Source organism: Chanodichthys erythropterus, chromosome 18 (assembly GCF_024489055.1).
Source record: "Chanodichthys erythropterus isolate Z2021 chromosome 18, ASM2448905v1, whole genome shotgun sequence".
Lineage (NCBI taxonomy): Eukaryota > Metazoa > Chordata > Actinopteri > Cypriniformes > Xenocyprididae > Chanodichthys > Chanodichthys erythropterus.
Window position 1 is genome coordinate 37826890 of NC_090238.1, and position 72089 is coordinate 37898978.

Below are 72089 nucleotides of genomic sequence, written 5' to 3' on the forward strand. Positions count from 1 at the left end.
GTTGAGAACAGAATAGTGCATATTATCTGTCTGCTGTAATAGAAAAGGTAGAAGGATTATGTTTGTCCTCTCATTGTGTTCATTTTTTTTGTGTTTATTTAATAAGACTTGGAAAAAGTCAAATTCTTTTTAAAGGCAGATTTTTTTTTTCAGGTTCTTATTCGTACCTGGGAAGCATTTCACATTTCTGTGCATGTTCGAGAGAGCATAAAATCCTCTGTGTGTCCCACAAGTCTCCGTCTGAGGCCCGTTTGTGTTGCCCTCAGGTAATATAATCCATTATCATTGAGATAACACTCATAGTTATGCTGGTGTTCAGCTTTCTGTGAAGACAGACTGATGCACTGAACCACAGGGGCTTTTTGTATGCCATGTAAAACAATTTACATGGTTTTTTAAGATTTTATATTTTCAGATTATCTGCTATAAATGCATGTTAATCTTTAAATGAATCTGAGAAGGCATTAATGCATAGCACAACATATATGTGAGTGTATGCATAAGGATGCAAAGATGATACTGTGCTCATGGATTTGAGTGTTTTATTCATTTATGTCAACAGTAGTGTTACACACACACAGTCTGGGACTCTTAACAGAACACACGCCTCTTCACCGATCCAATTTTGGACGAGCACTCGGCATTTATGCAATAATTGTGTCAGGTTTTTCACTGTGGCGGTGAGACACGAGCTAATCCTCTTTTTGTGTTTGTCGATATAGGAAAATCATCACAGGTCGCATGTTTGAGATGATGAAAGTCTCTGCTTGTGTTTGTGGCTGCAGTGCAGTATGCTGAATCCTGCATTAGATTCATTATAGTTCGTGTACAGCGTCCTCTCTGTGGCTCAAACAGTAGAACAAGGTCATGGGAACGCATATGATGTACAGCTTAAATGCAATGAAAAACGCTTTGGATTAAAATATCTGTGCCATATGCATGAATGTAAATCCTCTCACAGATGCTTTAAAATCAAACGCGTAAATAATAAATATGTACTGACTCTGTTATGGTCATTTTGGTTCCTCCTATCTATTTTTGACTGAACATACAGAATTTAAAATGCTACGGAATATACTGTAACCTACAAATGCATGAACATGCTCTGCATATCTGTTAAACATCTCACTTGTTATCTCATAACATACTGTAAGAGTAAGCAGCATAATAAATTTAAAGTTGCAGTAAGTGATTTCTGAGAAACACTATTGAAAGTGCATCGGACGGAGCAGCACAACATACTTGTAGCCAATCAGCAGTAGGGGGCGTGTCCTCATGATGGGGGGAGGAGAGAGAGTGAGCCAATCAGCAGTAGGGGGCGTGTCCACTCATAATGGGGGAGGAGAGAATGAGCCAATCAGCAGTAGGGGGCATGTCCACTCATAATGGGGGAGGAGAGAATGAGCCAATCAGCAGTAGGGGGCATGTCCACTCATGATGGGGGAGGAGAGAATGAGCCAATCAGCAGTAGGAGGCATGTCCACTCATAATGGGGGAGGAGAGAATGAGCCAATCAGCAGTAGGGGGCGTATCCACTCATGATGGGGGAGGAGAGAATGAGCCAATCAGCAGTAGGGGGCATGTCCACTCATAATGGGGGAGGAGAGAATGAGCCAATCAGCAGTAGGGGGCGTATCCACTCATGATGGGGGAGGAGAGAATGAGCCAATCAGCAGTAGGGGGCATGTCCACTCATGATGGGGGAGGAGAGAATGAGCCAATCAGCAGTAGGGGGCCTGTCCACTCATGATGGGGGAGGAGAGAATGAGCCAATCAGCAGTAGGGGGCATGTCCACTCATAATGGGGGAGGAGAGAATGAGCCAATCAGCAGTAGGGGGCGTATCCACTCATCATGGGGGAGGAGAGAATGAGCCAATCAGCAGTAGGGGGCATGTCCACTCATAATGGGGGAGGAGAGAATGAGCCAATCAGCAGTAGGGGGCATGTCCACTCATAATGGGGGAGGAGAGAATGAGCCAATCAGCAGTAGGGGGCGTATCCACTCATGATGGGGCAGGAGAGAGTGAGCCAATCAGCAGTAGGGGGCGTGTCGACTCATGATGGGGGGAGGAGAGAGAGTGAGCCAATCAGCAGTAGGGGGCATGTCGACTCATGATGGGGGGAGGAGAGAGAGTGAGCCAATCAGCAATAGGGGGCGTGTCGACTCATAATGAGGGAGAAGAGAGAATGAGCCAATCAGCAGTAGGGGGCGTGTCGACTCATAATGGGGGGAGGGGAGAGAATGAGCCAATCAGCAGTAGGGGGCGTGTCGACTCATGATGGGGGGAGGGGAGAGAATGAGCCAATCAGCAATCTGTGTAAGTGCTCGGAAAAGATGGTCATTCACAAAGATATCTATTTACAACATGTTTTTGAAGCGTTGATCATTGTAGCCAATCGCAGACATACCTGTTGAGCGCGTGAACACAGTGGCCAATCAGAGGTGTTTAAGAATCTGCTCAACAGCGGGAAATGCTGTTAAGTCACATTTTTACAATTTCAGTACCAACTTGGTACCAAAGTTAGCACTTTTGACAACCCTAGAAGGGAGGGGTGTGTTCATTTTTTGTTGATTTCGCATATGAACAGTGTTTCTCAGAAATCACTTACTGCACCTTTAATACATGTTCAGTATTTTATTAATGCATTATGCAGCCACCATCTGTCTCTCATTGATAATTCTTTCTGTATTACTAATGTCCAAACCACTCAATCAGCAGATCTAATTTAGAAGAAACTCACATTCACAGCTTTATTTTTATCACATTCTAACAGCTGACTTGCAAATAATTTGTTCTATTTTCTTTCCTATAATTGCCGCTCTCTCGACATCACAAACCTTGTAATGTGTGAGATAAGAACATTTTACATTCGAGTCAAGCAACACTTCAGCAAATGCATTGTGAAATGTTCCTCTCAGAAGAGACAGATTTTTGTAGTTTATGCATAAATTACATAAACTCTGGGCAATAATATATAAAATTTAGAATGTGTGTTTTTAATGACCCTGTAAGTTAAATTAAACCATCAAAATATGACTAATATATATATATATATATATATATATATATATATATATATATATATATATATATATATATATATATATATATAATATTAAACATATTAAATATATAAAATATTTTAAATATGACTGAAGCATAAAAAAAAAAAAAAAAGCTGACAGGAAAGAGCAAACATTGTCTACAACATAATCAGTTATTAATATTTGGTTTGTTCTCTTTTGTTTTTGTGTGTGTTCATAATTTCTGGTCTGGCCAAAAATAATGTTGGCACAATTTGGCATGTTTCATTGCATTATCATCACAAATAAAACAATCGACTCCAAGCACAACTACGCAATCTTGAACACATTTTCATTAATATTTGAATAAAGGGTGAAGATGTCAATTTTCATCACTTTAGGCCACTAATGTATATCAGTTTTGAGTTCTTGAAAACTGAGAAGTCAAGTTCATTTTTGGACCAACAACACTGAAAGTTTGTTATTGACCTGAGAAGTGGATACGCTGTATTTCAGCTGCAGCTCGGAGAGGGATTTTGTGGGCGAGGAGTGTTTCACAGAGAATGTTTGACAGCCCGAATCCCAGTGACACAGATACGGCTTTCCTGTAAGACAACTGAAGGGATAATGTGTGGGTTTAAACTGCTGAACTAGAGATACAGAGATGAAATAACTGGATGCTACTCACTGAATTAAGCATGCAACATATTGAGGTCATGTGACCGAAATGTTTATCTACGCATTGGCATGCTGTTTCACATCATATCAACGCATCGCGTGTTTTACATTCTATTTAAAAACAAAAAGTGAGCTAGTATTTCATTCTGTTCTTTTGTCAGTTTGAAGAGAATCTTTCTAAGCAAGTTACTCATTTCATGTTTGCTTGAAAGTCAGAACAGAAGTTGCAACGGATCTTTTCCATATTATGATGTATATCCGAGTGTAACAGATTATTGAAAAAGGAAAAACGGTTCTATGCATTGATTGTTGATTGGATGTTAAAATGTGGGTGTGGCACTCAACAATGGAGGCAGATAAATCCATTTATGACATTTTGATTAAAAAAATTACAAGGTCAAAATTAAAAAAACACACATACTGTATGGTCCCTCTCTAAACAGTGTTAAAGTAACACTGAAGCAGAGTTAATGAGATAATTAAGCAATAAATAAGGCTGTGACCGAAGTCAGATGTAGTTCTAGTGTTTCTCTTCAGTGATTCTGCTTGTTAACAGCAGGTGTTCATCACTAATGCACAATCATCACTTAATTAATTGCTTAATGATCTCATTAACTTTAACTCTGCTTCAGTGTTATTTTAACACTATGGGACCATATATGCTCTGAGCAGAGTTGATTTAACTGGTGATTTTACTGTGTATATGGATGAATCAATCACAGTAAGATCTATATAACATGCATTTAGAAAAATATGATGAATTTTCATTTAATATGCAAAAGGACTGTGTTGTTCATGCATTGGCTGAATATTTATATCTGCATTTGCATGCTTGTGTAGAATATGTTTTTGGGCAAATAATGGAATATTTTTATTATATTTCTGCATAAAGATCCATAGAAAAAAAAGGTTTAATGGGGTTTTTATGCCAAAGTTCCATACAAGGAAAAATAATAGCCTTTATACATAATGCATTTAATTATATATTAATGCATTATATCCATTAATGCATTAATACCTTATGATGCACTTATATCATGCATAACTGCAACCACAGTTGTAATACATTATAATACCGATCTATTCATTGTTACACCTTTAGAAAGTATAATCCATTAAAGAACAATTCATTTCAGATGTAACAAGGAATCTACAAATATTATAATGCATTTACAATTATTCATGAAAAGATGTAATGCATTATAACATACATTATGAATACCTTTATAATGCATTATAATACTTTCATGTTTAATCTATTTCAGTGTTTTCTAGTGATAAAGTAGCTGTTTAATTTTTAAAATTTAATTACAATTAAAACTGAATCCATAAGAACCTTTATGAACCCTTTAAGGTTCTAATTAGAACGTTTTCCTCTAAGAGTGCAGAAGCTTCTGCTTGTTCCAAATCCCAAACAAGGATATATTGTTGTGGCTGTTTGCCATGTTCAGCCTTTCATGAGAATCTGTCTGTTTATTTTCTCTTCTTTCTGCCACCTCATTCTCCAGGGAATGTTTGGATTCGGTCCCAAGCAGAATCCAATCCCCTGTTCCCAGTTCATATTTTAGATCGTTTGTCAGTCCCATCACAGTAACGGCAGTGAAGTGAAGTGTGAAGCGGGACTTCAGATGTGATACGACCAGCTCTAAACGCCTGAGCCGCGTCGTCTGTCCTCATCCACAACTATAGTTCTCATCTGTCAGTCTGACCGCTGAAGAGTGAAGGAGTTTAAACGTCTCAAACACTATCGTCATGTCTCTAGTGCTCAGGAATGAGGTTGTCAGTGGCTGAAATTATTTCATAAATAGAAACATTGAATAAAACATGAAATTTTGAAGTAGAAAGACTAATAATATTTTCTTGTAAAACATACTCAAATAAGCTTCAAAAAATCTACGTCTGTTTAGTTCCTGTCTCTATGAAGCCCCGCCTTCTGAAAAGCACAATGTGCTCTGATTGGTCGGCTGAAGCAAAGTGTTGTGATTGGTGTTTGGGAAATGTCCCGCCCCTTACCATAACCGCCAGTTTCAACACACTACTAACTAACTCAACCAGGCCCCGCCCCTTTATTCTGCGCATTAATTATTTAAATGAGGAATATTGGGAAGAAAACTCAAGACTACAATGGAGTTCAGAAACAGACACACTGATATAGAGAAGAACTGCCACTGGAGGGACTTTGGAAATCTTTTTCATGCTCAAACTGCAGCATTAAACACTAAAGAAAGATGAAAATGTAAAAAAGCAGAATGTGCGCTCTTTAAATACTTCTAATATTCTCCTCCAAGACAAATATCTAGTGTAACACTGCAACAGCATTGGGTTGTTTCTGGCGTTTGTGTAGCTCACTGTCTAATAAGATCAGTTCACATGATCGCTTGAGTAGGAAGGAGAATAAACACAGTCTGACAGCAGCAAACGGCCCAGTTCTGAGCAGCAGCCGTCCGTGTGGACCTTCACTTCAAAACATGTGGCACGAGAAGCACTCTGATATCTCACCTCAACGAGGTCAAGACACAGATCTTCGCTTGCACCGATTTTTGGCAATCTAGATCAAATGTCATATTTATATGAACCCTAAACACTGCAGTCTGATGAAAGAAGTATGCAATTTGAAATCTGATATTTTTGTTCTGTTCAAGCACATCATTTTTTGAGCCAATCGCCACAGGAAGACGGCAAACAAAACAAATATAATATGACCATAACCCACTTTAACAGCCTCCAAAAAGAATCTGTTATTGTTGAAACATCTACTGGAATATGATGACATATTTGCAATTTATATGTTGCTTGCATCAAATGTAATTTTGTCAGAATACATGGTTACTTTCGAATGATCGTCAGTTGGAAACGCTGCTTTTGTCTCTGTAGTTAATTGTTAGTTACAACCTCCAACAGCAGATGTGAACTAACCCTGTGAACCAGCCAAATCGAGAGGAGTCAGCTGATTAAAGAAGCCATATTTGTGTCTGCCTTTCTAACATGTCTAACCTAGAAAGTAAGATTTCTTGTCATGTTGCTAATTTAACAAACAAGACAAGAATTAAAAGTGTTGCAAAATTCATTCTTGTAAAGCCTCAGGCTCTTTCTCTCTCCAAAGCACACTGGTGGAAAAGAGTTGCATTGCAGCACACATGATACACACTGATTGTGTTTTTAATATAGTATGCATTTCAAGAATATGAAGATTTATCAATATAAACACATTTCACTTGTGATCGTTCCCTTGCAAAGTTTTTGCCAATTTTAGTAGTGACGATCCTTGAAATGACTCCTGAAGATCTGCAGAATTATGCATATGAATTCACATTTTAGATTCTGTCAGCAAATGCACATTTTACATATGCATAACCTACGAATACAAATGAGAACACCCTAGTATTTTTGAAACTCGAGTCAAATTTATACAAAGTTCTGTCATGAAACTCTAGACGGCGCAGGCTGATAGCTCCTTAACTCAACCTGCTTGCAATCATATCATTCTCCATCGGGCACTGCTGATTGGTTCCTGCTGTATCAGTAGCCAATGAGCTCACTGCTCAACCTTTAAATGCTCAGTCAGCATTTGCTGTAGCAGTTGCAGCATGCTTTCAGAAACCCTCCACCTTCCCCAGCTCCACCTGTATAGATCTGCTATGGGTCATTTATGTATGCTATTTTCTTCAGCCGCAGCATGTCTTGCACACAGCACTGCCGTGTATGTATTGGCAGTAGCAAGTCTTGTTCTTGCTCTGCAGCAGCAATAACAGCAGCAGTGGCAATAACAGCAGCAGCAATAATAACAGCAAAAATAATGGCAGCAGCAGAAGTAATAGCAACAGCGGCAATAGCAGCAGCAGCAGCAATAACGGCAGCAGCAATAATGACAGCAGTAGCAGCAGCAGCAATAATGACAATAACAGCAGCTATAACGGCAGCAGCAGCAATAATAACAGCAGCAGCAATAATAACAGCAGCAGCAGCAATAACTAACAGCAGCAGCAATAATAGCAGCAGTAACAGCAACAGCAGCAATAATGACAGCAGCAGCAATAACAGCAGCAGCAATAATAACGCCAGCAGCAGCAGCAATAACAGCAGCAGCAATAATAACGCCAGCAGCAGCAATAATAACGCCAGCAGCAGCAATAATAACGCCAGCAGCAGCAATAATAACGCCAGCAGCAGCAATAATAACACCAGCAGCAGCAATAATAACGCCAGCAGCAGCAATAATAACACCAGCAGCAGCAATAATAACGGCAGCAGCACCAGCAATAATAACGCCAGCAGCAGCAATAATAACGCCAGCAGCAGCAATAATAGCAGCAGCAATAATAACAGCAGCAACAGCAATAATAATAACAGCAGCAGCAATAATAGCAGCAGTAATAGCAACAGCAGCAATAATAACAGTAGCAGCAGCAGCAATAATAACAATAACAGCAGCAATAATAACAGCAGCAGCAATAACGGCGGCAGCAGCAGCAGCAATAATAACGGCAGCAGCAGCAATAATAACGCCAGCAGCAGCAATAATAATGGCAGCAGCAGCAATAATAACGGCAGCAGCAGCAATAATAACGGCAGCAGCAGCAGCAATAATAACGGCAGCAGCAGCAATAATAACGGCAGCAGCAGCAATAATAACGCCAGCAGCAGCAATAATAGCAGCAGCAGCAATAATAACGGCAGCAGCAGCAATAATAACGCCAGCAGCAGCAATAATAACGGCAGCAGCAGCAATAATAACGCCAGCAGCAGCAATAATAGCAGCAGCAGCAATAATAACGGCAGCAGCAGCAATAATAACGGCAGCAGCAGCAATAATAACGCCAGCAGCAGCAGCAATAATAACGCCAGCAGCAGCAGCAATAATAACGCCAGCAGCAGCAATAATAACGCCAGCAGCAGCAATAATAACGCCAGCAGCAGTAATAATAACGGCAGCAGCAGCAGCAATAATAAACGCCAGCAGCAGCAGCAATAATAACGCCAGCAGCAGCAGCAATAATAACGGCAGCAGCAGCAATAATAACGCCAGCAGCAGCAGCAATAATAACGCCAGCAGCAGCAGCAATAATAACGGCAGCAGCAGCAATAATAACGGCAGCAGCAGCAGCAATAATAACGCCAGCAGCAGCAGCAATAATAACGCCAGCAGCAGCAGCAATAATAACGGCAGCAGCAGCACTAACGGCAGCAGCAGCAGCAATAATAACGGCAGCAGCAGCAGCAATAATAACGCCAGCAGCAGCAGCAATAATAACGCCAGCAGCAGCAATAATAATAACGGCAGCAGCAGCAGCAATAATAACGCCAGCAGCAGCAATAATAACGCCAGCAGCAGCAGCAGCAATAATAACGCCAGCAGCAGCAGCAATAATAACGCCAGCAGCAGCAGCAATAATAACGCCAGCAGCAGCAGCAATAATAACGCCAGCAGCAGCAATAATAACGCCAGCAGCAGCAATAATAACGGCAGCAGCAGCAGCAATAATAACGCCAGCAGCAGCAGCAATAATAACGCCAGCAGCAGCAATAATAACGGCAGCAGCAGCAATAATAACGGCAGCAGCAGCAGCAATAATAACGCCAGCAGCAGCAATAATAACGCCAGCAGCAGCAATAATAACGCCAGCAGCAGCAATAATAACGCCAGCAGCAGCAGCAATAATAACGCCAGCAGCAGCAGCAATAATAACAGCAGCAGCAGCAATAATAACGGCAGCAGCAGCAATAATAACGCCAGCAGCAGCAATAATAACGCCAGCAGCAGCAATAATAACGCCAGCAGCAGCAGCAATAATAACGCCAGCACTAGCAGCAATAATAACGCCAGCAGCAGCAGCAATAATAAAGGCAGCAGCAGCAGCAATAATAGCAGCAGCAGCAATATTAGCAGCAGTAATAGCAGCAGCAGCAATAATAACAGCAGCAGCAGCAATAATAGCAGCAGTAATAGCAATAATAACAGCAGCAGCAATATTAGCAGCAGTAATAGCAGCAGCAGCAGCAATAATAACAGCAGCAGCAGCAATAATAACGGCAGCAGCAGCAATAATAACGGCAGCAGCAGCAGCAATAATAACGCCAGCAGCAGCAATAATAACGCCAGCAGCAGCAGCAATAATAACGCCAGCAGCAGCAGCAATAATAACGGCAGCAGCAGCAATAATAACGGCAGCAGCAGCAATAATAACGGCAGCAGCAGCAGCAATAATAACGCCAGCAGCAGCAATAATAACGCCAGCAGCAGCAGCAATAATAACGGCAGCAGCAGCAATAATAACGGCAGCAGCAGCAGCAATAATAACGCCAGCAGCAGCAATAATAACGCCAGCAGCAGCAGCAATAATAACGGCAGCAGCAGCAGCAGCAATAATAACGGCAGCAGCAGCAGCAGCAATAATAACGGCAGCAGCAGCAATAATAACACCAGCAGCAGCAATAATAACGCCAGCAGCAGCAATAATAACGCCAGCAGCAGCAATAATAACGCCAGCAGCAGCAGCAATAATAACGCCAGCAGCAGCAATAATAACGCCAGCAGCAGCAGCAATAATAACACCAGCAGCAGCAATAATAACGCCAGCAGCAGCAATAATAACGCCAGCAGCAGCAATAATAACGCCAGCAGCAGCAGCAATAATAACGGCAGCAGCAGCAATAATAACGGCAGCAGCAGCAGCAGCAATAATAACGGCAGCAGCAGCAATAATAACACCAGCAGCAGCAATAATAACACCAGCAGCAGCAATAATAACGCCAGCAGCAGCAGCAATAATAACGGCAGCAGCAGCAATAATAACGGCAGCAGCAATATTAGCAGCAGTAATAGCAGCAGCAGCAATAATAACAGCAGCAGCAGCAATAATAACGCCAGCAGCAGCAGCAATAATAACGGCAGCAGCAATAATAACGGCAGCAGCAGCAATAATAACACCAGCAGCAGCAATAATAACGCCAGCAGCAGCAGCAATAATAACGGCAGCAGCAGCAATAATAACGGCAGCAGCAATATTAGCAGCAGTAATAGCAGCAGCAGCAATAATAACAGCAGCAGCAGCAATAATAACGGCAGCAGCAATATTAGCAGCAGTAATAGCAGCAGCAGCAGTAATAGCAATAATAACGGCAGCAGCAATATTAGCAGCAGTAATAGCAGCAGCAGCAATAATAACGCCAGCAGCAGCAGCAATAATAACGGCAGCAGCAGCAATAATAACACCAGCAGCAGCAATAATAACGCCAGCAGCAGCAATAATAACGCCAGCAGCAGCAATAATAACGCCAGCAGCAGCAGCAATAATAACGCCAGCAGCAGCAATAATAACGCCAGCAGCAGCAGCAATAATAACACCAGCAGCAGCAATAATAACGCCAGCAGCAGCAATAATAACGCCAGCAGCAGCAATAATAACGCCAGCAGCAGCAGCAATAATAACGGCAGCAGCAGCAGCAGCAATAATAACGGCAGCAGCAGCAATAATAACACCAGCAGCAGCAATAATAACACCAGCAGCAGCAATAATAACGCCAGCAGCAGCAATAATAACGCCAGCAGCAGCAATAATAACGCCAGCAGCAGCAGCAATAATAACGCCAGCAGCAGCAATAATAACGCCAGCAGCAGCAGCAATAATAACACCAGCAGCAGCAATAATAACGCCAGCAGCAGCAATAATAACGCCAGCAGCAGCAATAATAACGCCAGCAGCAGCAGCAATAATAACGGCAGCAGCAGCAGCAGCAATAATAACGGCAGCAGCAGCAGCAGCAATAATAACGGCAGCAGCAGCAATAATAACACCAGCAGCAGCAATAATAACACCAGCAGCAGCAATAATAACGCCAGCAGCAGCAGCAATAATAACGGCAGCAGCAGCAATAATAACGGCAGCAGCAATATTAGCAGCAGTAATAGCAGCAGCAGCAATAATAACAGCAGCAGCAGCAATAATAACGCCAGCAGCAGCAGCAATAATAACGGCAGCAGCAATAATAACGGCAGCAGCAATAATAACGGCAGCAGCAGCAATAATAACGCCAGCAGCAGCAGCAATAATAACGGCAGCAGCAGCAATAATAACGGCAGCAGCAATATTAGCAGCAGTAATAGCAGCAGCAGCAATAATAACAGCAGCAGCAGCAATAATAACGGCAGCAGCAATATTAGCAGCAGTAATAGCAGCAGCAGCAGTAATAGCAATAATAACGGCAGCAGCAATATTAGCAGCAGTAATAGCAGCAGCAGCAATAATAACAGCAGCAGCAGCAATAATAACGGCAGCAGCAATATTAGCAGCAGTAATAGCAGCAGCAGCAGCAATAATAACGGCAGCAGCAATATTAGCAGCAGTAATAGCAGCAGCAGCAGCAATAATAACAGCAGCAGCATACCAGATCTATTCCACCAAGACCAAACGTATCAACATTGTCATATCCATTACCATGCCAAACGCTCAGAGTTGTCATGACAGAAATTTGTTTAGGGCTTTTCACAATACACATTGTTTCAAAGCAGCTTTAAAGAAAATCATGATGTTAATGTTTATAATATCTTAATATCTTCATGACTTATAGTCGTATTTTGCAGATTAGAGCTGGCCGTTAATATAGTTTACGATACAACCAAATAAGCAGTTGAGATTTGGTATGTTGCTTTTACTGTATGTATGCAGATGAAGTTACATAGGCTATACATATATCCAACTTTATATTATACAACATTTTGCGATGATGCAATCATTTGAGATTTGCAATATAGTAGCTATATATAGGCTTTTGGACATGTATATCCAACTTTATAAAAAGAACTGGGCGATTTTGTAGTTTCATTTTGTGGATTATATAGAGCTGTGCGATTATATAAACAATCATGCCATCAAGATTTGCTATATTGTGAAAGTGCATGTTTGTGCAATTATTCATATTCAAAGATTTAAATGACAATTATTCAGTATCACAGTGCAAGATCAGCACCAGCTCTTATTGGTCCATTTCAGGTGTTTGGATAAAGGCTTTTCATTCTGATGGAGCTATAAAATAACAACACACTCGGACTTCCTCAAATTGCCCTTTGGAGAACATCTAGGCATGCTTTTGAAGGTGCCTCAAGTGTCCTATTATTCAACTTTAATACATCAAACCCTCATTATAATGGTTAACTGCTCAGATTTTACACGTTTCAGCTATTTTTCAAAGGTTTGCCTTGTGGTTGCACATCTTTGCATGCAAATGTAGCGCGCGCAAGAGAGAGGAGGTGGGGATGGTGAGGGTGAAGGAAGGTAAAAGCATTTCCACATCAACGCAGTCCTTCAGAGCTTCACCTTCTCTTGAGCCTTTTCTTTGTCGTCTAGGCTTTGTGCTTTAGCTTTCTCTGTCTGTCGTTCTCCAGCAGCGCTCAGCATCATCACAGTGCATGAACACAGCTCGCGTAAAGATGTCAAAACACAGGCTTTTCTTACCTTGCCGTTGTGCGGTGATGAATTTAGCAGCCTCTCCAGCTGGGAAGAGGCTTTGTGGGGCTGTGTGAACGCACGCACGCACGCGCGCGCGCGCTCTCAGTCAGCCTCCCACTGCAGGCTGCCGTTCGCCTGAGAGAGCCCGATGCATTTCTGCCTCCAGCTGCACGCGTGCACGGCCATCTCAGAGAGATGATGCTCGAAGCCGCGCATTTGATCTCCCAGCAGCCCCTGCTACCGGTGCCGTGATGGTGCCATGGTGAAAACAAGGTACAATCCACATCTAGAGGATGCGAAAACAGCCTGGCCTGCCTCCTCTTCCCTCTCTCTCTCTCTGTCTCTGTCTCTCCCTCTCGCTCGCTCCTGTGGGTTGTCTTTGCAGTGTGTGTGTGTGTGTGGCAGCATCACCTAGGAGACAGTTCACGCCCCCTCTGTCGCCTTGGTGAAGCGTTTCCACGTGAGCAGGTGATTTGAGACGGCAGGTAGTGTCGCGCGCTGATAAACCGGTCAACTCATGAATAATTCATGAGATAATGAGGGTCATGTCATGCTACGAAATAACAGCAGTCAGATGACAGAGGCTGAATAGACAAATATTTACCACGGCAAACAGTTTCCAGCAGAAATTGCTTCATGTAATGTGATTTAATATGACTGATAAATCATAATGCATTAATGGCATATGGGATAAACATGAAAAAAACGTTTTATTTCAGTGTAAAAACACCAGTGTCAATATTTAACATGTTGAATTTATTAAAGCAATCCAAAATCTGAATTTTATTTTGAATTTGGTGGACAAATGTTTTTCCAATACTATTTTAAAACAGAATTGCTTTCAAAATCAAACTTTTTATTGAATTTTAATCAGAATTTTAATGCAGTTTTCTTCAGACCCACACAAAAATAACCCAAATGATTTTCTATTAAAAAAAATAAAGCATTCATGACATCATTTAGCAGGTTAATCGTGACATCGAATCATGAAAGCTGCTTTACCACTGACTGCACCCGCCAAAATAATCAACCGTTCATCTAAAACACAGACATTTGAACCTACATTTGCATCTTAATTAGTATAAAGCTCATCTATGACAGCCAGAGCAATTCAGAACTATCAAAACATAAGATCAAATGTAAAATTATTGCAAAAATCCCTAATAATCACATTGGGCTGGTCTGTGAGTTAATCATCTCTAGTGTGATTTGCTCTCCTGCTGTTGTCTTTCAGAGCTTTTGTTACGCAGCATTAGGATCAGGGCAGTTTAAGTCCATCCCTAAACAATGACGCTCAGTGAGCTTTTGTCTTTTGACTTTAGCATATTAATAGCTGAATGATCCTCCATATGCACTGAAGGCTTCACGCAGAAACCAGATTTCACTGAAGAAAATGTGAGTCTTTAACCTTACAACACATGGAGTTATTCATAGAGCCTCTAGAAAGAAAAAGCTAAATGTTTTTGTATCATGTAAGCGCTTGACTGCTGTGTCAAGAATTTTTAAATACATTAATACATTTACTAAAGTTAAAGTTGCAGTTTAATTTTTCCTTTAGGTTCTTTAGTTAGTGTGTAATGTTGCTGTTTGATTATAAACAACATCTGCAAAGTTACGACGCTCAAAGTTCAATGATATTTTCCATTACAGAAATCGCTTTTTAAACAGCTGGTAGGGACTACAACGAGCTTCTTCCTGGGTTGGTGACATCACTAAACCTAAAATTTACATAAACCCACCCCCGAGAACACGCAAGAAGGAGGTGTGGCCATGTTGGGCTGCTTTAGAGAAGAGGAAGAGTTGTTGTAGTCGAGTGTTGTTGTCATGCCGTCATTTTACGCCGGACTGCTTCACAAACGAGGGTCAATTCAACACAAAAGATGAACATGACGGCACATGCTAGTGGATGAGTTGAATCAACTCCACAGCAACTACATCAATTTATCCACTAACCATTCAGAAACGTCTAAAAGTTGTAACTTCTTCCTGAGTCTCTCCATCAGTGTCGACTCCGGTTTGAACAATGTAAGGCTGAACACTTTCCTCATTTTGGCTGCGTGAGATTGCTGAGCTGTTAAAGCTCCACCCTCTTCTGGAAAGGGGGCGGGAGCAGCAGCTCATTTGCATTTAAAGGGACACACAAAAACGGAAATGCAGAAAAGTGGCAGATGGAGCAATAATAACTGATATGATCCATGATAGCATGATATTTTTAGTGACATTTGTAAATTGTCTTTCTAAATGTTTCGTTAGCATGTTGCTAATGTACTGTTAAATGTGGTTAAAGTTACCATCGTTTCTTACTGTATTCACGGAGACAAGAGCTGTCGTTATTTTAATTTTTAAACACTTGCAGTCTGTATAATTCATAAACACAACTTCATTCTTTATAAATCTCTCCAACAGTGTAGAATTAGCCGTTAGCCACAGAGCACAGCCTCAAACTCATTCAGAATCAAATGTAAACATCAAAATAAATACTTTACTCACATAATTCGAAGCATGCATGATGAACATCTTGTAAAGATCCATTTGAGGGTTATATTAGCTGTGTGAACTTTGTAAATGCACTGTAATATAGTCGAGAGCTCGTGTGGCAGGGAGCAGGTGAATTAAAGGGGCGGCGCGCTGCCAAAATCAGTGTATAGTTAATGATGCCCCAAAATAGGCAGTTAAAAAAATTAATAAAAAATAAATCTATGGGGTATTTTGAGCTGAAACTTCACAGACACATTCAGGAGACACCTTAGACTTATATTACATCTTGTGAAAAAGCATTCTTGGGCACCTTTAATGGATCTTGAGAGAGGAAATGTCATTGCTGGCTATACAGACCTCACTGAGCCATCGGATTTCATCAAAAATATCTTAATTTGTGTTCTGAAGGTTAACAAAGGTCTTACAGGTGTAGAACGACATGAAGGTGAGTAATTAATGACAGAATTTTCATTTTTGGTTGAACTAACCCTTTAAAAGCTTCTGGATTTCTCTGTGTATATTAGTTTAGTAAAATAGATCAATGTTTTAGATAATGCATTGAATCTACAGAGGCTTCAAACCTACATTTTCTGACTTTTCTTGAAGTTATTGCTATTAACATCAAATTAAGAAGTTTCTCAGCACAACTTTTGGAGCAGCAACGACGAAACGCTACAAACTTTAATCAGTCTGCACTTAAATCTTCATCTTAAAATACCACCAACACTGAAGATCAACAGTTTTAATGGATTTCCCACAATCAGAATGTTTTCAAAAACAATATTCTAAAATGTTTTGCAATGGAATTGTTATAGCAATGGGTTTATTTTAATATTGTTTAAATATTACTTATTATGTTCAAAATTTAAATAATGATTCAATACATCATCCAAAACAGATTCACTATGGTAGGCCTGTTATAAATGTTTATATTTTAGACGTGACGGGATGGTTTTCGCGGGAAATTGCGCACATGCGTCACTCGCCCGCGCATGTCTCGTCATATCCGTGACCCCTTAGAAAAGTTTGGCTTTCTAACAGAGTTCATTGTAAAGTGTTATCTATTGTGAAGCGTCATATTCATCCGCACAGTCACGCAGAGCCGAAGCACAACCAAATGTTCTTCCGCATGCAGTTTTTTTTTAAACCTTTTTTATTTTTTTTATTTTATTAAAATCACATTTTTGTTACCACTGTAACACAAAAGTTATATAATACAGATAAGTGTGTTAGTAAAGCAGGTCATAGCATACTTATATCATACTAAAGCATGCCACTCTTCATCAGTATGTAGATGGATAAGCTGCTGTTTTAAACCACATCGAGATAAATAAGAGCTCTTGTAAGTTCTCACTTGATACACTCGAACATCAGCAGCTTTCTCGATTCTCAACCCACATCACCCTTTAGCGCCACCTGCTGATGCATCAATGAATTACACGTTTAGAGGTTTGTTTAAAACAGGTCAGATAATCTGTGCATATTAAACTTAAGTGTGTAACTCTTCTGCAGCATTCAGATTCATTATCATATTCCACATTAGTGTCCTTGCCCTGTTTCATTTTGCAGTGTTTGGATATGCACTGAATTGGGTCAATGATGTGACGGGTCAAATTTTTGTCCAAAGGCCTTAATAATAATAAAAAAAACAAAGATTTGACATCCAAAGTATGTAAGGTAGTACAACTAGATCTCTTTCATTGAATCCAAAAGGCTTTAATTATATTTTGCTACATATAAAGGTGTTTTAAAGATTCAAAAGGTCATTCGCATCAATAATACAGCCATTTCATTTGTGATTAAAATATCTTAAAATGTAATAAATGTATTTTTTATTCTGCCATGATTTTATAACATCATATATCAACATAGTGCAAAATTGTATTAAAACTATGTGTAGAAGTCGTTGCTTTGTTATGAGAAAGAATGTCTAGAAAAATGAATTTCATTGAAGTCATTTGGAGTAACCAATATAAAGGGACCAATTTGGATCAAGTCATGTGACAGGATGTGACATCATTCAGACACCTGCAAAGGAACACATGGTCATGAAGCAAAGTTACTCTCTTTAACTATTTGATAAATTCATGTTTTCTCTTGCTCAAACGCATGTCCCGAAACATCAGGTCATTCGGTGCAACCGCTATAAAACATGGAAAATGTTGTAATATTTTAAAAACTTGTACTCAATATAAAATGTTTGATTGTCCTTTTGCTAGCTAGCTAGATATCAGCCTGAAAATATTGTCATTCAGTAAAACCGAAATTTTGGTAAAACCAAATTACTTTTTTGGTGACACATTTTGTAAAAAAAAAAAAAAAAAGACAAAAGCAGTGTTAATTGATTATAAAAACCACATAATCTCATTGTTAACACTTAATAAAACTTTATACTTATGCCATTATGCTTTTTTTACACATTTAAAAACCTTATTCATCAATGACCCAATTACAAATGACATTAAAGTCAATGCAGTTAAAATACCTTTATCCTCTTCCAAATAAGCTCTGCTGATAGTGTAGAATAAATGAAGCGCAAATGCAGTTCCTGAAGTCAAAGTACAGGAGCAATTTGATGTTATGGAATCAGTTGCATTTATTGAAGCATTAATTACCACATCTACAAGTAATCACAATATTTAAAAAAAACTGTTGCGTTACAAAAAGTATGTATATACAAAAAGAAAAGTGTATGTACAAAAGCACATGAACAGTTATACACAAACACAACGACAACAAATATTTGTTGTGAGCAGCCTACAGCATTTTTAGGTGTCATCAGCGAGTTTCTAACATCTAAGACTGCAAACACAGCTCATCTGTCTCCTTCAGTTTGTGCTGGAATCCTCAGGCCTTCCGGCGTCTCTCGTCTGGAGTAAGTGAGTGTGTTTCTGCCAGTAGCGTTCGGCCCGCAGCTCCTCGAAGCAGAACTCTGTGGCTCCGCTGTCGAGCAGCTCTCTGCAGTACATGCTCTGTTCTCGGCTCTTTCCGTCTTCCTGCGTCTGGAGCTGCATGAGCTGCTGTCTCTCCTGCAGCTTCTTCAGCGGCGTCTGCTCCGGTCTGCAGGGCTTCCTCGCTGACAGCACCGGGTTCACCGCAGGATTGATTTTACAGGGAGTTCTGGAGGGGGAAAATGAGGTGAGCACATGGAAATAATAAACACATTAGTTCAGACCCATTTAAATTCTACTTTCTCTGCATCTGCTTGGTCTTGTTGCTTATGATTCATTAGTGCAGAGTTATTATTGTTACCCAAAACTAAAACTATTACAAATATCAACTGAAATAAGTTTTTTTTTTTTTTTTGCTAAGACAACATTTTTAGTTTTCGTTTAGTTTAAAGTCCGCGTGAACCGGAAGCTGCGACCGACTTCAGTATTGTGACGTATTTTCAGAGTGAAACAGAATAATGAGGAAAAGAGGGCGTGGCTTGTTTTTCCCCCACTAGGAATTGATTGTATCTAGAAAAAAAGGGGGAGGTACATTTTCAGATTTTGATTAAAGATTATAAATACGGGAAAGATTTTTATATATGGGTCAAAGAAGGGAAAAAAAAATTGAATTGTTGTTTTTCAATACATCAGAATGGGTCCTGTATAAATTTGTTTGTTTTGAGCAAAATTAAATATTCATTTTTACCATGATTTACAGAAGACACATATTAAAATGTCATTCAGTGTAACAATCTTGTCAGGAATATTTCTAACAAAAAACTATTTATGCCATATTAAAGACTAATTACTTTTACCCCAAATGCTAATTACTTGTCATTTTACATTTTTTAACTTTGCCACTATTCTAGGTTTTGCCCATTTGTCAGCAAGAATTTTTTACTTATTTAAAATGCAATAAAATTGAGTACGAACACTTATTCTTTTATATATTTTAATATGTAAGGGTCAGAATAAGTGTGTTGTTTAAATTTTTACATAAATATAAGTGTTACACTGAATGACAACAGAACATTTTTTAAAAGTAGATGTTTTACTTGCATTTAATTTGCTTTTCTATGTATATAAAATCACTGTTGTAAATTTCTATTAAATGCGGGCATATGCATATATATATAATGATGCTGAAAATTCATCTTTGCATCACAGGAATAAATTACTTTGTCAAATATATTTAAATAGTACACAGATATTTTAAATTGTAATAATATTTCACAATATTACTGTTTTTACTGTATTTTTAATTAAATAAAATGTAGCCTTGGTGAGCAGACGAAACTTCTTTTAAAAACATTAAAAATCTTAGTGGTTCCAAACTTTTGGACTGTACTTTGTATATGTGTGTGTATAATATATATATATATATATGAAGAGTTTATTTGCAAAAACAGATAACTCCATTTTTATGAATTCTCACAAATCATGTTTTTTTTATTGTGCATTCCAATTAATAACAATCAAACTGCAGTTGGGCTGTTTTGATTAAGTAATGATAACTCTAAAAAATATAGGTAAATTAAAAAATTTAAATTCATTGAAAGTATGTTTTATATATATATTAAAAGTTTGTTTTTTAGCAAAAGCAGATAACTCCAACAGTCGTTTTTTGGCAAAAGCAGATAACTCCACATTTCATGTTTCATAGTTAAACAAAACCCAAGTAATTGTATTTAAAACACTCTCAAACACACATGTGCACACAAACGCACACAGACACCCACGCACGCACACACACACACACACACAAACAGATCGGCACACACACACGCGCGCGCACGCTCTCTCTCTCTCTCAAACACACACTCAAACACACACACACACACACACACACACAGATCGACACACAAGTACACACACACAGATCGGCACACAAGTACACACACACGCACTAATCCACACACGCACGTGCGCGCGCGCGCACACACACACACACACACACAAGCAAAAGGACAACCAATTTTTCAGCATGTAAGTCGTGTATGGTGTACAAGGACTTACAGGAGTCGAAATCATAAATCCTCGATCACTTTTAGTGAGCTTTGATAAAACTTCCCTCAGCTAGCGCGTCTTTCTGAAGTGACTAGAAGCCTTGTCACCTGACCTGAATACTGCGCGCTGATTCGCTAAAACGGACTTATTGGTTTCTGTCTGTACACAAACAAGGGCGTTTGTCGGCTTCTGCTGTAAAACGTGAACTTGCGATGCCTGAAAGTGGGCAAAACCGGCTCTTCTGACAAAATGGATTTAGGGTACAGAACGTGCTATATATGGAGAATAATGCACAGCACTTAGTTCATTTTTTTAAAAAATGGCGTTTATCGGTTTTTGCAAATGAACTCTTCATATATTTATTTATATATATATATATATATTTATAATATATAATATATATATAATATATATATAATATATAATATATATATATAATAAAAATTTACTACTAAAAGTACTAAAAAACCTAAAGCTGAAATAAACATTAATAAAAGCTATAGACATTAAAAAATAATAATAATAATAATACTAATAACTACTAGTAAAATGCCAAAAACACACAACAAAATTACCAAAACTGTAACATTAAAATGCAAACAGAAAAAATTATAAAAACTGATTTATAATATTTATTAATATTTTCAAAGTATATTAACCCAAAATATGATCATCCTTATCTTAAAATTTAAATGGCATCCATTTAGTTTCTCATAGAAATACCTAACTGATATTGTAAAAAAAAATAAAAAAAAAATAAAAATATTAATAATAATAATAAATAATATTATAAATGTCTAAAATGTGTTTTGGAAAATACTTTTTCCCCCTACTCATAATACTGTATGATGTTATGATGTATTTATTTTAATCAATTTTAATATTTAGTTTGTGTTACTGTTTTTTTTTTCTCCCTAATTTCCCTAATAATGTTTTTTATAAAATTTTTATTTTAATCTTATTTTGTCTATTTTAATTTTTTTTTTAAATTTGCTTTAATGCAGGGGTTTTCAACAGTACATAAAAAAGTAAATAAAAATGGTTTAGAGTTATTATACAGACTAAAAGAACAAATGTTATTATAAAAGGAGCACAAAGACGGTCAAGAGAGACCATCGTCATATCCTCTGATGACACTCACACAGTGGGCGGCTGGTCGTCCTCTTCCACAAACGGCTGGAAACTGGGTTTAGGAGGTGGAACCGCGACACTGAGACCCGATCTGGACTTGAGGGGCAACTGGAATCAGAAGCAAACACAATCAATGATCAGATAACAGCCTCCATTCTCCTTCAACCGCCTCCAGACACAAAACTAACTAAAACCAGTCAGGTGACCAGTTAAACGGGTAATATTAGCACACAGCTCATCAACACCGACTCGCACCTTCACGTTGCTCCATTTCTCAGGTTTCTGTTCGTTCTCTTTGGCTCTGGCAGTAGGTGGCGCCATCCAGATCTCAAATTTGGGTTCTTGCGGCTCAGTTTCAGCTTTATTCTCATCAAATATCACAAGGCGACTGTTCTGTTTGGGGCCCAACGGCTGTTTAAACTGGAGCCCACGTGCATCTGTGTGTCAAAGTGAAAGAGTGTGACTGAACTGATCCGTGTACACAGCAAACATTCACAACACGTTTGAAGAAAGTTTCTACTCACATCCGGTAGACGCGTTCACTCTGTTGATGGGAACGACTGCCTTTTTCTTCCCTCTGGCTTTGAGCTCAGCCAGTGACGTTCGCTGAGGGTCTGCGGGTCCTTCATCATCATCGTCTTCATCTCTTTGCTGATCTGTCATGGATGACATCATCTGTCTGCAGACTCGTGCCTGCAAAGCTCTGGAGATCAACACATTTCATTATGAGACGATCTGAACCCTGAACACTGCAGTACAGTGGCAGCAGTTTAAAGTCCACATTCACAACTTCCATAACGTGATATTTCTGATTCAAACAATATAATCTATGAGAACAAATGCAGGGCACCACTTTACTGTCAATGAGGAATTTATTAGATGGTGAAAAGTATGGAAGCTTGTTTCCGCCACTGAGTAAAAAGATAAAAAGGTAATTATATCACGCAATTCCGACTTTATTTCATGCAATTCTGACTTCGTATCTCACAATTCAGACTTTATATTACGCAATTCCAACTGTATATCTTGCAATTCCGACTTTGTCATGCAATTCTGACTTTCTTGCAAATTCCGACTTTACGCCTCGCAATTCCGACTTTACACCTCGCAATTCAGACTTTACATCACGCAATTCCGACTTTGTCATGCAATTCCGACTTTACATCACGCAATTCCGACTTTGTCATGCAATTCCAACTTTACATCACGCAATTCCGACTTTGTCATGCAATTCCGACTTTACATCACGCAATTCCGACTTTACATCACGCAATTCCGACTTTACATCACGCAATTCCGACTTTGTCATGCAATTCAGACTTTGTCATGCAATTCAGACTTTGTCATGCAATTCAGACTTTGTCATGCAATTCAGACTTTACATCACGCAATTCCGACTTTGTCATGCAATTCCGACTTTACATCACGCAATTCCGACTTTGTCATGCAATTCCAACTTTACATCACGCAATTCCGACTTTGTCATGCAATTCAGACTTTGTCATGCAATTCAGACTTTGTCATGCAATTCAGACTTTGTCATGCAATTCAGACTTTGTCATGCAATTCAGACTTTACATCACGCAATTCCGACTTTGTCATGCAATTCCGACTTTGTCATGCAATTCCGACTTTGTCATGCAATTCCGACTTTACATCACGCAATTCCGACTTTGTCATGCAATTCCGACTTTACATCACGCAATTCCGACTTTACATCACGCAATTCCGACTTTACATCACGCAATTCCGACTTTGTCATGCAATTCAGACTTTGTCATGCAATTCAGACTTTGTCATGCAATTCAGACTTTGTCATGCAATTCAGACTTTGTCATGCAATTCCGACTTTACATCACGCAATTCCGACTTTGTCATGCAATTCCGACTTTACATCACGCAATTCCGACTTTACATCACGCAATTCCGACTTTACATCACGCAATTCCGACTTTACATCACGCAATTCCGACTTTGTCATGCAATTCAGACTTTGTCATGCAATTCAGACTTTGTCATGCAATTCAGACTTTGTCATGCAATTCAGACTTTGTCATGCAATTCAGACTTTACATCACGCAATTCAGACTTTACATCACGCAATTCAGACTTTACATCACGCAATTCAGACTTTACATCACGCAATTCAGACTTTACATCACGCAATTCAGACTTTACATCACGCAATTCAGACTTTACATCACGCAATTCAGACTTTACATCACGCAATTCAGACTTTACATCACGCAATTCAGACTTTACATCACGCAATTCAGACTTTACATCACGCAATTCAGACTTTACATCACGCAATTCAGACTTTACATCACGCAATTCAGACTTTACATCACGCAATTCAGACTTTACATCACGCAATTCAGACTTTACATCACGCAATTCAGACTTTACATCACGCAATTCAGACTTTACATCACGCAATTCAGACTTTACATCACGCAATTCAGACTTTGTCATGCAATTCAGACTTTGTCATGCAATTCAGACTTTGTCATGCAATTCAGACTTTACATCACGCAATTCAGACTTTACATCACGCAATTCAGACTTTACATCACGCAATTCAGACTTTACATCACGCAATTCAGACTTTACATCACGCAATTCAGACTTTGTCATGCAATTCCGACTTTGTCATGCAATTCCGACTTTGTCATGCAATTCCGACTTTGTCATGCAATTCCGACTTTGTCATGCAATTCCGACTTTGTATCTCACAATTCAGACTTTATATTACGCAATTCCAACTGTATGTCTCGCAATTCCGACTTTAAATCTCGCAATTCCGACTTTAAATCTCGCAATTCCGACTTTAAATCTCGCAATTCTGACTTTAAATCACGCAATTCCGACTTTAAATCACGCAATTCCGACTTAACTTCATGCAATTCCGACTTAACTTCATGAAATTCCGACTTAACTTCATGAAATTCCGACTTAACTTCATGAAATTCCGACTTAACTCACAGTTGTGAGGAAAAAAAAGTCAGAATTCTGAGATAAAGTGTCACTATTTTTTTCATGGTGTAAACAAGCTTCCATAGAAAATTGCCTTTATGTTTAGAATAACATGCACTGATTTAACCCTGTAAAGCTTGACAGTCATAAAAATGTAATTAAAAAAAAAAAAACAGTCTAAGTTTCCAAACCTGTGAAACGCATGTAGTTTATCTGCAGGTTCTGCTCCACACTTGACACCATCCTGAAAAACACTGTCAGCCATCTTTAAGTTCCCCCTCTTCTCGTGCTCTTCAGACCAGGCGATGTAAAGAGCCGCTTGCATGGTTCCGATTCCTTGAGCCTGCATGTAGCGGAAGACGTCCATCGGGTCAGAACAGCCCTCAGCCTGCAAGCAAATGGAAATAAAGAAGTTAAAAATTATGCAATCTGAATTCCTCATCTAAACATAAGGTCTGTCACTCACAAATTCGATCCAGAGTTCAACGTAGCGAGCGTCATTGTGATATTTCTTGTCAGCTGTGAAGCGTGTGACTGCTCTTTCAAGAAGCACTGATAAATTACTCTCCTTTCCACCCTGTGGGAACGTCTGCTTCGTCCATTTTATGTACCTGCAGAAACGAATAAGAAAATATGACTTCCTGCGATCTGCATATTAAAACTCAACATGCATCTGCTGTCATAATCATCCATACCTGACCCACACGTCGAGAGGGTCGTCTCCGTCATACAGCCGCAGCTCAGACTCAAACGCTCTGAAAAAGAAAGAAAGCGTTAATATTAATGAGTTGTTCTGCAACATGCATTGTGTTTTATTAAAAAGCCCACTCACTGTTTCTTCTGATTGAGGGCCGTGTGGTTCCCCTCCTGCTGCTGACACAGGGCCTGGTGCAGGGCCGATATGGTACGGCCTTGTTTCAAAGGCTGGATATTTTCTTTGCACAATTCCCATTCGGCATCACACTCTGCCATGGCTGGAGTAGATCTGATCTAGAGTGGAATAACAGATGCCACTTATCATACTGAATGGTTACCAAAATTCATATACAACGCAATGGCATCTAAAAGGTACTCCAAATGTAAATATAATGTTCTAAAAAGCAAGATATTACTATGGTGCCCCACATATAAAGCAGTAACGTTAAATGATGATAAACAAACAGCAGAGAAACACTTTTGATCAGGTGATATTGTGCACAGCTGAAGAGTAAACAAATATAACTTACATTTTTCCAACAGTAATCTCCTTAATATTGTTTTTCTTCGTCGAAAGAAGCTTCTTTATACAATAAAAAGGTTAAAATATGATCTTGATTTTATAAATCGCTCGCTCCTGTTGTCTGTTCGTGTTGTTGGAGCAAAAGACGTTTGAACAAAAACCGGAAGCGCGCCGAAGAGATTATGATTGGATGAACCGCTCACGTGACCACGCGAGGTTCACTGAAACAATAACCGACTTTCTTTTTTTTTTTAAATAAATATATGTTTTTGTGTTTTTAATATAGTTTAATAGTGATTTTATTTTTTTTAAATCCGTAGTTTTGTACAGTATAAACGACAGTTTGAGAGCCCTAAGCAAGCTACAGTGCAGCGTGGCTATCATGTTGCATGCTGGGAAATGAGTACATTTCAAAATTAGATTTTTTATTATTCTATTCATAATTAATTTTAAGGTCATTTTAGGTCATTTTTAAAAAAAAATTAAAAAGTCTCTACACTATTCTGCTTGTATTGATTTTTTAAATCACCATAATTCTCATCGCCGCAAGCGAGAAAAACTACATTTCCCATCACACCCCAGTTCTCACAGCGTTTCCTGTATTTACGTTCTCTGATTCAACAGAATGCAGCTGAAATCGCCTCATACAACACAGTGAATTAAATTATTATAATCTTAAACATTTAAAGTCATGTTTTTGCGATTCCCCGAAGAATCTCAATATGGATAATCGCTGTTACTGCTGTGCATCAAAGTTCACTCTCTTCAGAAAAGAGGTCAGCGGCTATAAATACCGATTATTTCATTTAAATACCTTAATAGAAAGTGTTTGACGCGGGTTTGTGTTTTTGCAGTTGGGTTGTAAAAGCTGTGGTCATTCTTTCTGCTCTGGGTGTCTGACATTCAGTGCTGTAGTGCCAAAATATGGAAACAGCCAGCAGAAAGTGTGCAAACAGTGTTATGGAAACTTAACAAGGTCTGGAAGCCAAACACAGGTTACAGTGTTATAGTATATTCACCGATGCACAACTGACAGGCCTTTTTTGTACAGTTCAGGCAACCAGAATGATGCTGGCAGATGGTCTCCACCTGAAAACTACAAAAAGTAAGAATCTTTAACTGAGTATCAGATGTAAAAATGCCACAGGGATAACACAAATCTGTGTGCCTTACAGGCGGGTTGCTGCTCTTGAAGCCAAACAAGCTCAGCAGAATCAGCCGTCCAGACCTGGAGGTGGAAAGAACGATGCTGTGAGTCGGATTTCAACCCGAGGACTCAGTAAAGAGGACCTGGTCATCGCAGAACGACTGAACAAGCTGAAAGAGGAAACCAAGCCGAGTAAGATCTGGCAAAATCTGCTTGATTGTTTTGTCGTAAAATGTAATCTATATTATCGGCCTGCTTCAATCTGCTAAACACACTAGAAGGATTAAAGATGCTATAAACATTAACATTAATGATGAACCAATATGGAAATTTTGGCCGATAACCGATAATTCTTTATATTTGAAAGCCGATAATCGGTATTAGTGATCGACCGATATTGATTTCTTTTTTAGAACCGATACCGATAATTTGTGTGTTTATGTGCCCGATAACCAATATTTATTTACTGTTATACTTCTGTTTTTGACATGATTACAACACCACTGAACTGAACAGAGCATTTTATTTATAACAATCACTCCCTCCTTACATTGAAACCAAATCTTATTTATACACCAATAAATTTTGTTAATTTTTAATCTTCATATTACAAAAATAATTTTATTTATAAAAAGCATCAGCAGCAACACTAATGTTAACAATAAGCAAAATAAATGTAGAATATGTTTTTTTAAATTAAGAAAATAAATTAAAGACAGGAGTCATATCAACTTTGCAGAAATGTAATACTTCATTTTAAACTATAGTTTTAGTAGATTTATAAACTGTTTAATAAGCTAAACTGAAGAATAATTCACTGGATTATGTGAAATAACTGAATAATATTCTCTGGAATATTGGAATATAACAAACAAAACATTGTTTTTATTGCATTTCTCAACTGGTATGTTATATCAGAATTAATAATAATTTTTTTGTGGTTCTAGATTATGAAATATCTGCTGACAAAGTGCTGTTTATCTATGCATTTACACAGAACTATACACAAACTCAAAGCAATTCTCAAAACACCCACAAGATGGCAGCGTTTATCGGTAAATCCGATATTACAAAACCGATATCTGATTATGGTAAAATGCTTCAATATCGGGGAAAATATCGGTAAATCAATATATAGGTTGATCTCTAATCTATATTATTGGCCACCTCTAATCTGCTAAACGCACTAGAAGGAATAAAGATGCTATAAACATTAACATTAGTGATGCACCGATATGAACATTTTGGCTGATAACCGATAATTCTTTATATTTGAAAGCCGATAATCGGAACATTGAAAACCAGAGCGCATCTAAAGTGTCTCAGCTGAAAGAAACAATCCATTATTAATTGTATTATCGATACCGATATGGTGGCCGATATATCAGTCATCCCTAATAAACCTCATGATTTTCTATAAAGCTGCTTTGAAACAACGTGTATCACTTATTAGATTGCATTTAAGAAACGAGAAGTATTGATGATGTTTTTGGGTGAAATATTCCTTAAAGATTCAGTAATTGTTCAATGTTGAATATTCATAAATAAAAGGTGTTTTCAAAACAGAGTAAGAGTGTAAATAAGTGAATACAAATTAGAATAAATTGAATTAAAATACAATTGATTCACATAAATTAACAAATAAATAATGCATCTAACAGTGAGTTAAAAATATATCATAATAAAACTTAATCAAAACTAAATGTTTTCCATATAATATTAATATATATTAATGTCAGACTTTATAGACTTATATATATATATATATATATATATATATATATATATATATATATATATATATATATATATATATATATTTTATTTAGCTGCCAAGGAAACATTTCTAATTTTCAATTAGCTCAAATTGATGTACTAAAATATCTAAAAATAAAAATAAAAACTAAAAATGAATGAAAACAATCTATTTTTATTATTAAAAAATAATAAAAATGACAAAAACATGCAACAAAAGCTAACACGCAGCTAAAAGTTCAAAATATTAATAAAATATATAGTATCTCAGTGATACTAAAATAACATTAGTAATAAATATATTCAACTAATAATAATAATAATAATAATAATAATAAAATAATAATACATTTAGTTTGTATAATAACATGGATGGATGCAGGGGTTTTTAATAGTGTAACAAATTTAAATAATAATAATAATTAAATTAAATGACGAATAATGTGATTTAAAATAAATAAGATTGAAATAAATTTAAAAAATATTAAAATAAACACATAATACATCTTAGAGTATTATGGGGAGAAAAAAATTTAATGTAACCTAGTAGTAACTAAATATTTTATATCTTAGATTATAGATTATAAAGATTATAATTTTCACAATATAAATTAGGTATTTCTACAAGAATCTAAAGAAATGCCTTTTTAATTTTAGGATGAGGATGATAATATTTTCGTGTCATTTTATCTACTATTTAATATACTTTTTATTAATATTTGAATGTTTTTAATTGTATTATATTTTATTTTTTCTGTTTTCATTTTAATTTAATTTTTTTAAAATAATTTTGTTTTGTTTTTGTCATTTTTACTAGTAACTAGTTGTTTTTAAAACATGTTTATAGCTTTTATCAATATTCAATTCAGTTTTAGTTTTTTTAGTATCAAGTGGGATTTTTTAGGATCAATAAATAAATACTGATACAAAAAAAAAACATGAAATGTCATTATTATTTATGTCACAACATTATTCTGTATAGCTCCTCTTTCTCAAAACAAAAACACTGATATTTCTCTCTGTCCAAACAGAGTCCATCCCCTCAGAGAAGGATCTGGAGTCTCGTCTCGCGGCCTTAAAAGCACCGATTCAGCCTGTTCCTTCAGATAAAGACATGGAGGAGCGTCTGGCTGCCTTACAGGGAAGACCTGCGCCCTCTCAAGCCCCACGGCCTGTAACTACAACATCAACTTTCACTTCAACTGCCTCTATTATGCTTTCTCGGATATGACCTTTTATAGAGCTGTTTGTGAATGTAAAATCTCTGCAAAGATAAATGGAGTTATTGTCTCCCAAAAGAAAGAAGCGATTATGAACTGCCTGAACCTATGTAGGGTTTGTAACTAATTTGCATAATGCCCACCCATTGGCTAACAGCGAACAGTGTCTGCTTTGCCCCGCCCTCATTCACTGTAGTTGTGATTTCTGATTCGAGAAGACGCTGTTTTCTGTCATCGTTACTGTTCGTATCACAGTGAACCAAGAGCTGAGATTCAGATATGATAATGAGTGTTTGGTTTCTGACACGTGCTGTAAGCGGTCGACCAATCAGAGCAGAGCAGCTCTCAGAAAGGCGGGGTTTAGAGAGACCAAATCCTTGATCGAAGCTTTTCAGACACTGTGAGGAAAGAGCTGATGCTGCAATGAATATTATGAGAAAATTAAAGTGTTTTATGACCTTGGATGAATGTAATCTATTATAGGAGACTTTAAAATAGCAAGAACGTGCTTTTAAGTGTGTGTTTAATGTGTGCAGGTTCATCAGCCGCCCGACGGCAGGACTCAGACAGAACAGGCCAATGATTTGCTCACCCAAATGTCAGAGGAAGTTGCTATTGATAACCAGAATCCATCTTCAGAGGGTAGTTTTATGACTCTAATTGCATAATATATTTTCAGTTATGAAGTTTAATATCCTAATATGGCTTGTATGGGAAATAATGCATGTTGCTTTGTTGGTTTTAGGACACTAAATAAAAGATTAAGCGCTCAGTTTTACAGTCTATGAAGCAATTTTGATTTTACCATGGTTACGCTGATTTAATTTTCTTTTTCTCATTTGTGTAAATACAGACGAACCATTAAACGATCTCAATAAACAAGAGGGAGGGGGCGTGAATGAGAACGTGGATGACGGCGAGCTGTCAGTCAAACAGCTGGAGGCGGAGCAGAGCCGTGTGATGGAGGAGGCCATGCAGGAGCTGAAGAGAGACAAACACAACCAGGAGCAGATGCGCGAGATGGCCAAGAGACTGGCGGTGCTGCAGGGACACGACCCCGAACAAGGTGCGTCTCATACTCTTAAAGGGACAGTACACCCAAAAATGAACATTCATTTACTCTCCCTCAAGTTGTTCCAAATCTGTTTCTTTCTTCAGCTGAACACAGAAGAAGATATTTTGTGGGTAACCAAATAGTTGATGGTCCTCATAGTAGGAAAGAAATACTGAGGAAGAGCTGAAATACTGATAGAATTTTCATTTTTGGGTGCACTGTCCCTTTAAATACGTGTTAATGTGAAGGATTAATTAGTGCATTCTACAAAATATTGTCATCGCAACTTTCTTTGACGTTCCTTTTCTGATGAAGAATAACGGGAGACCACTTTTCACAATCCAATCGAGTCTGTCTTAGATAACTGAAATTAAATGTATTGCAGAAGACGCTTTAAATAGATCCATAAAAGATAACGATGTTGTTGATGTGTTTGTTCAGTCAGACTGTCAGATTTCCAGCAGCCTGACAGTGATGAGGAGACAGAAGAAGAGGCCATCAGCAGGGTGATGAAGAAGGTCTGTGACGTTTATTAAACACCTACAAAGAACCTTTGTCTGTGGATCCATCTAGGCTGTGTCTGAAATCGCCCTCTGTACCCTCATTCACTAGTATTCCCTACATTACTCCACTGATATAGTGAATTCAGAGTGCAGGAAAGGCTGCCGTTTTGCATACTTTGTGGTTGCTGTTTAATAATCATATGAAAACTGGCAGCTCCAGTTGTGCACTCGTTACTGTGGTGCATTATGGGATTGGATGAGTGCACTGTGGTTTCGGACACCACTTCTAATGGCTGTCCCCTCAAATAGTGCCCTATCTAAGGGTATAGGGGGCGATTTTGGACACAGACCTAGATGCCACTAAAGACAATGTTTTTTAGGTCATTGCTGAAATAAAAACCTAATACCCGTTTAGACACACTAAACTGAATTATTTTTCGTGATCCTAACAACCTTTTGATCTTGAACAGTACTTTGTTTGCATAAGAATATATACACAAAGAAGCTCAAATATGAGTTTTTCATTAGTTTCAGCTGTTTTCATCACTGCATCATTCACACACTTATCTCAGAGTTTCACGACTTTACTGTTATTCTTATAATTAAAGGCACAATATGTACAATTTTTGGATTAAAGTATCCAAAAAAACACTAGAACAGTGTTTTTATATATAAATATATATATATATCGTCTAGTATATATATATATATATATATATATTAGTCCAGTCCAAAAGTTTGGAACCACTAAGATTTTTAATGTTTTTAAAAGAAGTTTCGTCTGCTCACCAAGGCTACATTTATTTAATTAAAAATACAGTAAAAACAGTAATATTGTGAAATATTATTACAATTTAAAATAACTGTTTTCTATTTGAATATATTTGACAAAGTAATTTATTCCTGTGATGCAAAGCTGAATTTTCAGCATCATTACTCCAGTCTTCAGTGTCACATGATCCTTCAGAAATCATTCTAATATGATGATCTGCTGCTCAAGAAACATTTAATGTGTTCAGTTGTACAAAATATTTGTGTACAATATTTTTTTTTCAGGATTATTTGATGAATAGAAGTTCAAAAGAACAGTGTTTATCTGAAATCTAATCTTTTGTAACATTATAAATGTCTTTACTGCCACTTTTGATTGATTTAATGCATCCTTGCTGAATAAAAGTATTCATTTCTTTTATTTCTTTTCAAAAAAATAAAAATAAAAATTCTTCCTGACCCCAAACTTTTGAACGGTAGTATATAATGCTACAGAAGCTTTGTATTTCAGATAAATGCTGTTCTTTTGAACTTTCTATTCATCAAGGAATCCTGAAAAAAAAGTACACAACTCTTTTCAACATTGAAAATAATCAGAAATGTTTCTTGAGCAGCAGATCATCATATTAGAATGATTTCTGAAGGATCATGTGACACTGAAGACTGGAGTAATGATGCTGAAAATTCAGCTTTGATCACAGGATATAAATTACTTTGTACAATATATTCAAATAGAAAACAGTTATTTTAAATTGTAATAATTTATGCTATGCCTTTGTTTTGAATCGGTGTCCTCTTGTGGTGAAAAATTACATATTGTGCCTTTAATTTATAGATGAAAAATTAGGATCTGAAGTTAAATGACCTTTTTCAACCTTATTAATCTTTGAAGTAATTACATCTTAATTACATCTTTAAAAAAAGGAAAGTTTTGTATGTCCATGTGGGCAAATTTGTATCTTTACGATCCTAGTTGCTTTTTTAAAAAGTTGTTTTTCTGGTAAGAATAAAACAGAATAAAATCATTTTCATTATAATTTTATAATTATAATATTTGTCATTTTAATATTCTGTGGAAAATGATACAGAATTGGTAGATGTGTGTAAACATTTGATAGATAGTGTACAGCCTTAAAGGGTTAGTTCACCCAAAAATGTAAATAATGTCATTTATTACTCACCCTCATGCTGTTCCACACCCGTAAGACCTTCATTCATCTTCAGAACACAAATTAAGATATTTTTGATGAAATCCGATGGCTCAGTGAGGCCTGAGCAATGACATTTCCTCTCTCAAGATCCATTAATGTACTAAAAACATATTTAAATCAGTTCATGTGAGTACAGTGGTTCAATATTAATATTATAAAGCTATGAGAATATTTTTGGTGCGCCAAAAAAACAAAATAACGACTTATTTAGTGATGGGCGATTTCAAAACACTGCTTCAGGAAGCTTCGGAGCGTTATGAATCAGAGTATCGAATCATGATTCGGATCGCGTGTCAAACTGCTAAAATCACGTGACTTTGGCGCTCCAAACCGCTGATTCGACACAAAAGATTAAACCTAAAAATTAAACCTAATTTTTATTATAATATAATAAAAGCACATAATGAAATTGCTAAAAATGTTACTAAATTTAACGTAAAATAAAAATTAAAATAAAAGCTAATTCAAAATATTAATAAAACTACTGTGGCACTTCCTATAATGACCAGCAGAGTCCGCTGTTCAGACAGATCCATCAGAGCTCAATCTGAAGAGTGTGTGTGTGTGTGTGTGTGTGTGTGTGTGTGTGTGTGTGTGTGTGTGTGTGTCAGTTATCAGAGGAGGCGGCTCTAGATGAGGCCAGCGGCTACAACATCCCACCAGAGCTCAGCGGCCCGATGAACAGAGAGAAGGACACGTCCGGCAGGAAACCGGTACAATCCCTGCACACTTTTAACACACGGAGTTACATTTAACCCTCGGGATTGTTCATTCAGGGGTCACACTTGTATTGTTTGTGATCAAAACAGACCAGAGACCATCATTTTTATTTTATAGAAAGAATCTACTATATTTCACAGTAATGTTTTTTTCTTTAACATTTTGTATTTCATGTTACTAAACAATACTCACATCTAAATTATGATTAAAAAATATTTTATACTATTTTCCTTTCTATTTTAATGCAGTATTTAAGTTAAAAATGCAGCAAAACTTTAAAGTGCCCCTATTATTGTATTTTTAAGGTTCTTAATGTTGTTTTGGAGTCTCCTACAACAGATTTACAGGCATCTAAACTCAAAAAACACTTTATTATTCTCATAATATCCACTGCAGCATCAGCTCTTTTCGATCAAAGATTCGGTCTCTTTAAACCCCACCTTTCTATGAGCTGCTCTGCTCTGATTGGTTCCAGTCTGTTATGATTGATCGACACCTTACAGAGGGCGGGGGCAAAGCAGACGCTGTTCGCCGGCAGCCAATGGGCTGGCATTATGCACTAAAAACTCCATTTATCTTTGATCTTTGAAACTTTATATTCACAAACAGCTTTATTACACACTACATGATGGGTAATATCCCAAAAAAAGCTTTCAAATCAAAAGATTTCATCTATACAAAATTCATCAATTACAGAGCAAAAGTATTTAATATCCATTGAATGGAGGCAGATTAGTGCCACCTGTTGGAAAAACACAAATAAAATCATCTATGTAACCACTAGATATAATTTATTTCCTCACATATCAAGTGTTACAAAAGTGTTACACTTTGATGAAATAGATGGGTTTTGTGTCTGTATAATCAGCGTTTGTCTGATGTGCGTCATGTGTTCATTTGTGTCCAGCGGTCTAAATCAACGCTGCCGGCTGCCGCCTCACAGATCCAGCGCTGTAATGATGAAGACAGCGATGAGGAGGATGATGAAGAGCTGCCGTGGTGCTGCATGTGTAATCGAGACGCCACCATCCGCTGCCACACGTGTGAGCGTGACCTGTACTGCTCCCGCTGCTTCAGGTGCGTTCACGCTGTATTAAATATAATAATTAATGTGGTATTTCACCTTCTTTACTCACTAAAGTTATGGAAGGCCATTTCTGCCACATGAGAAAATAATTCATGCTGTGGTAATTGATAATTATGAGTTAAAAAAATCTAAATTATGAAATGCTCAGTCATAATTATCATTTAACGTCAAAATTATGAGATAAAAAATTATGCTTATGACATGAAATTATGAAATACTAAGTCATAATAATGGGAATATGAGATAAAAAGTCAAAATTAGGACCTGAAGTCATATTTGTGACATACTAAGTCGTAATTATGAGATAAAAAGCCATAATTTTGAAATCAAACATCAAAATTAGAGGCATAAAGAGGCATAATTATGAAATAAAAAGTTGAAATCATAACCTAAAAGTCATAATTATAACAGGACAAAAAGGCATAATTAACAAGTCAAAATTCTGACATACAAAATCATAATTATGAAATAAAAAGCCATAATTATGAAATCAAAAGTCATAATTATGACTTTTGTTATGATTTTGACTTAGTATTAGACAAAATTATGAGAAGTTGAAATCATAACCTAAAAACTAATAATTATAACAAGTCAAAAAGTCATAATTAATAAGTCATAAATATGACATAAAAAGTCAAAATGATGACCAAAAAAGTCATAAACTTGTCAATAATTTAGAATCTTATAATTTCGACTTTATGACAAAATTATTTTTATGACATAATTATGATTTACCAAAGCATGATTATTTTCTTTTATTACATACACAGTCATAATTATTGGATAGAAAGTCAAAATTCTGACCTAAAAGTGGAGGTCATAATTATTAGTATCTCACAATTTTGTTTTTTTTTATGACACAAATGTTTTGGCATGATTATTATTTACCAAAGCATGATTTTTTTTTTTTAAATGACTTTTTGACTTATGTTATAACTGTGACTTTTTAGGTCATATTTTTGACTTTTGATTTCATAATTATGGCTTTATTATCTTATCATTTAAACTTTTTATGACATAATTATGATTTACCAAAGTCAAAATGATGACCTAAAAAGTCACAATTATAACATAAATCAAAAACTCATAATTATGACTTAAAATCTTATCATTTTAACTTTTTATGACATAAATGATTTTACAACATTATGGTTTACCAAAGCTTGTTTTTTCCTCTTTATGACATACCAGTCATAATTATTGGATAGAAAGTCAAAATTGTGACATACAGAGTCATAACCATGAGATAAAAAAGCATAAATATGACATAAAAGTGAAAGTTATGACTTTTTTTATTATTATGGCTTAGTATCTCACAATTTTGACTTTTTACAACATATTTTTGACACAATTATTATTTACTAAAGCATGGTTTTTTATGACATACTGTCATAGTTATAACACAAAAAGTCTAAATTATGACATACTAAGAAATTTTGTGATAAAACAGCATAATTATGAAATCAAAATGAATTTCAAAATCAAATGAAATAGTCGAAATGATGACCTAAAAAGTCCTAATTATAACTATGATTTTGAATCTTATCATTTCAACTTTATATGTCATAATTAGGTTTATGATTTATAATTATGATTTACCAAAGCAGGATTTGTTTTTCTTTATGACACAGCGGTCTTAATTATTGTTTACAGAGTTGAACTCTGAATCTTGACACATTGAATCATTCACTGGGATTTTTCCATGAGATCTGCTGCATATTGACACACTGATCCTGCAATATTAATCTGTGTCATATTCTGCCACAGGGAAGGCCACGACAAATACGACAGGAAAGAGCATCGCACTTCCACATACACGGCTCCTAAGAAAGGCAAGAAGAAAACATGAACCTCAGTGTGCAGCAGCATATATAGATATAGATATTAGGTGATTAACATATTAAACTCCTCATGCTTTTGACCTCTCGATAGCCAGCAGAAGATAATAATGTTGCTGAAACATGTTAAGGACAACACAAAGCAGCCTTAGACTCACGATTGTTAATATTATGTCATTGTGAACTCCAGTAAAACACTTGAACTGACAGCAGGTCACGTGATGGAGAACCAGTCATGTGTTTTATCATTTCAGCTGCTTCTTCTGATCTGTACGGCTGTATTCTGGGCGTTGGTGTTTATGTCAGTTGTAAAGCGCGTCGCTCTCATTCATTTACACACTCGAGAAAGATGAAGAACAGCTTGTCTGTGTCGGTTAGACCAGCTCTGTACATCATCTTCCCTGCGCTGGCATTTCCATGTCGTCATGAATAATGAAACGGACAGTATTGAGAGCAAGCAGACGCCGTGGGGCCGTCACACAAACACAGACATATGACAGGAAGTGGAGTGCATTAGTGTTTGAGAGCGATACTGACGTTCTCTAGAGACATTGAAGACGCTACAGGATTTGTTCTTGCTGTGTTGTTGTTGTTGTTGTTATTGGCTGTTTTGTGCTTTATATTTTTCTCAGATTCACTGGCACTGGCTCAGATCAATAAAAACTAACTGGAGAAAAGTGGCTTTTGAGTGAGATGTGTATTATACACACACACACACACACACACGGGTTTATCAGCACGTCAGCTGGTTTCAAGTGTTGTCACTTTATGACCTCATTAACATATTGTGTGTGTGTGTGTGTGTGTGTGTGTGTGTGTGTGTGTGTGTGTGTGTGTGTGTGTGTGTGTGTGTGTGTGTGTGTGTGTGTGTGTGTGTGTGTACACAATAGACCAGTGTTTGTCTTTCAGCCCACATACATTCCGTACGCACTTCACACACCAACAACATAGTTATGAACTAAAACGCTTTTAGTCATGGTTTCTACTTTACTATTTTTTCACTGTTATTATTTATTTATTTATTTTGTATTTTATTTTTACTTTATTTGAACCTATTTTACTTATATTTTATTTTTTAACTTAATTGTTTTTTCTTCTATTAATTATCTCTTTTATCTTATTTTGCTTTTATTTTATAATTTGATTTTACTTTTATTATTTTATTACTTTTTATAACTTTATTTTATCTCATTTATATTTTATTTTTTACTTTTTTATTATTTTATTTTGCTTTTGTGATTTTATTTTACTTTAATTTTATTTATATTCTTTTACTATTTTATCTTATTTATATTCTATTTTGTTTTACTTTTATTTTATGTTACTATTATATTTTGCTTTATTCTGTGATTTTATTTTACTTTTATGATTGTATTATTTTTATCTTTAATTGTTTTGCTTTTCCTTTATTGTATATTATTTTTTATTTTATTTTACTTTTATGTTATTTGGTTTTATTTAATTATACTTTTATTTTATATTACTTTTGTTTTATACAGAAGAGGATTAGGGCCAAGCAATAATAAAAAAAATAAAACCATCTCGAGATTAAAGTTGTTAAATTTCGAGAAAAAACTTGTTAAATTTTGAGAAAAAAGTCGAAATAAAATGTTGAGAATAAAGTCATTAAATTACAAGAAAAAAAGTTGTTAAATTACGAGAACAAGTTCGTTAAATTTCGAGAAAAAAGTCGTTAAATTTCAAGAAAAAAGTTGAGATAAAATGTTGAGAAAAAAGTCATTAAATTACGAGAAAAAAGTTGTTAAATTACAAGAATAAATTCGTTAAATTATGAGAAAAATGTCGTTAAATTTCGAGAAAAAAGTCGAGATAAAATGTTGAGAAAAAAGTCATCAAATTACGAGAAAAAAGTTGTTAAATTACAAGAATAAATTCGTTAATTTAATGACTTTATTCTCAACATTTTATTTAGACTTTTTTCTCGAAATTTAACAACTTTAATCTCGAGATGGTTTTATTTTTTTATTATTGCTTGTCCCTAATCCTCTTCCGTAGTTTTATTATGTTATTTGATCTTATTGTTTTATTTTATTATGTAATATTTTAGCTTAATTGTTTTGCTTTTATTTTATTACTTTAATTTTATTATTTTATTTGATTATTTTATATTACGTTTCTTTTCTTTTGTTTTATTTTATGATTTTGCTTCTATTTTATTAATTTATATTACTTTTCTGTTGTTTTATTATTTTATCTTATTTTATTTTACTTTTCTTTATTGTTTTATTTGACCTTGTTTCTATTTGATTTGATTTTATACAGAGCATTACACTTGTATTTAACGGCATTGGGCAGTTCTGAATGTGTGGAAGAACATGATCTCTGGTTTAACAGCACAGTTGTTCCTCCTCCTTAGGCAACAGCGGAGGTCAATGACTAAACCGAGAAACGCCACCATAATAGTTAACATTCAACAAGCATCTTTACTTTTATTACCACTCCATGTACTTTTGCTTTCTGCAGCGTCACTGTTTACTGCTCTGTTGTTTGCGGGTGTGTTATATTGTGTTTTAGATTTCACTGTCCTCACGCACTCTACTTTGTGTTTATGTATAATCTGCTTTTGAATATCTGACCCCATAAACCTCCATTAGTTAGAGCAAGTGCACGTATTTCCTAACTGTTCGATCACATATTCTTCTGCCACAGTGTTAATTGAGTTGTGCAGTGAATATCAGTGCAGAACTGAAAAGAAAGATATCCTGGATTCTTGATTTATTATCAAGAACTGAATCTAAAATCTTGAAATGGTTTATTGTTACATACAACACTTGTCAGAACAAAATATATATAAATAGGGAACAAAATGTACATGTCACAAAAAAAACATCTCCTTTGAGTAATAATAGACAATCTGCAATGCAACTCTACATCAGCGAGGAGAAACTGTACAGAATTCTGAGTGGTCAAAAACACTGTTTGTGGAAGCTTCCGTCATTGACCCGTGTGTGCAGTCAATTATTACAGTTCTACTGTAGAAACATCCACAGACAGACACTCAACGCTCTACACATACTGGGGGGACTGTGGGCGGGGCCAGGGGCGGGGCGCTTCACGTTATCAGGAAAAATCCAGACTTTGACCTAATACTATTTCTTCAGAGATCCTGACATCTTACGAAGTCCCTTCATCCGATAGAGCAGCCCGTTGATAAAGTCCTGTGGAGTTAAAAACATCTGTGGTGATGAAACTTATCAATAAACAGCTTCTTACAGTTGCATTTTATCAGGTTTTTACTTATTTTTATACTTAGTATGTCGAAATTTCGACTTTTCATCAGACAAATATGACTGTCATAACTATGACAGAAAAATTGAAATTATGAGATTAAAAAAAGTTGACATTAGATGTCACATGACAAAAAGCTGAAATTATGAGATAAAATGTTTAAAATATGACGTAATTAGTCATGAGACGAAAAATTGATATTGTGAGATAGCCAAAATTATGACATACTTAGTCATGAGATGAAACGTGTAAATTGAACTTACTAAGTTATTATGAGATAAAACGTCAAAAATATTACATACTGTCATATTTATAATAAAAAGTTGAAATTATGAGATAAAAAGTTGAAATTATTACGTACTTAGTCATTATGAGATAAAACATCAGATGACTAGGTATGTAATAATTTTATGACAAAAAGTTGAAATTATGAGATAAAAGTTGAAATTATGATATACTAAGTCATTTATGACAAAAATTTGAAATTATAAAATCAAAATTGACATGTCATTGAGATATAAAAAAAATCGGCATTAGACAGTCATATTTTTGACATAAGTCGAAATTATGTCATACTAAGTCATAATTATGATATGAAGTCAAAATTATGACAATCATAATTATTACGTAAAATGTCAATTCTGAGACAAAAAGTTGCAGTTGTGACATAAGTCATAATTATGAGATAAAGTCGAAATTGACATACTAAGTCATATTTATGAAAAATCAAATATAAATTATATAAGTCGAAATTATGATTTTTTCCCCCTGATGTGGTGAAATGGGCTTCCAGAACTGAACTGAACGATACTATCATCTTCAGATTGTATTTGCTCCATAACTGAAGAACTGAAGCAACATTAACTGTTATTGAGTCGTTCGTCACTGCGAAGCTGCTTTCAAACTATCTCGTATAAAGCGCTATAGAAACAATCAATAGGTTAATAACTGGAAGTGTCAGTGCAGAAGAAGTGTTTTTAATGTCTTACAGAGTTTGTCTTACCTCCTTTGGCTTTCCACAATCTTGCAAAAGCTCCTGTTGAAACAGAACAGCAGGATGTTTGTCATAAAGTCATGGATGCATATTGATGCTTATAGCTGAATGTGAGCGTACATGCAGTCTCGATCTCTGCTCTTCATCGGTCAGCTCCAGAAGTTCATCGATGTCGATCTCCAGCTCAGGAATCTCTTCCTCCTGCACAGACAATCGATTACAAATCAATTCATTATGATGAAGGCTGCTGCGGATGTCGTCAAACTATACAAACCGCATGATAAAATATCCTTACTTAAATGTGATTCATTATGTTTCAGCATATGTTATATATCACGTATATATCTTGAGTGAGACTGTCCTTTGAGTTTAAGCTCAAAGTGTTTCCGCATCTCATCTCTGCTGGAGTCTTTAAATGGCATCCGCTCTAAAAAGCCTCTCAAATTAGAGGGATAAGGGAAATGACGACCCCCAGAGTGACACCGCATTACCAACCGCACGATTAATCGCTGCACATGAATATTACAGGAACTCCGAGATGAGAACTTTAGAGGAACCGCTGTGTTAGCAGAGCACTAATGACCCGCGGGCGGATTTTAAAGAGCTGGGATTCTAGATATTCCTGTTATTTATTCAAACATAACTATTGCATATCATGTTTTTTAGATTGGTAATGTGATGAACAGACATGGAAGTTAGTGTTGGTATTGTTGATCTAAAAATATTAAAAATAGTTTTATTTATTGAAGTAAAGCTGTATATATATAAATATTAGATGAAAAACTTTAAAGATTTAAATGAAAAATTAGAAATGTTGCATTGACAACTAACAAAAAATAAAATAACACTGAAATATTAAAATTACTAAAGCTAAAATGGAAATAAAAATAAATTCAAGCTAAAAAGAAATATTAAAAAAATAATAAACATGACAAAAGCCCAAATTACTAAAGCTTAAACTAAAAGCACATTTAAAATATGAATACAATACATTAATAAATATGAAATAAAATAAAAAATTAAGCTTAAAAAAACAAAAAAATAAAAATAGTAATGTTGTCTTTACAATGAATTGAAATAAAATAAGTTTAAATACTAATATAAACTAAAGCAAAATAAAAAATATTTTTAAAAACTAATAAAACGGCGAAAGCACATATTAATATAATGGAAATAAAATATAATATAATAAAAAATATAATAAAATGGAAATAAAAATAAATTCAAGCTAAAAAAGAAATATTAAAAAACTAATAAACATGACAAAAGCACAAATGACTGAAAATTCAAATTAAAAACTGAAATAAACATTTAATTAAAGCAAAATAGAAATATTTAAAAAATAAATAAAGCAAAAGCACAAATTATTAAAACTTAAACTAAAAGCACATTTAAAATATGAATACAGTACATTAATAAATCTGAAATAAAATAAAAAATTAAGCTTAAAAAACAAAAAATAGTAATGTTGTCTTTACAACTAATTGAAATAAAATAAGTTTAAATACTAAAATAACAAACCAAAGTAAAATAAAAAAATATTTTTAAAAACTAATAAAACAGCGAAAGCACATATTAATAAAACTTTAACTAAAAGCTCATTAAAATATGAATATATACATTAATACAGTTAATAAAAATCTGAAATAAAATAAAACTTAAAAATAAAAGTGAGTAGTTGCCATGACAACAGAAATATTTGAAATAGGACTAAAATGTCTAAAATCTAAACTTTATTTAAAACTTTAAATGAAAAATTAGAAATGTTCCATTGACAACTAATAAAAAATAAATTAATATTGAAATATTAAAATTACTAAAGCTAAAATGGAAATAAAAATAAATAGAAATATTAAAAAACTAATAAACATGACAAAACCACAAATAACTGAAACTTAAACTAAAAGCTACATTAGTAAAACGACGAAAGCACATATTTATAAAAACTTAAAAGCTTATTAAAATATGAATATATACATTAATACATTTAATAATAAATCTGAAATAAAATTAAACTTAAAAACAAAATAGTAATGGCAACAGAAATATTTAGAACTAAAATGTCTAAAACTGAAATAAAAATAACTATAATAAATATATATAATTACTACAATTAAGAAGACTTGCGATGAAAACTGAAGATAAGAAATAAAAGCTATTTAAGTACGACTAGGCCTCCAACACTTTAATGCTAATCAAGTAAAAGCATTTACTCAACCTACAGTATATGACTTCTTTTAGCATCATGAATGATAGTGTATTTTTTACTGCTTTCATTAAAACAACGTTCTGACTGACATCAAAGTCATGAAGGTGATTTATTCCTCTGATGCTAATAACCGTACAGTCACAGTAAAGGAGGGCGTGTTGTGTTTTGTCTGAATGAGATTTCACGGGATGTCGGGCGGCGCTGATTCCCTAATGTGGATCCGTTACTAATCTGATCTTCCTTCCCGGGTTTCCTGCCACAGCTCAGAGCATCAAAACACGCTGCTGGACACAAATACTACAAACCACCTCCACATAATGTGGAAATGTTCTCCTGTTTGACCCGGAGAATATGATCATCCGCACAAAAACAAAAAATAATTCCACCTAATTAAAGGATTAGTTCACTTTCTAATTAAAATTTCCTGATAATTTACTCATCCAAGATGTTCATGTCTTTCTTTCTTCAGTGGAAAAGAAATGAAGGTTTTGATGAAAACATTCCAGGATTGAAAATTGAAAATTGAAAATTGGCATGCAGTGTCTTTGTTGGAGGTTCCATAATTGTCTATGAGGACATTGATGCATCTCAAAAAACATGTCCGCTATCGGCCAATGAAGTTTGATCACCAATTAGACAAGGTTAACGAAGGCCGATTGGAATGAGACTCATCTACTTTTGCGAACCAGTCCTAAGTTTTTTGCCTGATCGGAACCAGGCATTACAATTCTCTGGACTCTCTAGATCAATTAAAAAAAGTTGAACTTTACCCTTTGGATAGCTATAACAGGGTCATTTAGAAATGGAGCGTGGCCAAGTGCCTACAAAAGCCTATAACTCCTAAAAGAAAACTTGGAACTTCACGAAAATAGGTGAGCTCATGCAGCATATGACTGTAAAGAAGCATGCCAATTTTTATGGAGATCGGACCATAGGTGGCGCTATAACTATTAAAAAGCTTTTAAAAACATATATTTCCTATGGTAAACTGCCTGTATTGGTTGTAAATGGACATTTCCTTCTATGATTTAAGTGGTTGCATGCTTGCTAAATAAAATATAATACTTTTCAATGCACTGGTGTAAATTTATTTTAGTATTATCCTCAGAACACAAAAGCAAAAGTCATGTTTGTGCTTGTTCATATAATGGCAGTAAATGATGCCCTTCGAGCTTTAAGAAAGAATGCAAAAGCTTCATAAAATAATCCCATGCAACTGTTAAATTGCTCCTTTTGTGTTCTGAAAAAGAATAAAGTTCACACAGTTGAGTGTGTGAGACATGCAATCATATGTCATGTGTCTTTTCACACCAGACACCTAGCAACACCCTAGCGACCCCCTGGCAACCACTCATGAAATAGTTTCTTCAAACTCATACTCATATATCATGTTAACAAAAGCCAAAAAACGTGATTTGAAGTCAAGGTTGGGCAGAGTAACTGCAGGATCCAATGAGCTCACGCATAAATTAGAAATGCTCATGAATAATGCAGCGGTTGACACAGTGGGCGGACTGTTACCGGCTTCCACACGGAAGCGTCAGAGAACCTTCGGAGTGAAACCCTTCCGCCTGGCCATGAAATATTCATCATCATCGCCAAAACGTGGACAAATGCACCGCCACTCCCAAACCACAGCCAGCTGAACTTTGTATTCTCAAGCTCTTTATAAAAGCTCTGTAGAGTATCTGCTGCCTTAAAAGAACAAATGCACTGATCTGAACTACATATAATCATCCACTATAATCTACAGGCAAGACACTGTTTTTCATGCACTGCTCAAACTTTTCATAATGTGCTGTTTCAGGCTAGTGGAAAGAAAACATCCAAAATAGTGTTTATTTTATGGCACTTTATCTATTCTTGTCTGTAGATTTCAATCTAAAAATGTCTCTTTAAAGGCATGAGTTTCAGTCAGAAATCTCACTTTACCAATCTTTCTTATCTATATTCAGAAGGTTTGTTCATATTCCTAAAAACATGGTGACAATGTTTGTTTTTTTCTGTCGGTTGACATTATTTTCTGATTTATAGTGTGATTAAAAAGAAAATCCAGAATCCCCTCTGGAAAAAAACTTTAAAGGGGTTCTTATGACTTTAGTTAGTGTTTAATGTTGCTGTTTGAACATAAACAACATCTGCAAAGTTACAACGCTCAAAGTTCAATGCAAAGTGAGATATTTTAATACTTTTAAAGTCGCCCTGTAGTCAATCATTTTATTTGATCACCAAAATGACATTTTTAAACGTTTTTTCCTGTAAAAAAAAATTCTTCATGCCTTAAAATAGCTTGAATGTAGCTGTACCCTTGCCTCATTTAATATACGTGGATCAATGAATATGCAAATTAGCCCCGCCTCGTTTTGGTTGCGTGAGATTCTCCAGCTTTGTTGTTGTTGAGCTCTTAAAGCTCCGCCCTCTTCTGGAGCAGCAGCTCATTTGCATTTAAAGGGACACACACAAAAACTGCGTGTTTTTGCTCATACCCAAATAGAGGCAAATTTGACAAGCTCTAATAAATGATCTGTGGGGGATTTTGAGCTGAAACTTCACACACATTCTGGAGATACCAGAGACTTATATTACATCTTGTGAACGGGGCATTACAGGTCCCCTTTAAGTCAAACAAAATCAAACAAGAAGAATTTTGATGCAATGTTCATATTTCTGCTCTAGAAATGTATGCAATTTTGTGCATATTTAATAAGATAATATATCATTTGCATATTTAAACATAACATTTGTTTGCAATTCTTAATGTAATCAATCAACTAGTGATTTTTTTCGTTTATTTTTATCCTTTTGTGTCTTGCCTTAAGCTTGTATATCTTCAGTGTAGAGGGATTATATCAGAGATGCAGAAAACATGAAAGCGTTGCTCTTTAAACGGAGCTGCTTTAGCATGTATTTAGGACACAGCAGACGTCTTCCCCTCAAAGCCTGCTCCATTTAAATCCCCTAGAAAATAATGATATAATCCAGTGTTTCTGTACATGTGTGTTTGTCGGCAATCAGTCGGCGTGTCATCTGACAGCTGCCGCAGAGTAAACACACACACACACACTGGACATCTGCCACTTCTCTCACACACACCATGCTGAAAGATCTCCGCAGCTAAATGCTTGAATGTCCCACATGTCCTTGAGTTTATTAGTAACAGGGTCAGACATTAACCAGCACCGACACCAGCGATCCGCATATTCATAATGTGGGAGCTGAAATGATTTAATCTGTTATCTAACATTTGATTTATTCTCATCTATTCTAGTGCTGCTAATGTGTTTAGTGACCTCGCTCTTTCAGAGGTGAGTGTTGCTGAATGTCCCAACTGACAAAAATATGTTCATATTAAGTTATGAAAATGTTTTCCTGTGAACATTCACAAGGCCAGGTGTTTTAAAAAAAAAAGCTTTTGTACGAACATTCCGTTTTAGCATTTTCAAACATTATGAGAATGTTACATTTGAATGTTCTCTGAATGTTCTGAAACAAGTTTGCAACATTTAAAAATGAATGTCAAACTAAAATGTTTCAGAAAACACCATCCATGAATGATGTATAAATGATTATTAAAGGATTAGTTCACTTCAGAATTAAAATTTCCCCACGTCATCCGAGATGTTCATGTCTTTCTTTCTTCAGTGGAAAAGAAATTTTTCTCCATATAGTGGACTTCACTGGGGTTCAACGGGTTGAAGGTCCAAATGTCAGTTTCAGTGCAGCTTCAAAGAGCTCTACATGATCCCAGACGAGGAATAAGAGTCTTATCTAGAGAAACCATCGGACATTTTTGAAAAAAAAAAAATATATATATATTTTTTAACCACAAATGCTCATCTTGCACTGCTCGTAATCATGTTCAGCTCTTTGAAGCTGCACTGAAACTAACTTTGACCTTCAACTGTTTGGGCTCCAGTGAAGTCCACTATATATGGAGAAAAATCCTGGAATGTTTTCCTCAAAAACCTTCATTTCTTTTCCACTGAAGAAAGAAAGAAATGAACATCTTGGATGACATGGGGGTGAGTAAATGATCAGGTCATTTGAATTCTGAAGGGAACTAATCCTTTAAAGACCAGATAACTTTTAACAAACATTCTCTAAACGTTACTGGAAGAACATTTGCGAGAACGTTCTGAGAACATTCCCTGTTCGCCGAAGTGGAACTAACGTAACATGAAGTGGATGTTGATGAAAATGCAATAAAAGACTGAATGTGTTTAAACTCTCCAACAACTCTAAAACCTGAAACTTTGTATTAAAATCTAGTGATGGTAAACAACGGAGAGCTGAAGAATCAAATACAGTCTCAAATACAGTGACTGATATTTTGCGGTTTATTTACAGCTACTTCTGTATTTGATGTATTTGTTTCCATTTCAGACAGAATTGTTCATAATATTAAACATTTCTTTCGGTTTATTTGAGGTATTTGATGCAATTGCAAGACAAACAGTGCGATTACATAAGAAATACACTGTCATAAAGGTTAAAATGCCTGTAAAAATAAGAAATTATTATTTTTTCCTTGATAAATTTATGCATTTGTCATTTGCAACATTGCATTCAAGTTATACATTTTGTTCAGTTCATGCATTCTCTTGCTAGCGTCATGCTCTAGTGCTTGAGTCATGTATTGTTCTGGTAGCTTTACTCCAGTGTACGGCCTGCAGTCATATGCAAGATATCATATCACCAAAGCACATGGTGCAGTTTATCATGTTATCATTCTTACTGAGAACATGCTTTAACAGTCTAACCACAAACTGTAAAGGTGCATGCAAAAACCGTGGCGCGCTGGGTGATATGTGGGAGGAAGAACCGTCCCCACGTGTGAATGTTCAAATATCACCTTCTCCTCTAATGTCATCGTATCTGCAGTGCATTCGAGTAAATGTCACCGTCACATCATGTGTCATCATCACACGCATCTCATCAATGCTGCTCAGCCAACCGGAGGCCTGTTTCCATGGCACCTCAGATACAGGCTCTCTGATGTAACGTGACAGATGTTGCACGTCCCCAGATGTTTCATCACCAGTGAATCGTGACGTCAGTGGAGATGCTGATTAGAGTTTGATCTCTGTGCGCTTTAAGGAATATTCTGGGTTCAATGCAACTTAACCTACATCTGTGACGTGATGTCGTTTACATTCACTCCTCAGTAGGTTAAAACAACTGGGAAGGTCTGTGGAGGTGCAAAAATTATGTTATTTGATCTGTAAAGTGTCTAATTCATCTTTTTTTATGTGTTTAGGATGATAGTTCCTGAATGTAGACAGTGCCCTTTTTAGTAGTCTTACACGTGTTGTAGGCTATTACTATATAACCCTCTGGTGTTTGGTCATTTTAGACCAAAAAAAAAAAAAAAAAGTTTAGAATTTTTAAAAATCGCTACTTTATCGGTGACTTTTGTGGCAATTGCTATGTGACCACAAACAAAATTGTGTACTTGATTCAAAAAAGCTAATTGGCTAACACTAGGCATGTGACGGTATCAAATTTTCATGTTGCGATTAATTGATGAAGCTTTTATCACGGTATACGGTATTATCACGATATTAAAATAAGTTGCAAAACCATTTTTGTCATAGTTTAACAGGTTTAAGAACTCTGTTTGTAATAAAACAAAAACAACTGACTGAAATTTTCAAACCGATTAAAATGCAAAAGAATTAGGCTATAAAGAACAACAGATAACACTTTACTCTATTTAATGCATTAACTAAGATTGAGCAATAGCTACATTTGTTACAGAAAGTGTTATTTTTTGTTAATGTTAGTTTAGAAACACAACTGATCATTGTTAGTTTTATCTCAGGTCCATTAAATAAGTTATTTTGATTTTAGTAATGGTATTAAATAGTAACTAAGAAATTAACATTAATTAATAATAATTAATACTTTATAAGTATTTTTATTGTCAGTTTAGTGATAATGAATTAACATGTTAACTAATGAAGCTGTATGTTTTCAAAGTTTTACTGAACAATAACAAATAATCAGAACATTTCTAATCATTAGGGCATGTTGTAGTCCAGATTAAAATATAAAAATGTTTAGGTTTGAAAATAAATATCCTTTTAAGTCTTTTTTAAGTATTCAGTATTTGGTGCTGTGATGAACAAAAAATGAATGACTGTTTGAAGCATTTTAAAAACTTCACTAGCGCAGTTGTTTTGTTTATGGGGTTTCTAGGGTAACCGCTGCATTTCTGCTGTTCCATCAGCGCCCTCTGCTGTCAGAGAGTGAACGCGCACTTTCATTCAGCGCGTCTCCTTCACTCGTTCCGTCATGTGCTTCTCGTGCACGTTTACATCTGAGCACGTGTCCTTTTGACGCAGAATACAGCGCTGTTGTGCATTTTATACGATTGATGGGTATAGTATTCTTAATTGCCTTATAAAAAAATAATAATTGGTAATAAATTATCATTTACGGTATTCTGAAATGCCCACGATTACAATATCGTGCATATTCATTAACGCGATTTATTGCATTACCGAATATCGGCACAAGTCTAGCTAACACACACACACAAATGAGCTGGTTTGGCTGTAACAATATGGTAAAATTGAGCCAGAGGACTCTAATAAGAGGTTGAAATCAGATCAGACCCAGATTGATCTAGCTCTGATAAAGAATTTTGTAAAATTTTTATTGAAGTTGGATGTTATATGTAAGTTTGACTGTAGTAAAATTAATGGAAAAACTGACACTTCAAATCAACATTTCAAACAAAAACAAAAAAAAATCCTAAACCTTGACAAAAAATAGTCTGAGAATGCATATAAATCCAAATCCACAACCTAATAAAAGTTAGTAATTATGTCTAAAAAAACACTAGAGAATTTATAAGCCACTTTATATAGAGCTCTGTAGGCATTACAGATGTTTTTCTTTTTTACTCCCACCAGATTACACTAATCTGCCTTCAGAAAATTGGATTGCAAAGGCCTTGTCTCAATTTTAACACGAAATGCAGCTTTAATTGAAAAATACATTTAAAGATTTTTTTGTATTATTTTCAATGGGGAAAAAATGGATCGTAATTATTGCATAAATATTAAGTAGTAACATAATTTTTTTTCAAAATGCAAAAGAAAAAAGAAAAAATATTATTGAACCAAAATATGTTACATTGAATAAAAAAAGTTACATTTTCTGGTATTTGATCCAAATGAACAATACCAGAGGGTTAAACATACATACATGCTACATTAAAATATATATAATTACAATTTTTGGAATATATATATATATATATATATATATATATATATATATATATATATATAAATATATATATATATATATACACACACATGTAGACATGCTTGTTTTTACAAACTGAGGAAGGATTCAGAATTATTTTCTGTGGTAATCTACATCATGTCATGGATTTAAGTGCATTCAGACCTGCTCGTATAGATAAAGCAAAACTCTAATTAATCTGCTAAAAGAATAAATGTTCATGTAAAACTCATTGCTGACTCTTTAAGCAGTAAACTGTCTCATGTTTACTTGCACTTCTTATAATAAAGTTTTATAAATGAGGCGAACGATCTCTGATGGGGTTGAACGATGAGGCAAATAATGAAATAATATTTTAATCAGTGCTAATAACAATGTTCCTACTGATGACATATAATAGTCAATTTGACTTATATGTTCAAATTATATTTACTGCAGGGAAAACAGAAAGCGTACAATGGTGTTACCATAGTAAAGTAATGCATTTCCTCAAGGAAAACTTCTCTTAATGATGTTCCTCCACAGCCATCAGATTAAATCGAGGTACAGTCTCAGATGTTTCTCCTGAGAAAAGATCTCATGTGTGAGTGTGTGAGGAGATCTCAACAACGTCTGCATGAGCTCACACACTTCTCCCCAAACATCTGAGCTGCTCTTCACACTCATTTCAAAGGATGACAACTATTGAATCTGTTTTAGGAGGATCATCTGTCTTGCTGTTTATGTTGGTGCATTATTAACTTCAGTCTGATGGCAGGGAAGGTGCTGTAATGCGTCTCTCTGGATCTGTCTTACCTCGCAGTCGAACAGCAGGTGCAGCTGCCCGTCGATCCACTCCTCGATGTCCAGCCTCCTCTGGAGGTCTTTGCGGTTGTATTTGACCGTTAGTTTGCCCAGTTTGCGTTGGGCAGGCTCCTCCTCTTTGGTCTGAAACTTCACTATGGACTGGGTGCCCGGCTCCGACGCCATGCCTGCCACAACCTCACGCGGACGGGGAGAAGTCCAAGAGGCGTCTGTCTGTCTCTCTGTCTGTCTGTCTCACAGATTCAAACACAGGGTCCTTCAGTGTCAGTCCTGCTGTTGTTTGCTCCTCTGTGACTCTCTATACTGCAGTGTGTTTCTGACTCATGATCGTGTTGTTTCTGTCCAACAGCCTCCTTTAGCGCCTGTCTTCTGTCTGTGCTGTACTAACACTGCCTCTCTCCCTCCTTCCCTCCTTCTCTCTCTCTCTTTCTCCCTCCCTCCACCCCTCTCTCTCTCTCTCTCTCTCTCCTGCACTCACTGTCTGCTGCCTTTATACACTAGCAGTGAAGACGTGTTGTTGTTGTGTGTTCATGTGTGTGTTAAGGAGGAACATAGTTCAACTCAGGACTGATAACATGCAAGATCAGTGTCAGAGGTCAAAACACTTGTTTTAAAGCTCTTGTGGCTCTTACTGTAATTCACATGCAATGGGAGAATTTAAAAAATACCATTATATTTATTCATTTAGCAGATGCATTTGGCAAAAAAACATTTTAAAATATATAAATAAATAGTATTGTATGCTTTTAAATTGCATGCTTTTAATGGACTGAAACTCGCCGTTTGTTCTGAGTGATTGATAGCACGTTGATACGATGTTCTGAGTGGATGTTAGTGTGTTGCTATGTGGTTTCTGGGTGCTTAGAGTGTTGCTAAGCTGTTGCTTGGGTGTTCTGAGTTGTTGCTATGGGGTTGCTAAGCTGTAAAAAATAAATAAATAACATTTTAGAAAATAAATACATTTTCTAATAAATGTTAGTGTACTGCAGGGGTGGTCGCTAGGGGGTTGCTAAGCTGTATTGAGGGTGGTGTAGTGGTTGCTAGGGGGTTGCTAAGATATTCTGAGTGGCTGTTAGTGTTCTGTTATATGGTTTCTAGGGAGTTACGGGTGGTTGCAAGAGGTTTCTAAGCTGTTCTTTTGCTAGGGTGTTCTGAATGGTTGTCAGGGTGTTGCTATGTGGTTGCTAGGGTGTTCCGGGTGGTTGTTATAAGGGCATTGTTAAAAGGTTGCTAAGATATTCTGAGTGGCTGTTAGTGTATTGCTGGGGTGGTCACTAGGGTGTTGCTAAACTATTTTGAGGGTGTTCTGTGTGGCTGCTAGGGGGTTGCTAAGATATTCTGAGTGGCTGTTAGTGTTCTGCTATGCAGTTTCTAGGGAGTTCTGGGTGGTTGATAAGATTGCTAAAATATACTGAGTGGCTGTTAGAGTATTGCTGTGGTGGTTATTAGGGGGTTACTAAGCTATTTTGAGGGTGTTCTGGGTGGTTGCTAAGATATTCTGAGTGGCTGTTAGTGTTCTGCTATATGGTTTCTAGGGAGTTATGGGTGGTTGCCAGAGTTTTCTAAGCTGTTCTGTTGCTAGGATGTTCTGAATGGTTGTCAGGGTGTTGCTATGTGGTTGCTTGGGTGTTCTGGGTGAACATTGTTAGAAGGTTGGTAAGATATTCTTAGTGGCTGTTAGTGTATTGCTGGGGTGGTTACTGGGGGTTGCTAAACTATTTTGAGGGTGTTCTGGGTGGTTGCTAAGGTTGCTAAGATATTTTGAGTGGCTGTTAGTGTTCTGTTATGTGGTCTCTAGGGAGTTCTGGGTGGTTGATAAGGTTGCTAAGATATTCTGAGTGGCTGTTAGTGTATTGCCGGGGTGGTCACTGTTCTGCTATATAGTTTCTAGGGGGTTAAGGGTGGTTGCCAGAGGTTTCTAAGCTGTTCTGTTGCTAGGGTGTTCTGAATGGTTGTCAGGGTGTTGCTATGTGGTTGCTAGGGTGTTCTTGGTGGTTGTTATAAGGTTGCTAAGATGCTCAGTGTATTGCTGGGGTGGTCACTAGGGGTTTGCTAAGCTGTCGCTATGGTGTTGCTATGTGGTTCCTAGGTGTTGGGAGGTTCCTGGGGCATTGGCGTATATATATATATATATAAATATATATATATATATATATATATATATATATATATATATATATATATATATATATATATATATATATATATATTGGAGCACACTTCTTTTGTTCAGACACTTTGCTCCATTATCAGAGGTAATGGTGCTTATCCTGTGATATCCTTTGCCAGGAGGAAATGGAGAGTAATGGATGTGACTTTGCACTGTTTTGATTAAACGGGGTTGAGCAAAGAGCCATATATGTCAAAATATTCCTCTCTTGCCAGCTGATATGTCAGTTGTCACTTAGAGTTGCTTGCCAGATCATAAAGTTTCCATTTACTGGTACTGAGATCATTTTCCTGTAAGGCTGAAGAAACACTGGTTATGAATTGATGTGCAGGCAGGTTACTCACAGTATTTCCAGGATGTTACGATGATAAAATGATTATTCTCATATCAGCAGTTAACCGTGGAGCTGCAGGTGTCAGAAAACGTGCAAAGAGAATCTGTGACTGTGTTTGTTTTCCTTTGGGAGAATCCCTGATGGATCCATTTAAATTCATAAATAAGATCATTCAAGGGCTGGTTCACACAGAACGCGTTATTGCTGTTAGAAATGTAAGACATAAGTCAGTGAAGTAAAACAAAAATGCAATGTCTAAAAATGTACTTATTTTAAGCGTTTTTAGTGCACTGTGTAATTAAGGGAGGTTCACACAGAACACGTTTTTCCATTCCATTTCCATTCCAATGTTTTTCAATGTAAACACACTAGACTGACACCTTTAACTATTGCGCTTACATCTCGAGTCTTTTACAGCGTCTTGACTTTTAAAAAATGTGCTGCATTTTTAGAATGCTGTGTATCATGCACAAGATGCTGCAAAAGAGATGCGAGTGCAATGGTTAAAGACGTCCGTCTAGCGTGTGTTTAAGTTGAAAAACAATGGAAAAATAGCACAGTAGAATTGAAAAACGCATTCTTTGTAAACGGCCCCTTCTATTTATCTTGCATCTGTATTGCGCTCAAGTATGACAGAATCGCAGTCACCTGTGTCTACCAGTGCAGATTATCTATATGTTCAGCTGTCAGAAAGCCTCCAACATGCATTAGAAATCAACCATGTCTTTTATAGCTGCCATTATCAGGCGTGTGACTGATAAGGCCTGAAACTAAATGGGCGCACCTTAATAAATGATGAATGAGGAGACGCAGCAATGCAGCAGTCTGTAGTGGTTTGGACAGAGCAAAACTTGATATGCGAGAAACACATTTATGGTGCCCTCAGCGCATCAAACATTGCTTCAAGCTGTCCAAACAGAATTCTGGGGTGTATTCCCATGTCAAAGTGTACACCGGGCCGGACAAAAGGAAAGCTTCAGCTATTCCAAAGATCCGATTTCGATAAAAACAATGACTACTTCTTTTTCCTTTTGTTTTGGAATGACATATCAGTCAAGTGCAGCTCCGCTGCTTCTCCTGTCGATGTGCCGTCTGTTACAAACTCTGAATTATTAAGCAACATGGCAGCTCATCTTTCACAGCCAACAAATTCATTCATCCAAGCCAAGGCTCAAAAATAGGGCCAGCCGATGAAACCGGGCACACATTCCCTAAAAACACTGTGCTTTCAAGAAAAAAAGAGTGCTTTTTGAAAAAAATGTGGTGCTTGTCCATTCTTGGGTGTTGTGGATGGTTGCCAGGGTGTTGCTATGCAGTTGCATATGTATATTGTGAGTTACCATTCAGATTCTAGGTTGTTGTGGATGGCTGCCAGGGTGTTATGCAGTTACATGTGAATTTTGTGGGTTAATTGTATGTTGCCATTCAGTTTTTAAGGTGTTGTGGATGGTTGCCAGGGCGTTGTTATGCAGTTGCATGTGAATTGTGTGGGTAGTGTGTCGCCATTCAGTTTCTAGGGTGTTGTGGATGGTTTCCATGGAGTTGCTATGCTGTTGTATATGTATATTGTGGCTTAATTGTCATTCACTTGCTAAGGTTCTGTGAAAGGTTGCCAGGGCGTTACTATGCAGTTGCATATGTATTTTGTGAGTGTTCATTCAGATTCTAGGTTGTTGTGGATGGTTGCCAGGGTGTTGCTATGCAGTTGTATATGTATTTTGTGGGTTAATAGTGTGTTGCCATTCAGTTTCTAGGTTGTTGTGGATGGTTGCCAGGGCGTTGTTATGCAGTTGCATGTGAATTGTGTGGGTAGTGTGTTGCCATTCAGTTTCTAGGGTGTTGTGGATGGTTTCCATGGAGTTGCTATGCTGTTGTATATGTATATTGTGGCTTAATTGTCATTCACTTGCTAAGGTTCTGTGAAAGGTTGCCAGGGTGTTGCTATGAAGTTGCATATGTATTTTGTGGGTTGTCATTCAGATTCTAGGTTGTTGTGGATGGTTGCCAGGGTGTTGCTATACAGGTGCATGTGAATTTTGTGGGTTAATAGTGTGTTGCCATTCACTTTCTAGGGTGTTGTGGAGGGTTGCCAGGGTGTTGCTATGCAGTTGCATGTGTGTTCTGCAGGTTAATAATATAGTTGCCATTTAGTTTCTAGGGTGTTGTGGATGGTTGCCAGGGCGATGCTATGCAGTTGTATATGTATTTTGTGGGTTAATAGTGTGTTGCCATTCAGTTTCTATGTTGTTGTGGAAGGTTGCCAGGGCGTTACTATGCAGTTGGATATGTATTTTGTGGGTTGCCATTAAGATTCTAGGTTGTTGTGGATGGTTGCCAGGGTGTTGCTATGCAGTTGTATATGCATTTTGTGGGTTAATAGTGTGTTGCCATTCAGTTTCTAGGTTGTTGTGGAAGGTTGCCAGGGCGTTACTATGCAGTTGGATATGTATTTTGTGGGTTGCCATTCAGATTCTAGGTTGTTGTGGAGGGTTGCCAGGGCGATGCTATGCAGTTGTATATGTATTTTGTGGGTTAATAGTGTGTTGCCATTCAGTTTCTAGGTTGTTGTGGAAGGTTGCCAGGGCGCTACTATGCAGTTGCATATGTATTTTGTGGGTTGCCATTCAGATTCTAGGTTGTTGTGGATGGTTGCCAGGGTGTTGCTATGCAGTTGTATATGTATTTTGTGGGTTAATAGTGTGTTGCCATTCAGTTTCTAGGGTGTTGTGGAAGGTTGCCAGGGCGTTACTATGCAGTTGGATATGTATTTTGTGGGTTGCCATTCAGATTCTAGGTTGTTGTGGATGGTTGCCAGGGTGTTGCTATGCAGTTGTATATGTATTTTGTGGGTTAATAGTGTGTTGCCATTCAGTTTCTAGGGTGTTGTGGAAGGTTGCCAGGGCGTTACTATGCAGTTGCATATGTATTTTGTGGGTTGCCATTCAGATTCTAGGTTGTTGTGGATGGTTGCCAGGGTGTTGCTATGCAGTTGTATATGTATTTTGTGGGTTAATAGTGTGTTGCCATTCAGTTTCTAGGGTGTTGTGGAAGGTTGCCAGGGCGTTACTATGCAGTTGCATATGTATTTTGTGGGTTGCCATTCAGATTCTAGGTTGTTGTGGATGGTTGCCAGGGTGTTGCTATGCAGTTGTATATGTATTTTGTGGGTTAATAGTGTGTTGCCATTCAGTTTCTAGGTTGTTGTGGAAGGTTGCCAGGGCGTTACTATGCAGTTGCATATGTATTTTGTGGGTTGCCATTCAGATTCTAGGTTGTTGTGGATGGTTGCCAGGGTGTTGCTATGCAGTTGTATATGTATTCTGTGGGTTAATAGTGTGTTGCCATTCAGTTTCTAGGGTGTTGTGGAAGGTTGCCAGGGCGTTTCTATGCAACTGCATGTGTGGCCTGCATGTTAATAGTGTGTTGCCATGCAGTTGCTAGGGTTTTGTGGATAGTTGCCAGGGTGTTGCTATGTAGGTGCATGTGGGTTCTGAATTGGTAACAGTGTTTTGCTATGCAGTTGCTATGGTGTTCTGAGTGGTTAATATTGTTTGCCATACATTTGTGGATGGATGGTTACAAGTGCATTTCTATGCAGTTGCATGTGTGTTCTGCAGGTTAATAATGTGTTGTCAAGCAGTTGCTAGGGTGTTGTGAGTGGTCGCTTACTGGTCTAAATGAAAAGAATATTCTGGTCTCTAGATATGGCTCAGGTCTCTCCTTCAATGCACAATGTGCTTAACAGAGTTACAGTATGTCAATGATGTAAATGCATGGTCACCCTCATCACAGTGCTTACATAATAACCTTCAGAAACACAGAGAGGGTGATCTGGTGTGTGTATCTCTTTGTCTCTTCATGGCATCAGTCCAGGATGAGTCAATGAGTGTTGGCTCCGTTATCAAAGCTCAACACTGTTGTTTTTAACAATCCCACAGAATGCTGATGACAGCTTTATGTGTGACTGCCATCTAGTGTCTGTAGTGAAGAGCTGTAGGTTACATGAGCTTTGGCTTTGAAAACATTTCACATTTTTATGTACTTCTATCTAAAGTGACTTACATTGCATTCAAGGTGTACATTTTATCAGTTCATGATGGAACTGCAACAGGAATGAATGCATTTTGCAAATATACTTAAAAGTAAAAGGATTCAGCCTTGAACTAAGTTAGGACAGAAAAAACATTGGTGTTTGGTTTTTTACACAAATGTGGTTATTTAAAGACAATATCTGTTCTCATTCGTAAGCAATTATCATAAGAGTCACAGGTGAGTCATAAATCCAGCGAGGACACTTCTCATCTGGTGGCTGTTGATTCCTGCTGCTGTTTGTGTTCTTAAACAATTCTTGCAAGCACACCATTAGACAAAACATGGAAGATATACATTCCCTTTCAGGTTGAGTCACAGAACACTGTTCAAAAGTTTGGGGTCAGTAAGATTTTTTAAAGGTGCCATCGAATTGAAAATTGAATTTACCTCGGCATAGTTGAATAACAAGAGTTCAGTACATGGAAATGACATACAGTGAGTCTCAAAATCCATTGTTTCGTCCTTCTTATATAAATCTCATTTGTGCAAAAGACCTCCGAAGAACAGGCGAATCTCAACATAACACCGACTGTTACGTAACAGTCGAGATCATTAATATGTACGCCCCCAATATTTGCACATGTTCCCAGGGCAGGACTTAGGGTGGTGGGGGCCCCTGGGCTTGAGTCACTTTCGGGCCCTACCTTCTATACATTACTTTAAATAGAACAAAATGATACATACACAAGCTATGTATTAGAGCTACACAATTCTGGATAAACTGAGAATAAAAATAGAGATCACGATTCTGAACAAACAACTTCAGCAATAATCATAAATTATGTTATTTTGTTAAGTCTATAAAAATGTTAATTGTTAATCGGAATCATTTATTTAAAAAAAACTTTGGTTTGAATGAATGATTAAATTCCTCAATCAAATACACTTGTTTCATAGATGAATCAGCATTTTGAACGAATCTCCTGAATGAACGATTCAATGACAAATGTTTTTTTAAGTAATTTGTCGCCATCTGGTGGCGTAACAATATAATCGATCCAATCGTTATTTGAAGTGCAAAGCTACTTTCAAAAGGTGACTAGTACAGTATACAGAGTTACATGTTTAAAAAAAGAACGTTATAATTTATTTATATGATCAATTATTAAAAAAGGTTTTCTAATAAATAAATAATGATTAAAAAAGTTCAAAGTGATCATGGTGTTTATTGCAATGCACAAATATCTTGGTCAGAATGAGAATAAAACACTTATTTACCTGGAAAACATACTGAAAAACAAACAAATACCTTGTAAGGTTGCAATCATTACAAATCATTTGTATTACATATAAATAGCTAAATCTATGAGTGTATAAATCTGTTCTTGGTAAGTCTGACATATTGTATAGATTATATACATCTCCAGTATACATATAGGCAGTGTTAGGCTGACTTTGACCTACAGTATGTCTACTACATCACATAAATTACAATCTTAGAGAATAATATATAACAAAATTAAATAAGCATTTTCTCATTACCATGGCATTTTAAAGATCATTAGATGTAATTTAGTACTCTAGCAAAAATACATAAATAGAACTTCATAGAACATGCCTAACTTTGTTCAAATTTAGTGGTAGGCTAATATAAGATAGCAATTTTAATATAGGAAGTGCCTTCTGTCAGCATAGTGGAATACTAGCGCGACTCGAATGAAGTGCACTCAACATTTGTACATATGCCACAAATGTGGTTAAAGGATGGCTGTAGTCGGCCAATTTCATGTAAATTCAAGGTGAGGTATTTGGCAGCCGCAGATCTCAAAAAAAAACTTACCGATCGGTGCGATTTGCTGCTTAAAGTCGGAGGAGTTGAATACGTACTGAAGCCATACATGCACTTTGCTGTCTTTATTGCAGATGAAGCTGTTTATATATATTTGTGAAATAAACGCATGTTTCCAACATTTACGTGCAGTAAAAAACTATTCATTCAAACCTTAATGCACTACTTATTTCAGCGCCTACAGGCCTATGTACAATGAAGATCAACATAAGCTTATTCTTTTTAAATATCAAAGTCTATTTTTATACTTTTATTTCGATAAATATGGCATACATAATAATACAAATTGTGTTTAATATAATACTATTTCTACATGAAAACTGTTAATGTTGTAAAAACTGACTCATGTACATGGCATTTTTACCATAGTAAAAAAACATTGTCATTCGTCTCTTTATTGCAGAACAAGATCGTCGCATACAAAAATATACAGAGGATTTACAACAGTACTCATAGTTATAGCAGCAAATGAACAAAATCAAATTATTTCTCCAGGGAATAACATTAAATGAACACATAGGCTACTTCCGTTTTGTATTTTCAATACACTTCTTACAAATTATACAATCTTAATATATTGCAGCAGTTCAGTTTAAACTGGTATGATGTAAAATTATCTCAAATCTTCACACTATTAATTCTTCGGACTATTATGGACGTACACTTCCAGATTTCCATTATTTGTAAATAAATCTCACAAGAACATTATCATATAGCCTACCAATTTCTAAAAATAAAGATTTTTTTAAAGACAATATTCCTTTTATTCCAAATAGGCTAACAGATTTGTGTGGACACACAATCGTTGTGATAAAACTCAATTCAATGACAACATTGCAAAAGTTTCTGCTCGTGGAAACCCTAACCAAGGCAGTTTCAGAAAGTAAATAATAAATATCATTACCTGAAGAAGCCGACTGTGTAAATCCTTGACATAAACCGTTCGCATTTAAAGTTATTAAAGCATTTTCCCGAGAAGTCGCCGGCGCGAAGGTAACAACTGATACACTGCTTTGCTGATAGGCGGAAGTTAACTGACGTCATTGTGAAAAGGGTCTATTAAATTAAAATTTTCATTGCAGGGGCAGGACCAGGTAACAATGCTAGTCCAATCAACAAACTTTAAATGAAAAATTAAAAGACTGACATATTATTGAAAAAATCTAACGTAAATGGGCGGGGCCCCCTATTGGGCGGGGCCCATGGGCTTGAGCCCAGTCAAGCCCAATGGTAAGTCCGGCCTTGCATGTTCCCAACATTATGAAAAGCATTAGACAAGGACTCATGTCCAAAGAAAACAAGGTTAACTGGGACCACACGCCGATAAAAAATAAAAAAAAATCTAAAAGAAGTAAGACAGAAGACGATCTTGCTAAAGATGATATAGTTCATAACGATCACACCAAAGAAGACACGGCAACTAGATAAAACCAACACAGCATTACATATGCATCGATTATTTTACCTGATATGAAGTGTGTACTGCAAACACGAGCATTATTTATGATCGTCTCCGTGCTGTACGCCGGATTGCTTTCAACCACAATTATCTTCTTGATTTCTGTGAAGGAATGTCTGCCGGGATCCGGTAAAACTTTAGTTTTGAACCAAAAGTGCTGTTCCTTTTGAGTCAAAACCTCAAACTTTTAGCATGCCTGCTATGAGTTCTTCCTTATGTTTTGCCTCCAGCTAGAGCGGTGACGTCACAGTGACGTAGGCGATTAAGGGGTCTATATTTAAAACCTGTGGGAAGCACTGACGTGTAACTTTAATTCAGCTTCCTTTACGAAAAAAGTACAGTCACAGTGTCAGACTTTACTTTGATATTGTCATGGACCATAGTACTGATGGTTCTCCAAATACTATTAAAAAAATTGTGTTAATACCATTGTAATTTTTGCAACTGATAGGACCATGTGATGGTCTTGATGTGTGTTTGGACATTGATGTAAAGTATCTGATGTGTTGCAGCAGGTGGCCCCCATGCATGAACCCTGAAGCTTTGTCAGTGTGGCTGTTCTGGACGGGCTCATTTATGCAATTGCTGGTTTTGATGCATATAAATGGCTTAAAACAGCAGAGCGTTATGATGCAAACACCTCACTGCAGGGCAGGGTAAGAACACTCACCCATGACTCCACACTCTTCTGCTGGAGACTCTTAAAGGGGCTATATGTAAGATTTTTACTTTAATAAAGCATAAAATTACCCTAATATGTTTGCAGATATTTAGGAAACATGCCAAGTTCACCTACTTGTTTCACAGAAAAACAATGCTGCAGCCAAATATTCTACTTTGAAAATGTGCGTTCCGTGTCGGAAGGTCTGTTTTTGTTTTGGTCTGTCCGAAACTTCGTGCTGCAGTTTATCCAATAGTATTTCGACATCACAGGTTGCCAGTTGGCGGAAAACACCGCGTATTGCAACCATGGAAACCAGCAAACAAACTGTGTCAGAGAATCAGGCAATAATGTCAAATGCGCGTTCTCGCTCTCTTCTCTGTCACGGTGAAGTGACACACACCCGCGCGGGCGCCTCCTCTGTCTCGTCTCATTCGCTCCGGTAAGTAGTGCTTGTATTGCGCATAATTTTAGTTCCCTTTCGATACTTCACTCGTACTGCGTATGGGGAAAGGTCTCCCTTTTTCCCCGCTGCTGAAGCCTTTTTCAATAACGCAGTGTAACTGCACCGTCATTGGTTCACTCATAGACAAGTTGTTGAACCAATGACGGCGCGGCATAGCTGCGCGGCCTATGGCGACAAAGCGCGCGAATATTCCCGCCGAAATGGGCGGGGTTAAGGGCTATATAAGCAGGCGTTTCGCCATAGGATTTCAGTGTTTTCTCCTTCAGCGACGACCTCATCATCTCCTCGCTGATCTCCGCCTGAAGCCGAGAAGCTCGCCGCCTTCCTGACTGCTCTCGCCGCCGTCTGAAGAGGCTCCCGCAGCGGACTCGCCTGGACTCGCCGGACTGAGGACAGCGCCGGCGCCCTCTCCGACTGCAGCGTCAGCGCCGTCGCCGAGTCGCCGCCTCCCGCTTCCCGCTCCCGGCCGCTTCCTGTGTGTCCCCTGCCGCCATCTGGCGCGCCGTCTTGAGAGCTTCACCGCGGCTTAACGCCGCTCTAAAAGAGCGTATTTCAGCGGTTTTCACCGCTTCTAGAGCTTCCGCGGCCCTCGCCGCTCTAAAAGAGCCACCCAAGTGCCGTTTTCACGGCAGCGGTGTCTTCTCAGATGCCCCGCCACTCGTGTGGCACGTGCAGGGCCCCCCTGCACGACGGTGATGGTCACAGCGAGTGCGTCGCTTGCCTGGGCAAGCCCCATGCAGACGGCGCGCTCGCTGGGGACTCATGCCCGCACTGCGAGTGCATGAGTCTCAGTTCCCGCTGTCTCTCAGTGCTAGGAAGAGACAGCGGGGCAGAGCGACCCAGCGCCAGGAGATAGGCGAGCTCACGCCAGCCCAGCTCCCGCGTGCCTCGCCCTCTCCTCCGAGGGAACCCTCTCCCGTCCTGTTCTCTCGGCCTGAGCAGCGTCTCTCTGCGGAAGCGAGTGACCTCGTCTCATTCGGTGGAACAGACGATGAGCAGGACGACTCCATGTCTCTTGCGGCTTCCGAAGCAGAAGTGTGGGCTGGCGAATCGGACGATCCCGCCCCCCCGCCTCCCTTGGAGCCCATTGAACATGGCCAGGGCATGGATGCCGAGCTCTTCCGCATCCTATCCAGAGCCGTAGAAGAGCTGGACCTCGACTGGGCCCCACCTGAGGAGCCGTCGCGCAGTCGCCTTGACGAGTGGTTCCTGCCTGGCCGCCGCCAAGCCCCTCGCCAGCGAGCAGCGCCCTTTTTTCCCGAGGTCCACGAGGAGCTGACGAAGTCGTGGCGCGCTCCGTACTCCGCCCGCCTTCATACCACGCACCGCTCCGCCCTCACTGCCGTCGACGGCGCCGAGGAAAAGGGATACGAGCACCTGCCACCCCTTGACGAAGCAGTGGCTGCTCACCTCTGCCCTCCCGCGGCTGTGGGATGGAAAGCTAAGAGGTCACTCCCTTCCAAGCCCTGCCGGACTACTTCCACCTTAGCTGGTCGAGCTTACACTTTGGCAGGACAGGCCGCTTCTGCGCTACACTCCATGGCCATATTCCAAGTCTTCCAGGCCAAACTCCTCCGATCTCTGGACGAGTCTGGGATTGACGCGCCGGCTTTCAAGGACCTTCGCAGCGCTACTGACCTTGCCCTGCGAGCCACGAAGGCTACGGCTCAGGCCATCGGCCGTTCCATGGCCAGCCTGGTAGTGCTGGAGCGCCACCTGTGGCTTAACTTGACGGAGATCAAGGACAATGACAAGACGGCCTTCTTAGACGCCCCGGTCTCTCCCTCTGGTCTCTTCGGCCCTGCAGTGGATGGCTTCACTGAACGCTTCACAGCGGCACAGAAATCGTCTCAGGCCATGAGACATTTCCTGCCCAAGCGCTCCAGCTCTGCTTCCAGCCGCCCCAGGACTGCATCGGCTCAGCAGCACAAGCCCGCTCCACCTACAGCACCGCAGTCAGCGCCACCTAAGGAGCAACGCCAGCGCTCGCGCTCTGCCAAGCGCCATCCCTTCCCGAGACGGCAGGGACCCCGGCCCAAGATTGTGCTGGACCCGGTGCCTCCGAAGTCATCCTGATCTGCCAGGAAGGAAGAGGATGGGGAATCGTCCCGTCGCGACCGGACCACCCCAAAAGCTACCACGAACATTTTCCCCTCCGCCTCGTTTAAATCCGACCGTGGGAAACATGTTTCAAGTGACAACTGGGCCCACAACTGTTGCGCCCACTCCAAACGCCGTTTTCACGGCGAACAAATTTTTATATCATCTAAAAGAGAGCAAATTTCCTCTTCCGCTACTCTCGGTGTACAACCCCCTCAGCGGCGGTCTGTCACACGATATCATTCAACCCCTTGCCACTCGGGCCGAGGCTTGGCAGGCCATCCCCGATGTGTCAGATTGGGTCATGGGGATCGTAACTCAGGGTTACTCGCTCCAGTTTGCACGCCGGCCCACTTGCTTCGGCGGGGTGCTTCAAACTTTGGTCAATCCGGACGACGCCCATGTCCTCCGAGCCGAAGTCATGATGTTGCTAAGAAAAGGAGCTGTGGAAATAGTTCCCCCCGCGGAAAGCGAGTCAGGCTTCTACAGCCGCTATTTTCTGGTCCCCAAGAAAGATGGTGGTCTCAGACCCATCCTGGATCTCAGACTTTTGAATCATTCCCTCATGAGACGGAAGTTCAAAATGCTGACACTGAAACAGATCCTCGCGCACATCTGCCCCGAGGACTGGTTCTGCTCGCTGGACCTGAAGGATGCGTATTTTCACATCCAGATAGCCCCTCGTCACAGACGATTCTTGAGATTCGCATACGAGGGAGTGGCATACCAATATACGGTCCTGCCTTTCGGGCTGTCTCTGGCTCCTCGCACTTTCACCAAGTGCATGGACGCGGCACTTTCCCCTCTCAGACAGGCGGGAATCCGAGTCCTGAATTATCTCGACGACTGGCTCATTCTAGCCCGTTCGCGAGTCGAGCTGGAACACCACAGATCCGTGCTCCTCAGCCATTTACAATGCCTGGGTCTCAGGGTCAACGCAACCAAGAGCTTGCTGTGCCCCACTCAACGAATATCGTTTCTGGGAGCAGTTTTCGACTCAGTCCATATGACGGCAGTAGTCTCGCCAGAGCGCGCTCTGACGATTCAGCAGCTCACAGCCTCAGTCAAGAACAGAGCCTGCCTCCCTCTGAAGTTTTTTCAGAGGCTGCTAGGGCTAATGGCTTCCGCCTCTCCGGTACTACAGCTCGGCCTTCTTCGGATGCGGCCTCTTCAGTACTGGTTGAAGTTCCGTGTTCCTCCCAGCGCTTGGCGGCACGGCCGCCTTCGCCTCAAGGTCAATCAGGCCTGTCTTCTAGCCCTGAAACCTTGGACGAACCCTGTATGGTTCAAGCGCGGAGTGCCCTTACAGGCGGTCTCACGAAGGACGGTGCTAGCAACAGACGCCTCCAACTCGGGTTGGGGCGCTGTGTGCGAGGGCAGACCAGCCTTCGGCTCATGGAGCCAAGAGGAAAGCCTTCTGCACATCAACTGTCTAGAGATGCTAGCAGTGATGAAGGCCCTTCAGTTCTTTCAGGCTCATTTGACAGGGCGTCACGTTCTAGTCCAATCGGACAGTATGACAGTGGTGTCATATTTAAACCACCAGGGCGGTCTCTCGTCCAGCCGCTTATGCGCTCTGGCGAAACGTCTACTGGAATGGGCTCTTCCGAGGCTTCAGTCGCTCAGAGCGACTCATGTTCCTGGCAGGAACAATCTGGGTGCAGATATGCTGTCACGGAGCAACGTCCCCTCCGACGAGTGGACGCTCCATCCCCAGGTTGTCCTCAGGATTTGGGAGCTCTTCGGGAAGGCAAAGATAGACCTCTTCGCCTCAGAAGACAACTCTCATTGCCCAACATTTTTCTCGAAGGAGGTCGACGCTCTGGCCCATTCATGGCCCAGCACGCTCCTTTACGCTTTTCCTCCGATCGCCCTGATCCCTCAGGTCATCAGGCGCATCAGAGAAGACCAACACAGAGTCCTTCTAGTGGCCCCGCTCTGGAGGAACCAGATTTGGTCCTCGGAGCTGTTCAAGCTCTCTCTGAGAGCCCCGTGGCCGATCCCCCTGAGACGGGACCTCCTCTCTCAGGCGAACAGGGCAATCTGGCACCCACAGCCGGAGCTCTGGGCTCTGCACCTCTGGTCCCTCGATGGGAGCCTACTAACCTCCCCAGGGACGTCCTAAATACCATTTCTCAGGCTAGAGCGCCGTCCACGAGACGCCTCTACGACCAGAAATGGTCGGTCTTTGCTGACTGGTGTTCGTCACGCAACATAGACCCAATGGAGAGTGACGTATCTTCTATACTGTCTTTCCTCCAAGAACGCTTGGAAATGGGGCGCACCCCTTCCACGCTCAAGGTTTACGTAGCAGCCATTGCAGCGTTCCATGCTCCTATTGCTGGCCAATCAGTGGGACGAAACGGACTTGTCATCCGTTTCCTGAGGGGCGCTAGGCGATTGAATCCTCCTCGCCCCCTCACCGTTCCCTCCTGGGACCTGTCTTTGGTCCTCAGGGCCTTAAAAGGAGCCCCATTTGAACCAATGGGCTCAGTCGACCTCAGGCCATTGACGCTAAAATCCGCCTTGCTGTTAGCACTGGCCTCGGTTAAGCGTGTTGGCGATTTGCAGGCCAGACCAAAGGATCTCCGGTCTCAAAACAGCACATTTCTCGTTGGATAGTGGACGCTATTACGCTGTGCTACTCCTCACTGGGAGCCAAATGCCCCATAGGAGTCAGAGCCCACTCCACTAGAGGGATGGCCTCCTCATGGGCTTGGTCCAAGGGAGTTTCCATCCAAGACATCTGTGTGGCGGCCGGCTGGTCTTCGCCGTCCACCTTTGTCAGGTTTTACCATCTCGATGTCCCGACCTTACAGGCTCGAGTCCTTTCAGTGTGATTAGCGGCCTCAGATGAGCTCCGCCTCACGCTATCATGGAAATAAATTTCCTCTAAGTGTAACGCAAGGGTTCGGTAAGGGCTTGCCCTCTCGCTTGTCTTTTTGGCCCCCTCTCAGGTGTCCAAACTTCAAGCTATATCGTTCCCAGCCGTGGCACGGCGTGGTTGAATTCGTTCCCCATACGCAGTACGAGTGAAGTATCGAAAGGGAACGTACTCGGTTACTAACGTAACCTCGGTTCCCTGAGATACGGAACGAGTACTGCGATACTTGCCGTGCCACGAGGCTGCGGCTCAGGGTCGTCGCTTCAGTCGAATGACACTGAAATCCTATGGCGAAACGCCTGCTTATATAGCCCTTAACCCCGCCCATTTCGGCGGGAATATTCGCGCGCTTTGTCGCCATAGGCCGCGCAGCTATGCCGCGCCGTCATTGGTTCAACAACTTGTCTATGAGTGAACCAATGACGGTGCAGTTACACTGCGTTATTGAAAAAGGCTTCAGCAGCGGGGAAAAAGGGAGACCTTTCCCCATACGCAGTACTCGTTCCGTATCTCAGGGAACCGAGGTTACGTTAGTAACCGAGTACGTTATTCCCGCAGGTTTCGCGCTCACACCAAAAGCGCGCGCACCACTGAGCGGTGGAGCGGACAAGCCACGAACAGAGACAGAAGTCAAACAGAGTCACAAGTACCAAAATGAGTGGCTTATTGAGCTTAAACTGTCAAATACATATAAAAGTATGTCAAAACCAGTGGTACACGCAATCTTGGCGAGTACACAGATAAACACTGTCAGTTTTTAATCATTAAATAGCTAAGAAAGTGAACTCATGTCGTGTGTAACATTATTGGGTCCGTTGAACACCGTTCATAAACTCTTAAAGGGACAGCAGTCCAATATTCCTGCTGCTGTCTGTCATGTTAATCAAAGAACAAAAGACAAAGAAAATCACTTTCTGCTCTTGACTGAATACGTTAGTAAGAATTATTTGCTATAAAGACTACAGAAATTAAGGTAACCAATGCAAAATAACACAATGTTTTATTTTACATTTGATTACTTTAATTTCTGTAGTATTTCTTACCTGAATAAAAACCCAGTTAACCCGAAAAACTTAGTTTCATAGCTCTCTTTATTCTATTGCATTTATTTGAGCTGTTTATATTTTATTACTGACTTTTACTTGTTTTTTTATGAAAATAAAACTCTGCATTGAAGAAAAGTAGATTTTTGTTTGTATATGTTGTCATTTATAGTGCTTAGAAAGAATCAGCAAAAAATAGGGATCTGCCGATCTCACTAAAACAAAGAAAATTGCAATTGGTGCATCTCTACTAAAAAGCCTCTGAATCCATCAGCTTACAGTGTTTAAGTCTCCTCAGCTGTCATTGTCAATTGCGTTCTCTATTGTTGCTGGCAACCATATGCTGTAAAAGCTGGCAACCCGCGTCTTTGAGCGAGGGGGCGGGCCAAACAATATTTTGAATTTGGACTGCAGTTCCTATTTTGAACACTGGGTGTCATTACATAGAGCCCCTTTAATTCCTGTAAAGCAGAAGGAGCATGACAATAGTGTAAATAAGAAAAAAGGAATATCATATAAAATATACTGTTGTAAACAGTTTTTTTTCTGAACAATCTGTGATGATTGTGCACAAACATCATGTATGTTATGTTTGTCAGGTTTATGTCTGCGGTGGTTGTACTGGGATCGAGTGTCTCTCTTCCACTGAGAGTTATAACCCGGAAACAGACCAATGGACTCTCATCGCTCCCATGAGTAGCCGCTGCATTTGTGTCGGTGTGATCTTACGGAGATCTAGTGTATGCTGTGAGTATTAAACACGCACATCAGTGTTATGTATCATTGACATACTATTATAGTTTTTATATTTTAATGTTTTTGATTAGTTTTATTTTATATTTTTAATTATATTTTAAATAATATTTGTATTAATGTAATTTTATGTTTTTGTAATTTCTGTCAAAGTTTATATTAAAATGTTTGTAATTTTATTGTTTTGTCATTTTTATTAGTTATATAGTTTTTATTGACTAAAATATGTTTAAAGTTTTTTAATATTTTAATAATTTATTAAAGTTTATTTTATTTCAGTTAACTGCACTGTAAAAAAGAATTGTTTGTTTAACTTAAAAAAGTAAGTTACCTGGTTGCATTAAAATTTTGAGTTTATTGAAAATAAAAAAATTTATTTAATACAACGAAGGCAATTGAGTTAATGAACAGAAACTCAGAATATTATGTTATATGAACTACATTAATTATCTAAGTTGATTTGACAAAGGAAAAAAATGTCATGACAACAAATCATGAAAACTATTTTTTACAGTGTTTTTTATGGATTTAGTTTAATAACCCTGACACAAATATAGAAATATGGAACAATCACAGTTTAAATGTTGCAAATGTGTAAATAGCATGCATGGCATACAAATGCACAGAATACATAATAAAAAATGTATTTATTTAAAGGTTGGCGGTTGTAATGGTGCCAGTGGTTTGCGGAGTGTGGAGGCCTACAACCTGCTGACTAACATCTGCCTTAATGTTGCAGAAATTAAAAACCACACAGCAACTTTGGCATTGAGGTGAGGTCTGGACAATTAAAGGTGCCCTAGAATCAAAAATGTAATTTATATTGGCATAGTTAAATAACAAGAGTTCAGTACATGGAAAAGACATACATTGAGTTTCAAACTCCATTGTTTCCTCCTTCTTATATAAATCTCATTTGTTTAAGAGACTTCTGGAAAACACTCGGATCTCAACATAACACTGACTGTTACGTAACAGTCGGGATCATTAATATGTATGACCCCAATATTTGCATAAGCCAGCTCATGTTCAAGGCATTAGACAAGGAAAGCCAGTATTAACGTTTGGATCTGTGCACAGAAAAGGTAAGCAAGCAAGAACAACAGCGAAAAATGATAATAACTGACATGATCCATGATAGCATGATATTTTTAGTGATATTTGTAAATTATCTTTCTAAATGTTTCATTAGCATGTTGCTAATGTACTGTTAAATGTGGTTAAAGTTACCATCGTTTCTTGCTGTATTCACGGAGACGAGAGTCGTTGCTATTTTCATTTTTAAACACTTGCAGTCTGTATAATTCATAAACACAACTTCATTCTTTATAAATCTCTCCAACAGTGTAGAATTAGCCGTTAGCCACAGAGCACAGCCTCAAACTCATTCAGAATCAAATGTAAACATCAAAATAAATACTTTACTCACATAATTCGAAGCATGCATACATCATGCATGACGAACATCTTGTAAAGGTCCATTTGAAGGTTATATTAGCTGTGTGAACTTTGTAAATGCACTGTAATATAGTCCAGAGCTCGTGTGGCAGGGAGCAGGCGAATTAAAGGGGCGGCGCGCTGCCAAAATCAGTGTATAGTTAATGATGCCCCAAAATAGGCAGTTAAAAAAATTAATAAAAAAAAATCTATGGGGTATTTTAAGCCGAAACTTCACAGACACATTCAGGAGACACCTTAGACTTATATTACATCTTGTGAAAAAGCACTCTTGGGCACCTTTAATATCTGCATCTGGTGAAATGACATTACAATGATTTTATGATAATGAATATGGGGGACAAAATCTGATCCCATATTAACTGCACCATAAAATTGCATCAATCTTCAAAGATCAATGTGTTTGACTAAGAAAACATCTACCTAATTCCAATAGTAAAAAAATTCAACCATGTTTAATTGAAGTGTTGCATCTTACTAAGATTTATTCATGTAAAGTTAAACATGATTTATTTTTCTTTTACCTCCCTCAAAATCTAGGTAGTTGATGGTAAATTGTTTGCTGAATTGAGAATTGAAACAGGAGCTCACATCATCGTTCAAAGAAAAAACTGGACGGTATAATACAATTGTTGCCTTTTATACATGTAAAAATCAAAAACACACTAAGGGAAGCAGGCTGAGGAGGCGACGGGAAGACGCCATATATCAAATCTAATAATGTCACTGATTTAATCCTCTCCCTATCACTTAATAAAATAATCACATAGCTGAGTGTTTTTGAATATGTTGTCTTTGTTGTTGAATTGACGTCTGTCAGCTTGTTAAACATTTATTTATTTGGACATTTTCTACCATATTATGACTGAAGCAGCAGCGCGTGACACTGTTCTCATGGTAACCAGATCAACAATGTGAACGGAATAGTACAAAACTGAAGTGAAAACACCAAATTATCATTCAATGGGATAAAATAGCATCTCTTCCCTGCAAATGATACCATGAAGAATGTGGATATTTAACCAAGTCAAAAACAAATAAGGTAAGCAGATATCCATCTTCATTTAAGAATCAGCAGACACAAAAAGCTATTAAAGGCGACAACTTTAAAAGGTAAAAAATGATATAAGTTATGTAAACGATATAAACAACTTCTGGGTTCTCAATTTG

At 38.0% G+C, this 72089-nt stretch overlaps 3 protein-coding genes across 4 annotated transcripts; 1 reads left to right on the plus strand and 2 right to left on the minus strand.

Moving 5' to 3' along the window:
• Window positions 1-18228: 18228 nt before the first annotated feature.
• bub1bb (BUB1 mitotic checkpoint serine/threonine kinase Bb) lies at window positions 18229-26038 on the minus strand. Its single transcript, XM_067368144.1, has 9 exons — window positions 25902-26038; window positions 25508-25665; window positions 25371-25430; window positions 25142-25286; window positions 24867-25063; window positions 22224-22402; window positions 21955-22136; window positions 21710-21807; window positions 18229-18748 (listed from the first exon to the last, which is right to left on the minus strand). The coding sequence occupies exons 2-9, from the start codon at window positions 25645-25647 to the stop codon at window positions 18457-18459; spliced, it is 1293 nt and encodes a 430-aa protein (XP_067224245.1). The 5' UTR covers window positions 25648-25665; window positions 25902-26038; the 3' UTR covers window positions 18229-18456.
• Window positions 26039-26501: 463 nt separating this feature from the next.
• On the plus strand, window positions 26502-37868 carry zfyve19 (zinc finger, FYVE domain containing 19). Its single transcript, XM_067367598.1, has 11 exons — window positions 26502-26670; window positions 26749-26870; window positions 26946-26999; window positions 27070-27233; window positions 29828-29970; window positions 30553-30658; window positions 30870-31082; window positions 31512-31588; window positions 34167-34268; window positions 35183-35352; window positions 37130-37868. The coding sequence occupies exons 1-11, from the start codon at window positions 26617-26619 to the stop codon at window positions 37209-37211; spliced, it is 1287 nt and encodes a 428-aa protein (XP_067223699.1). The 5' UTR covers window positions 26502-26616; the 3' UTR covers window positions 37212-37868.
• Window positions 37869-39956: 2088 nt separating this feature from the next.
• On the minus strand, window positions 39957-52140 carry ppp1r14d (protein phosphatase 1 regulatory inhibitor subunit 14D). 2 transcript variants are annotated; one of them, XM_067367608.1, is made up of 4 exons: window positions 51702-52140; window positions 41564-41644; window positions 41453-41485; window positions 39957-40379 (listed from the first exon to the last, which is right to left on the minus strand). In XM_067367608.1, exons 1-4 carry the CDS (start codon window positions 51873-51875, stop codon window positions 40311-40313), a joined length of 357 nt encoding a protein of 118 aa, XP_067223709.1. In that variant the 5' UTR covers window positions 51876-52140; the 3' UTR covers window positions 39957-40310. The 2 variants fall into 2 exon arrangements, with proteins under 2 accessions (XP_067223709.1, XP_067223710.1); XM_067367609.1 differs by having other exon boundaries at window positions 41439-41485.
• Window positions 52141-72089: the final 19949 nt, after the last annotated feature.

Coding starts and splice junctions, on each gene's coding strand:
- bub1bb (XM_067368144.1), bottom strand. CDS start 25,647: ATGGCAGAGTGTGATGCCGAATGGGAATTGTGCAAAGAAAATATCCAG. Junction 25,431..25,507: donor GCCCTCAATCAGAAGAAACA/GTGAGTGGGCTT, acceptor TTTCTTTTTCAG/AGCGTTTGAGTCTGAGCTGC. Junction 22,403..24,866: donor AAACTACATGCGTTTCACAG/GTTTGGAAACTT, acceptor GTTGATCTCCAG/AGCTTTGCAGGCACGAGTCT.
- zfyve19 (XM_067367598.1), top strand. CDS start 26,617: ATGGATAATCGCTGTTACTGCTGTGCATCAAAGTTCACTCTCTTCAGA. Junction 34,269..35,182: donor ACACGTCCGGCAGGAAACCG/GTACAATCCCTG, acceptor ATTTGTGTCCAG/CGGTCTAAATCAACGCTGCC. Junction 35,353..37,129: donor TACTGCTCCCGCTGCTTCAG/GTGCGTTCACGC, acceptor ATTCTGCCACAG/GGAAGGCCACGACAAATACG.
- ppp1r14d (XM_067367608.1), bottom strand. CDS start 51,875: ATGGCGTCGGAGCCGGGCACCCAGTCCATAGTGAAGTTTCAGACCAAA. Junction 41,645..51,701: donor ACCTGCTGTTCGACTGCGAG/GTAAGACAGATC, acceptor TTGTCTGTGCAG/GAGGAAGAGATTCCTGAGCT. Junction 41,486..41,563: donor AGCAGAGATCGAGACTGCAT/GTACGCTCACAT, acceptor CTGTTTCAACAG/GAGCTTTTGCAAGATTGTGG.